Source organism: Ovis aries, chromosome 26 (assembly GCF_016772045.2).
Source record: "Ovis aries strain OAR_USU_Benz2616 breed Rambouillet chromosome 26, ARS-UI_Ramb_v3.0, whole genome shotgun sequence".
Lineage (NCBI taxonomy): Eukaryota > Metazoa > Chordata > Mammalia > Artiodactyla > Bovidae > Ovis > Ovis aries.
In genome coordinates, this window is record NC_056079.1 from 32416651 (window position 1) to 32477598 (window position 60948).

General features: G+C 42.6%; 3 protein-coding genes and 1 non-coding gene across 5 annotated transcripts; 2 read left to right on the forward strand and 2 right to left on the reverse strand.

The window, feature by feature from the left end:
* Nucleotides 1–18530: 18530 nt before the first annotated feature.
* On the reverse strand, nucleotides 18531–28045 carry LSM1 (LSM1 homolog, mRNA degradation associated). Its single transcript, XM_004021778.5, has 4 exons — nucleotides 27828–28045; nucleotides 23647–23715; nucleotides 22135–22250; nucleotides 18531–19066 (listed from the first exon to the last, which is right to left on the reverse strand). The coding sequence occupies exons 1-4, from the start codon at nucleotides 27871–27873 to the stop codon at nucleotides 18896–18898; spliced, it is 402 nt and encodes a 133-aa protein (XP_004021827.1). The 5' UTR covers nucleotides 27874–28045; the 3' UTR covers nucleotides 18531–18895.
* A 345-nt stretch (nucleotides 28046–28390) lies between these two features.
* BAG4 (BAG cochaperone 4) lies at nucleotides 28391–58962 on the forward strand. Of its 2 annotated transcripts, none has more exons than XM_015104605.4 (5): nucleotides 28391–28695; nucleotides 44511–44618; nucleotides 50424–50678; nucleotides 51080–51334; nucleotides 52082–58962. In XM_015104605.4, the coding sequence occupies exons 1-5, from the start codon at nucleotides 28426–28428 to the stop codon at nucleotides 52565–52567; spliced, it is 1374 nt and encodes a 457-aa protein (XP_014960091.2). In that variant the 5' UTR covers nucleotides 28391–28425; the 3' UTR covers nucleotides 52568–58962. The 2 variants fall into 2 exon arrangements, with proteins under 2 accessions (XP_014960091.2, XP_042097358.1); XM_042241424.2 differs by lacking the exon at nucleotides 28391–28695 and adding an exon at nucleotides 34602–42520.
* On the forward strand, nucleotides 34602–35049 carry LOC100037668 (small ribosomal subunit protein uS8). Its single transcript, XM_042241430.2, has one exon. It carries the CDS (start codon nucleotides 34630–34632, stop codon nucleotides 35020–35022), a length of 393 nt encoding a protein of 130 aa, XP_042097364.1. The 5' UTR covers nucleotides 34602–34629; the 3' UTR covers nucleotides 35023–35049.
* On the reverse strand, nucleotides 38273–38377 carry LOC114111095 (U6 spliceosomal RNA). The gene has a single exon (XR_003587224.1). It is a non-coding gene; the product is annotated as a U6 spliceosomal RNA (small nuclear RNA).
* Nucleotides 58963–60948: the final 1986 nt, after the last annotated feature.

Genomic DNA, 60948 nt, shown 5'->3' on the forward strand with positions numbered 1-60948 from the left:
CATGTCCGACTCTTTTGTGACCCCACAGACAGCAGACTGCCAGCTTCCTCTGTCCATAGGATTTCCCAGGCTAGCATACTGCAGTGGGTTGTAATTTTCTTCTCCAGGGGATCTTCCTGACCCAGGGATCGAACCCATGCCTCCTGCATTGCAGGCAGGTTCTTTGCCACTGAGCCACCGTGACAGCCCCTTCCCTGCTACTTGTTTTTGCTCTTGTTGTTTAGCTGCTAAGTACCACTTAGCACAACCCAAAGAGGAGGCCAGGGGAAGCACCAAGAGCACTCTACCCAAGCCTGTTCCAATTACACACAAAAGAAATTTTGCCCTGGGTCCAGGGCAGCTGGCACGGCGCTGTTGCCAGGTAGCGTCTTTAGGAGCATCCTTTTCAACCTCAAACCGAGGCTGAGACCGTACCACGTATAGACATTTCATCACAAAGATCCTTACACTCAACATCTTTAGATGATAGCTTTCATGTGACTTCTTTCAGAACCCATAGACAACATCCTTAATTCGTTTCAGGTCTCCATTTACGACTTTTAAGCTTCAACCTGCTGGTCTGCCTCTCACTGTCTCTGCACACGCCAAAGAAAGGCTATGGCCAAAGGCCCAGATTTGCTGGCTTCACTGGGACCAGACTGGTTATCCATTGTAAATAAAGTAGTGTGTGTATGTCTATCTCAAACTTCCCAACTATCCCTTCCCCCAACCTTCCCCTCTGGTATCGATAAGAGTGTTCTTGTTTTGTTTGGAAAAATACCCAGGGGTGGAATTGCTGGAAGCAATGTGTTAGTCACTCAGTCATATCAGACCTCATGGACTGTAGCCCTCCAAGGCTCCTCTGTCCATGGGATTCTCCAGGCAAGAATACTGGAGTGGGTTGCCCTTTCCCTCCTCTAGGGCATCTTCCCAACCTAGGGATTGAACCCTGGTCTCCTGCATTACAGGCAGATTCTTTACCATTTGAACCACCAGGGAAGCCCATGGAATTGCTGGGTCATATGGTAAGTAGTTCTATTTTTAGTTTTTTGACGAAATTCCATACAGTTTCTAGAAGTGGCTGCACCAAGTTACATTCCCATTGTCAGTGTGCAAGGGTTCCCTTTTCTCCACATCCTCACTCCTATTTGTTATTTAGTTTTTTTGATGATAGCCATCCAGATAGGTGTCAGGTGGTATCTTGTGGTTTTGACTTGCTTTTCTCTGAAAATTAGTAATGTTGAGCATCTGTTTCTGTGTCTGTTGGACCTCTGTATGTCTTCTTTGGAAAAGTATTTATTCAGATCTTCTATCCATTTTTAAATTGAGTCCTTTTTTTTTGATACTGAGTTGGATGAGCATATATATTGGATGAGTTTATATATATTGGATGTTAACCCTTTATGAGTCATACCATATCTATTTTCTCCCATTCAGTAAGTTGTCTTTTAGTTTTGTCGATGGTTTCCTTTGTTGTGTAAAACCTTCAATTAATTAATTAATTTTTTAATTGAAGAATAATTGCTTTACAGAATTGTGTCGGTTTCTGCCGGACATCAACATGAATCAGCCATTAAGTATACACATGTCCCCTCCCTATATGCAAAAACCTTTGAATCTGACTAGATGTCATGAATCTGCTTTTGTTTCCTTTGCTTTAGGAGACAGATCCAAAAATAAATATCGCTTCAATTTTATGTCACAGAGCATTCTACTTAGCTTTTCTTGTATGAGTTTTATTGTTTCCAGTCTTACATTTAGGTCTTTAATCCATTTTGAGTTTATTTTTGCATTTGGTGTAAGAAAATGTTCTAATTTCATTCTTTTCCATGTAGCTGCCCAGTTTTCTCAGTACCACTTATTGAGGAGACTCTTTTCTCCACTATATATTCTTAAAAATCTTTGCCGTAGATTAATCGACCATAACTATGTGGGTTTATTTCTGGGCTCTCTAGTCTGTTCTCTTGATCTATGTGTCTGTTTTTGTGCCAATGCCATATCGGTTACTGCAGCTTTGTAGTAGAGTTTGAAGTCAGGGATGACCGTACCTCCAGCTTTTTTTTTTTTTTTTAACTTTTTACTTTGTACTGGGGTATAGCCGATTAACAATGTTGTAACAGTTTCAGGTGACCATCAAAGGGATTCAGCCATACATATACACATATCCATCCTCCCCCAAACTCCCCTCCCATCCCTCTAACTTTATTCTTCATTCTTAAGATTGCTTTAGCAAGATGGGGGCTCTTTTTGACATTCCAAAACTCTTTTGTGTATACAATTGAAGAAAGTTGGCTTCATAAACCATCTTCGGAATTCTGACCTTAAAGGAACAAGTTCTAGGAAGAATTTGCTTTACTTTCTTTGTGCCTTTGAGCTGTAAATATATTCTACCAGACCTAACTCCTGAGACTGAGAGGAAAACAAAGAGAGAGAGAGAAACAGAAGTCTCTTTTAAAAACTCAAGCTAGGAAACTTAACTTATTCAAACTGCTATTTGTAAGCTATTGAGTTTCATATTGTACAATCTGATTTATGACTAAATTTTACAATGAGGCTATGAGATCTCATTGTACCTGTCTATATGTTTGTCCTTTATGGATATGATATAGATAGGTCTCTACTTGTTATATATGGACTTCCCTGGAGGCTCAGACAATAAAGCGTCTGCCAACAATGCGGGAGACCCGGCTTCAATCCTTGGGTCGGGAAGATCTCCTGGAGAAGGAAATGGCAATCCACTCCAGTGTTCTTGCTTGGAATGGAAATCCCATGAACAGAGGCGGCTGGTAGGCTACAGTCCATGGGGTCGCAAAGAGTTGTACACGACTGAGCGACTTCACTTTCACTACTTGTTATATATAGATATCATTTTAAATATGACATGTCTCTACCTTTGGGTGGTGTCACAGAAATTAATTTGGAAATGAGCTCTATTTAATTGGCTTACACAGGAAATTAATGCTTATATAAATTCTTAGAAACTAACCCAAATTAATTTCAGGTTCACATATTTTGGGAATTATTCAGTATTAAATTAACATTTGTTATTAAAGTTAGCTTGAGTTTGTTGGCTTAATGAATACAGATATGTCTTTAGGGTCAGCAACATTAAATATAATGCTTTTATTGTACTTAGGTTTACCAGTAGTCAAATAAGATCTTATTATTTCTGTTACAAAAATTTATCAGAAAGAAAAATAACTTGGTATGATAAACTTTTATAAGTGAATTAAATGTAAATAGGAGTTTTTAGGTAAAATCTTTAGAAATAATTATACTTTAGGAATGGCCACTTAAAAATAGTTTCCCCAGATATTCGGTAACTTCACACTGTCCAATTTTGCTAAATTAAATTAAATGATGGAAGTTTATTGAAGATCTGTGTTTAAGTTACTAAAACATTAATTACTGAACATAGGCTTCCTTTTACAGATGAACTAAAGATATTTAGGACTATTAGTAACTATGCTTGGTGTCAAATTGAGACGTTTTCTATAAGAAAGCACATGTTTTTAGACATTAAAAATAATATATATCAGTTTGCCAGTCTACAGAATACTAATATAAAAGACAATTTATAATTGCTTACTTCTTGTTTTCACTAGAAAGTAAGGATTTTTTAAGAGTTGAAAAAGCTAATTAAAATATATAATTAAAACCACTAGAAGTTAAATAGGAAAACATTTTTCTGTGCAAGGGAAAAAAGCCTAAGGACTGGAAGTGCATGTAGTTAAGGTAAGAAAGAGTAATTTTGTCCTAAAGAAAAGAGAGAGAAAGGGAAAAGCATAGGACAAAAATCTGGAGGTGAAAAAGGAAGTTACAGAAAGTTTGTAGGAAAGAAATCCTAGGGAAAAAAAGAAAAGTTTTGTTTGTGATCAGGACTGGCTAAGATTAGAACATTTTTAAATAAGTACATACATTAACTAATTAATAAATTTAAATAAATAAATTCATGAGTATATGAATTTTAATATTAAAGGTAAGGTGGGAGAAGGGATAAATTAGGAGTTTGGGATTAACAGATACACACTACTATATATAAAATAGACAAATAACAAGGACCTACTATATAGCACAGGGAACTAAGTATCTTTTAATAACCTATAATGGAAAAGAATCTGAAGAAGAGCATATATAGAGAGTTGAAAAAATATATGTGTTCAATTAAAAAGAAAGAATTTATATTTAAAAATCCAAGATTCAAAAAAAAGATTAAAAAAAAATCGTACATCTTGTCACTTACAAGTTGGAGGAGTAACTAAAATTGGCATTAAATTTTATAACTCATTAAGTGATTCCATTGCATTATCTGGCTTACTCTTAACCAAACCACAAGGGAATCAGTATGACTCAGTTGTATAGAAAAGAAGACAGGCTCAAAGAGGTTGAGTTTTCTCCATGTGAACGTGATCATACTTAACTTGGGCAAGTTCAAACACAAGCTTCATCCTGGCATGTGTGCCGCTCAAGCAGCAGGGACTTTGTTTACTGCTCTGTGCCTAGACCCAGAATTGTGCCTGCATAGAGTAGGCTCTCCGGAGAAGGCAATGGCACCCCACTCCACTACTCTTGCTTGGAAAATCCCATGGACACAGGAGCCTGGTAGGCTGTAGTCCAATGGGGTCACGAAGAGTCGGACACTTACTGAGCAACTTCACTTTCACTTTTCACTTTCATGCATTGGAGAAGGAAATGGCAACCCACTCCAGTGTTCTTGCCTGAAGAATCCCAGGGATGGTGGAGCCTGGTGGGCTGCCATCTGAGGGGTCGCACAGAGTTGGACACGACTGAAGCGACTCAGCAGCAGCAGAGTAGGCTCTCAATGAACATTCAGTTCAGTTCAGTCTCTCAGTCATGTCTGACTCTTTGCGACCCCATGAATCGCAGCACGCCAGGCCTCCCTGTCCATCACCAACTCCTGGAGTTCACTCAGACTCACGTCCATTGAGAAAAAAACAAAGGTAAGGTGATGTAAAGCCTGAATTTGGTTTTCTGTCCTTTAAGAGGACAAAGTTTTCTTAGAATATTGATCAGCTTTCCATAAAAGACTGTAATGTTTCTTTACCTTTAAGTAATCTGTTGTAAAGATCTGTATTTGCCTTTGAAATTTTTTATTGTCACTTTGGTTAAATAAGTGTAGTTTTACAGTGACCTATGATCCTATTTGGCCAAGTGCTTTTAAACCTTTTTTGATATTTTTGATGGACTTCCCCAAATCAAATTCTAAGTGAAATTCTTTGACCTCTGTCCAACTTTGAGGTTTCCCAGTTCTACTGATACAAGGATGAAGTCGTAACTCCTACAGTCACTGTCCTATAGTAACCCCTAAGAGGGCTCCAGGGTGGAGTTGACAGTGAGACAGCACAGGCCCTTAGATAATTAGATATTTTGAGGAGAAATTTCTGATGAACCCAGACTCTTTCGTCTTTCCTTATTTGGAAAGCACTAAAATCGTTAAAGGAGATACCGGCTCCTTGTGACCGGCAACAACCTTCTATCAAGATGTGTGGTTACTTGCATGTACCCATTCACCTCATTCGCCTACCGACCCATTGATGAGTCTTCTGAGCAGCTCCTCAGGGCGGAGGGGCCGGGTTCCTGGTGTATAGTCCTTGAAAAATCTCCAGATAAGGCTGAAAGTCACAGCTCTCATGTTGCGCAGGTTCCAACTGGCAGTGGAAATGACCCACTCAAGGTTCCATAGCTGGTTGGCAGCAGGGACAACAACTCTAGCCCTCTGACATTAAGTCTATCCTTACAGCGCACCTCCTGCAGCCCCCTGACACTCTGTGTTTAGCTGTTCAATTTTTTTTTTTAATGGTCTTTGTTCATTTCTGTCATTCATTCTTGAAAGTGAAAGTGAAGTCGCTCAGTCGTGTCTGACTCTTTGGGACCCCATGGGCTGTAGCCCGCTAGTCTCCTCCGTCTGTCCATGGGATTTTCCAGGCAAGAATACTGGAGTGGGTTGCCGTTTCCTTCTTCTCCAGAGGATCTTCCTGACCCAGGAATTGAACCTGGATCTCCCACGCTGCAGGCAGACTCTGTACCATCTGAGCCACCAGGGAAGCTATTCTTACACCTCTCATTAGTTGTTTAGTTGCTAAGTCGTGTCTGACTCTTTTCAATCTCTTGGACTGTAGCCCGCCAGGCTCCTCTGTCCATGAGATTTCCTAGGCAAGAACACTGGAGTGGGTTGCCATTTCCTTCTCCAGGGTATTTTTTTTTAATTAATTTAATTTTTGGCTGTTCTGGGTCTTCAGTCTTTATCTAGTTTCGGTGAGTGAGGGCTCCTCTCTAGTTGCAGCGTGCAGGCTTCTTATTCTGGTGGCTTTTCGTGTTGCAGAGCACAGGCGCTAGGCATGCGGGCTTCAGTAGTTGAGCTCAAGGGCTTGGTTGCTCCATGGCATGTGGAACTTTCCTGGACCAGGGATCAAACCTGTGTCCTCTGTATTGGCAGGCCAGTTCTTAACCACTGGACCACCAGGGAAGCCCTTCAGTTCAGTTCAGTTCAGTCGCTCAGTCGTGTCCGACTCTTTGCGACCCCATGAATCGCAGCACACCAGGCCTCCCTGTCCATCACCATCTCCCGGAGTTCACTCAGACTCACGTCCATCGAGTCAGTGATGCCATCCAGCCATCTCATCCTCGGTCGTCCCCTTCTCCTCCTGCCCCCAATCCCTCCCAGCATCAGAGTCTTTTCCAATGAGTCAACTCTTCGCATGAGGTGGCCAAAGTACTGGAGTTTCAGCTTTAGCATTATTCCTTCCAAAGAAATCCCAGGGCTGATCTCCTTCAGAATGGACTGGTTGGATCTCCTTGCAGTCCAAGGGACTCTCAAGAGTCTTCTCCAACACCACAGTTCAAAAGCATCAATTCTTCGGCGCTCAGCTTTCTTCACAGTCCAACTCTCACATCCATACATGACCACAGGAAAAACCATAGCCTTGACTAGATGGACCTTAGTCAGCAAAGTAATGTCTCTGCTTTTGAATATGCTGTCTAGGTTGGTCATAACTTTTCTTCCAAGGAGTAAGCGTCTTTTAATTTCATGGCTGCAGTCACCATCTGCGGTGATTTTGGAGCCCCAAAAAATAAAGTCTGACACTGTTTCCACTGTTTCCCCATCTATTTGCCATGAAGTGATGGGACCGGATGCCATGATCTTCGTTTTCTGAATGTTGAGCTTTAAGCCAACTTTTTCACTCTCCTCTTTCACTTTCATCAAGAGGCTTTTTAGCTCCTCTCCACTTTCTGCCATATGGGTGGTGTCATCTGCATATCTGAGGTTATTGATATTTCTCCCGGCAATCTTGATTCCAGCTTGTGTTTCTTCCAGTCCAGCGTTTCTCATGATGTACTCTGCATAGAAGTTAAATAAGCAGGGAGACAATATACAGCCTTGACGTACTCCTTTTCCTATTTGGAACCAGTCTGTTGTTCCATGTCCTTAGCTGTTCAATTATTGATTTATCCATTTACAGCAACAACTTTTACCAAAGCCCTGTGCAGAATCAGTTCCTTTCTCAGGGGTCAGTTCTGGAGCAGGTCCAAAGGGGAGAGCCGGCAAGAGACACCAAGAAAGGGGGCCTGTGCTGGGCCCCCTTCCTTTCTCACACTTTCCTGAACAACCTAGGCTGACCAGGATTTTCCATAGGGCCTGGCATGAGCTGAAAATTTTAAAAGACAGAGTGACAGGGTGTTGGGGTGCTCAGCCCTCGTCTTTGCAGTTTGGAGGCCCTGAGCTCTGAACCAGGGTCTCGTGAGACAGCCCAGCTTCTCCTCTGTAGTCCCTATGACCCAGGCCCAGTGAGGGAGATCTCATCTCAGCCTGCTTGCTGGTCTCTCAGGATATCTTTTCCCTTTAAGGTTGACCTTGAGGTTGCTTTTCAGCCAAATTCATTTGGCAAGAATGTTGTTGGTTGAGAGAATCACATTAGCATTGGCCTTCAAAATTACTGTGGATGATGACTACAGCCATGAAATTAAAAGATGCTTACTCCTTGGAAAGAAATCTATGAGAAACCTAGTGAAGCGAAAGTGAAGTCGCTCAGTCGTGTCTGGCTCTTTGTGACCCCATGGACTGCAGCGTATCAGGCTCCTCTGTCCATGGGATTTTCCAGGCAACGGGGCTGGAGTGGATTGCCATTTCCTTCTCCAGGGGATTTTCCTGACCCAGGAATCGAACCCGGGTCTCCCACGTTGCAGGCAGATGCTTTACCGTCTGAGCCACCAGGGAAGCAGCTTATTAAAAAGCAGAGATATCACTTTAAACAGACAAAGATCCATATAGTCAAAGCTATGGTTTTTCCAGTAGTCATGTATGGTTGTGAGAGCTGGACCATAAAAAAGGCTAAGCACTGAAGAATTGATGCTTTTGAACTGCGGTATTGGAGAAGACTCTTGAGAGTCCCTTGGACTGCAAGGAGATCAAACCAGTCCATCCTAAAGGAAATCAGTCCTGAATATTCATTGGAAGGACTGATGCTGAAGCTGAAACTCCAATCCTTTGGCCACCTGATGTGAAGAGCTGACTCATTAGAAAAGACCCTGATGCTGGGAAAGATTGAAGGCAGGAGGAGAAGGAGACAACAGAGGATAAGATGGTTGGATGGCATCGCTGACTCAATGGACTTGAGTTTGAGCAAACTGGGAGATAGTGGTGGGCAGGGGAGCCAGGCGTGCTGCAGTCCATGGGTTTGCAAAGAGTCAGACAGGACTGAGAGACTGAACGCCATGGGCCTGCCCTCTTGGTGAGAGGGCTCTGTGTCACCACCGCCTGGAGGTGGAGGGAGGGCTTGGAAACCAGGGAAGCAGTAGGAGGCCACTAACAGCTCTTGTGTCCGCTCACTCCAGAAAGGATGAAAGCGACAGGGCCTTCCCAGAGCCAGGCCAGGCGCCTGGTTCCCATGCAGCTCAGGCAAGTCTCACACCCTCCTTCAAGTCCTGCTGATGCAGTGGGGCATCCCTGAGAAGCCCCTTGGGTGGGCTCCGCTCTGAGCAGTGGCTGCCCAGAGCTCCTGGCCCACCCTCCATGGGCCCCCGGAGCTGGTCTGTGAGACCACCCAACCTCCCGGAACTGGCTTGCTCCCTACTGCCGTCCCACTTAGAGCGGCCGTGAGGGTTCTGACGTGTGTGACTGTGAGTGCATATTTGCTTGGGTGGGCCTGGCCCCCCCGCCCTCCCGGCGCTGAGGCTGCTTCCCCTTGTCTGTGGACGAGCAGCTGCAGGCCCCAGGGACACCTTGACTTAGGAAACCTGCCTGAGGGCGTTGCTTCCTGCCCAGAGTCACAGGCACCTGAGGGAGCCTTTTGTTTGTCTCCAGCCTGAGCTGGGGCGGAGAGAGGTCACGGGGAAAGGGAGAGGGCCAGATGCCCCAGGCTGCCTCTTTCCTCGCCCACGTGCACCCTCGTGCACATGTGCCTCTGGGAGGGGGGCGGGGAGAGGTTATTGTAGGACAGATGGGGCCAGATAATGCCCAAGGTCTCCCCATGGCTGTCTCGGGGAGAATTATGGCCACTGTGACGGGGAAGTGGTGGTGGGGGGAGACTGCAGGGTGGGGGCCCTAGCTGCTGCTGATGTCAGAGGCTGCCATTGACTCTGGGGCATGGGGGGGGGGGCGGTGTGCTAATGACCTCCCCCAGGGCCAAGGCTCTCTTCCTCAGCCTTGCCTGGTTAACTCTCACGGTCCCTCCGAGCGGTAGAATGGGGAGAGATGTCTGGGAATTCTCTGTGGTTCTGGAAGCCGTTTCTGGCTTTGCTTGCAGATGAGCGCAGAGCCCCCCGCCCCACCACTGGAGGACATCAGTGGGGGTGAGGGGTGTGCCACAGGCCAGGAAGGAAGAGACAAGACCCAGGCTGGATGGGGAGGCCCTGGGTTTGGAGGGTGGGCCCCTCGGGCTCGCTCACTCCCTCAAGAGTCCTCTACTGAGTGTCCAGTGGACTTCCCTGGTGACTCAGACGATGAAGCATCTGCCTACAATGCAGAAGACCCACATTCAATTCCTAGGTCAGGAAGATCTCCTGGAGAAGGAAATGGCAACCCACTCCAGTACTCTTGCCTGGGAAATCCCATGGATGGAGGAACCCGGTGGTAGGCTACAGTCCATGGGGTTGCAAAGAGTCGAAGACAACTGAGCGACGTCATTTTCTTTCGTTCTTTCACTGAGTGTCCACCATGAAGCTCTACAGTTTCAGGGGAAAATGAATGGTGTGGCCCCATATGGGAAGCAGTAGGGCAGAGGAGGAGGGGTGAGGTACACAGGAGAGGGAGGGGTGCTCCTGGGGGTAGTGACATTTGAACTGAGTGTGGAGAGTCAGGTCAGGAAGGATTCAGCCAGGTGAGAGAGGGGCTGGGGTGGGGGGCAAGTATTCCAGGTAGAGCATCGGGGTTGGGGTGGGGGGCAGGGGGCAGGAAATCTGAGGGTGCTCAGCTGGGCCGTGTTTGTAGAGCGTGGCGGGAAATGAAGGCTGAGACACAGGCGGAAGTCAGAGCAAGCTGGTGGGCCTGGGACAATTCCTCTGCAGGTTCCCAGGAGACAGAGGCCGAGAGTTGAAGAGGGGAAACCTGGGCTTGTCTGGGCCCAGCCCCGAGGAGGTGAGTGCTGAGCATCACCTTGGGTATGTGGGAAAGCTATGTGCTGGAGGACAGACAGACAGACTTCCCAACCCCCTCCCAGCACTTAACTTTATGCCTGGGAGCCCCTGCTTCTTCAAGCTGAATTTCCTTATCTGTATAATCAGGGAATATTTTCTTTTTCTTTGTGTAATCCTCTCGTGGCAGTTATGAGGCTTAAATCAGGTAACGATACATCTTAGCCAGTGTCTAGGCACTCTGGACTCCTGTCCTCCGCCCCCTGCTTCTCCTCCAGCCTGGCCCAGCGCCTTCCCAAGGTGCCCCCATGTTCAGGTAAGCTCACAGCACTGGACATCCCCTCACTCTACTCTTTAATTAGAATCCAATACCTTTGGGCTCCCTTGACAAACGTTTATCACAGTGTCAATAAGGCTATTACCCATTCTCCCCATCCATGTTTTTTTAAAGACTTTCTTAGGCACAGTTTTAGGTTCCCAGAGAAATTGAGAGGGGGAGACAGATTTCCCAGCATTCCTCTACCCCACAACTGTCCATGTCTGTAAACTCCATTAGGACCTGGAAATTTCATGAGGACTTGGATCCTTTTCAAGTTTTGGACTCCCCAGCACTTAGCACAGTGCTAGGCAACTGTGCTGTGGCTTCGACCCCATGGACTATAGCCCGTCAGGCTCTCCATCCATGGAGTTCTCCAGGCAAGAATACCGGAGTGGGTTGCCATTCCCTTCACCAGGGGATCTTCCTGATCCAGGGATCGAACCCGTGTCTCCTGCATTGCAGATAGATTCTCTACTGTCTGATCCACTAGGAAAGTGATAGATAATTAAAAGATAGGAGCCTGCCACTCTGGAGATTCTCAATAAACGCTGACTTTCTTCCAGCTCTTCCATACTGTTTATAGGATACAAGCTTATTTACAATTGAAAGAAGGGCATGTTTTCCTCCAATGGGGCCAATTGTGAGAGGGCAGCAGAAAGTTATGGCAAGTTTAACTCGTGGGGTTGAGGTCATTTTGGGTCACCTCCCTACAGAGAACACTTGATGTAATTCAGCATTTCCTTCCTCAGTCTGAGTTGCTTGCCATTGTGTAATTCTTACTTGTACCAAGGAGACTAAGCCTAAGTTCACCGAGGATGTGGAGTCCCTCCCACGAGTCTGGCTCGGTACTGGGGACTCATAATGGTTGATGTGGAAGTCCTGGGCCAGGGTTTGTTCTAAGCCAGTGGTCCCCAGCATTTCTGACACCAGAGACCCATTTCATGGAAGACAATTTTTCAACAAACCAGGCCTAGGGGTGTGGTTTTGGGATGATTCAAGCATATTATGTTTATCATGCTGCTACTGATCTGATAGGCAGCTGAGCTCAGGCGGTAATGCAAGCGATTGGGAACGGCAGTGGCCTTAAATTCAGATGAAGCTTCGCTGGTTTGGCCACCACTCACCTCCTGCTGTGTGGTCTGGTTCCTAACAGGCCGAGGATGGGTACTTGACCATGACCCCGGGGTTGGGGACCTCTGTCCTAAGCTCTTCACATATAGTCACTCAGTCCTTACAACAACCAGCCAAACTAGTTGGCACTATTAGAATCCTTGTTTGATTTATTTATTTACCATGTGTGTGCACAGCTTACGGGATATTAGTTCCCTGACCAGGGGTCAAACCCTTGGCAGTGAAAGTGCCGAGTTCTCACCGCTGGACTACCAGGGAATGCCTGGGATCCCTGTTTAATAGACAGGAAATGGGAGGTCTTGAGAGGTGCCGCTGGATCAAGTTCAAGAGCGTTCCAAAGTAAAGACACTAGCATGCACAATCTGCTCTCCACCTTTTTTTCAGAAGTGAAGATTTACAATGTTAGTTTCTGCTGTACAGCAAAGTGAATCACTTATACATACGTTGCTGTTGCTCAGTTGCCCAGTCGTGCCGGGCTCTTTGCGACCACATTCTTTTCCATTATGGTTTATTGCAGGGTAGTGGACATGGTTCCCTGGACTGTACTGCAGGACCTTGCTGTCTATCCATTCTTTATCTAACAGTTTGCATCTGTCTATCTCCAGCATCCCACGCCTCCCTCCCCCTCCTCCTTGGGAACTGCAGATCTGTTCTGTGAGTCTGTTGTTTCTCTTTTGGAGATAAGTTCATTTGTGCCATATTTTAGATTCCATGAATGAGTGCCATGATGAGATACTTGTCTCTGTGACTCGCTTCACTCTGATAATTGCTGGGTCCATCTGTGTAGTCGTGAACTGCACTAATTCTTACGGCTGTGCGCTCTTTACAAAACTTGCAAATTCATCTCTCTGAAAAGCGGGGCCCACATTTGCTGCTTACACCGGACAGATCTCAGGGTGTTGAGTGGTGCGCTCGGTTATCCCCTTACACTGGTTACTCTTGTTTTCTTCTTCCTGTCCCCAGCAAGTAAGCCGGGGACACTTGGCAGGGGCTGCAGTTAAAGCTATCTTGGCAATAGCCTAAACCAGAAGAGCCAACTGAAGGCAGGTGGGCTGAGTTTAACCTTCCAGATATTTGACCTACACACCATTTTTAGGGGTCGTGGTGGAGAAGGCAATGGCACCCCACTCCAGTACTCTTGCCTGGAATATCCCATGGATGGAGGAGCCCGGAAGGCTGCAGTCCATGGGGTCGCTGAGGGGTCAGACACGACTGAGTGACTTCAATTTTACTTTTCACTTTCACTCTTCACTTTCATGCATTGGAGAAGGAAATGGCAACCCACTCCAGTGTTCTTGCCTGGAGAATCCCAGGGACGGGGGAGCCTAGTGGGCTGCCGTCTATGGGGTCACACAGAGTCGGACACGACTGAAGCGACTTAGCAGCAGTAGCAGCAGGGGTCGTGGTTGTGTAACTAACCACGCAGTAGTTAAAACTCACGGAATTGTATGCTAAGAGTGAAGTTTACTGTATGCAAACTTATTTGTCGGTAAAACTGGGTCTTCGAGATGAATTCCCAGGCAGTTGGGGTTTCTGACCTGGGATATGGCCAGCACTGGGCCCTCTCTTTTTGCTGTCCTAACTGCTGGTGGGCTGGTGCCCTGACATCACTCAGTTCCTCATGTTTCCGGAGCACTTGAGGGCTTTTTGTAGCCCAAGGTTTAGCCAAGTGGCTCGAGTGGAGTTACAGAAATCTTTTTTTACTCCTTTTTTTAAAAAAAAAAAAAAACAAGGAGAATGATAAAAACTAGGAAGCTGGGAAGTGGGGAAAAGAGAGGCAAACCAGTGAAGTGAGAAGAAAAGGGCTTGATTTCATTCTCTGCTCCCATGTAGGTCTGGCAGAGCCAGAGTTGACAGGTAGAGAAGTGCTAAGCAGGGTGGACTGATCCAGGCCTTTGGTACAGACAGAAATGTGCCGCTTTCTTCGGTTGGTTTCCTAATTCTTTCAGGCTAGAAGATCTTGGGGCACTCAGCTACAAAAGTTGCTTGGTTGGGAACAGCAAGCACACTTAAAGCTGTCTCCTGCTTTCCTTATTTGCGGGACTCCAAGGGGATAATTGCAAAGAAATAGAGGAAAACAACAGAATGGGCAAGACTAGAGATCTCCTCAAGAAAATTAGAGACACCAAGGGAACATTTCATGCAAAGATGGGCTCGATAAAGGACAGAAATGGTATGGACCTAACAGAAGCAGAAGATATTAAGAAGAGGTGGCAAGAATACACAGAAGAACTGTACAAAAAGATCTTCACAAACAAGATAATCACGATGGTGTGATCACTCACCTAGAGCCAGACATCCTGGAATGTGAAGTCAAGTGGGCCTTAGAAAGCATCACTATGAACAAAGCTAGTGGAGGTGATGGAATTCCAGTAGAGCTATTTCAAATCCTGAAAGACGATGCTGTGAAAGTGCTGCACTCAATATGCCAGCAAATTTGGAAAGCAGCAGTGGCCACAGGACTGGAGAAGGTCAGTTTTCATTTCAATCCCAAAGAAAGGCAATGCCAAAGAATGCTCAAACTACCGCACATTTGCACTCATCTCATACGCTAGTAAAGTAATGCTCAAAATTCTCCAAGCCAGGCTTCAGCAATACGTGAACCGTGAACTTCCAGATGTTCAAGCTGGTTTTAGAAAAGGCAGAGGAACCAGAGATCAAATTGCCAACATCCGCTGGATCATCAAAAAAGCAAGAGAGTTCCAGAAAAACATCTATTTCTGCTTTATTGACTATGCCAAAGCCTTTGCCTGTATGGATCACAATAAACTGGAAAATTCTTAAACATATGGGAATACCAGACCACCTGACCTGCCTCTTGAGAAATCTGTATGCAGGTCAGGAAGCAACAGTTAGAACTAGACATGGAACAGACTGGTTCCAAATAGGAAAAGGAGTACGTCAAGGCTGTATATTGTCACCTTGCTTATTTAACTTCTGTGCAGGGTACATCATGAGAAATGCTGGGCTGGAAGAAGCACAAGCTGGAATCAAGACTGCCGGGAGAAATATCAATAACCTCAGATATGCAGATGACACCACCCTTATGGCAGAAAGTGAAGAGGAACTAAAAAGCCTCTTGATGAAAGTAGAGAGTGAAAAAGTTGGCTTAAAGCTCAACATTCAGAAAACAAAGATCATGGCATCTGGGCCCATCACTTCATGGCAAATAGATGGGGAAACAGTGGAAACAGTGTCAGACTTCATTTTTGGGGGCTCCAAAATCACTGCAGGTGGTGACTGCAGCCATGAAATTAAAAGACGCTTACTCCTTGGAAGAAAAGTTATGACCAACCTAGATAGCATATTGAAAAGCGGAGACATTACTTTGCCAACAAAGGTACGTCTATTCAAGGCTATGGTTTTACCTGTGGTCATGTATGGATGTGAGAGTTGGACTGTGAAGAAGGCTGAGCGCTGAAGAATTGATGCTTTTGAACTGTGGTGTTGGAGAAGACTCTTGAGAGTCCCTTGGACTGCAAGGAGATCCAACCAGTCCATTCTGAAGGAGATCAGCCCTGGGATTTCTTTGGAAGGACTGATGCTGAAGCTGAAACCAGTACTTTGGCTACCTCATGTGAAGAGTCGACTCATTGGAAAAGACTCTGATGCTGGGAGGGATTGGGGGCAGGAGGAGAAGGGGACGACCCAGGATGAGATGGCTGGATGGCATCACCGACTTGATGGATGTGAGTCTGAGTGAACTCCGGGAGATGGTGATGGACAGGGAGGCCTGGCGTGCTGCGATTCATGGGGTCGCAAGGAGTCGGACACGACTGAGTGACTGAACTGAACTGAACTGAAAGGGGTAATATGGGCTTCCCTTGTGGCTCAGCTGGATAAGAATCCACCTGCAATGTGGGAGACCTGGGTTGTATTCCTGGGTTGGGAAGATCCCCTGGAGAAGGGAAAGGCTACCCGCTCCAGTATTCTGGCCCGAAGAATTCCACTGACTGTATAGTCCATGTGGTCACAGAGTCAGACACGACTGAGCAACTTTCACTTCATAAAAGGGTAATATACGACGCTGGGGTGCAGCCCTGCTGGCGGGAGGGAAACAGACAGAAGAAAGACATCTGTTGCTTCCAGCAACCCTGACAAGTCCTCCCCTGCCCCGGTCCCATTTCCCTGGGATGCTCTTCCAGGCATTTTCACACCAATCATCTCCCAACTGTTCACTCCTGGAGGGCCGTAGTCTCCAGTGGGGGCAGTAAGAAATCATCTCCATATTCAGTGTATTCACTCCTGGTAGTTCTCTGACTGGTCTCTAAAGTAATCTTAGTAACCAGCCTGAATCCACCGCATGCCCTATCCATCCATCATTTATCCATCCTTCCTTCACCTCCACAGAGATGTACTGAGACTTGATATGTGCCTGACATCGTTCTCCATGTGCAATCACAGGAGTGAATATGACAAAAATCCTGCCTTGAGGACTTACACTCTTGTCAGGGGAGTGAAATTAATGTTCGACTGCAATAACTGCTCTGGTGAAAGACAAAGCTGCAAAGGATATAGTTGGGGATGGTGTTGCTATTTAAAATGGGTCTTCTGCGAAGGATTTTCTTGTAGCTGTCTGAGGCAAGTATGTTGTAAACAAGAGAACAGGAAATTCTGGCCCCATCAAGGGCTTGCTCCACCTGCTCTACTGTCTGTCTCTCAGCCTGACCTGTCCCTTGTACTCCTGTGAGCAAAACTGAGGCCACTCTCCAGCCATCACATCTGGGTACCTCTGCAGTTTACGCTGACGTGGCGTCCATGCCAGATGGTTTGAGAGTATCTGGTTCTGCTGAGTACCCAGGGCCTTCTGGGACTTTAGCCGAGTAGGGGAGAACAGATATTGTGGTTTAAATTTAGCTGACAGAATGCAATGAAAGGTCAAGCGCCAAGGAAGGGGGAAAAGAACAGCTAGGAGGGTGAGAGAGAGGCTGCTGCACCCAGTTACATCAGAATGAAGATGGATAATTTCAGGTAATTTCGGTATCTGCAAAAAGCCTGGACTGGCAGAGCTGAGGGGGATCCCTGCACTGAGGGGCAGGGAGATGAAAGGGAGGGAGCAGGGAGCCTCGTCTTGTTCCATCCTTCAGCTCTAGCCCATGCGACAATGGTCTAAAGGGCAGTACCTTACCGTATGTGATGACTGAAACCCAGCCATGGCTTGAAAATTCCTGACCTACTATGGGAATTGTCTTCTCCTGAACAGAAGAATAAATCCTAAGTCTTATGATTGCATGTGGAATTGTCTGAGTGAGGTCAAGAAGACAAAAGATTACAGTGAACTTGAATCTCTTGAAGGTGTTGGATATTCTGAAATGGTGGTGCTCAAAACCAACACATTCTGCTCTCAAAATCTTCTTGCAGTGAAAGTTAACCACATCTTAAACAGTTGGTGATGGGCTTTTCCCCTTCATGTGGGAATAAGAAATTAAGGCCATTCAGCGGTAAGGTTAGAGGTGAAACACACAAGATAAATCAAAGTGCAACTTTTCCCATATTACCTCCTTTGAAACCAAGCCAGTGATGAATAGCTGAGGTCAAATGGTTTATCTGCAAACCCCTGAGCTCATAAAATGTGAAGTATATTGAATACTATAAAGTAACTCAAAGAAAAGAATTGGATTTAAGTATCTTCTCTGCAAATGATGTCTCTGCTCAAGACTATAAGTATCTGGAATAATTTTACAGTTAAAACAGAGTCAAGGAGGAAGACTGACTTGCTTGAACCCAAGTGCCAAAGAGAAGAGTCTGGATTTTAACCCGTTTGTCTCCCAGTTCCAAGTTCACACTGTCCAATACCCAACACTGAACTCCTGGAAAGTACAGCCTCTTACGTGGCGGCCAAGACATGTGGGTGGAGAAGAACCTAGATCAATCAGTCAGTCACTGAAACACCGTTTTATCTGTGCTTATTTTTGATGACACCATAAGATGCTCAAGACTCAAGCCAAATGACCAGAAAAACCTCATGAGATTAACAGAGCATTTAGGGAAGTTGTCATGTGGGTCTCACGGGAACACAGCTGGTGATGCAGTTGCTACCACTCCTGCTTCTCAAACGCCAGCTTCTGTTGTAACCAAGAACTGTGACACCTCACTGAAAGAGCCCTCCTCAAGCCTGAACATTTTTTGTTGTTAGGGGAAAAAAATAAAAGACGAGGGGACAAGGGAGGACCTGCAGGGTATTTAGTATGAGAATACTCCTTTGTAAGTGACTTCCCTCATGGTCCAGTGGCTAAGACTCCACTCACACTGCAGGGGCCCCAGTTCCATCCTTGGTCAGGCAACTAGATCCCGTGTGCCACAGCTAAGAGTTCACAGGCCTTGGCTACAGGTCCCACGTGCAGCAACGAAGACCTGGCACAGCCAAATAAATGAACTAAAACAAGAGTAGGCTGGAATTGTGACAGAAGGGAAATTCCACGTGTGTGTGGACTGCTTATACCTCTTGGAGGAGAAATTAAATGATGTCCAGTCACTGAAGGCAACTCAAACTTGAGAAATAACACTGCAATTTTGAGATTCGAGTTTTATTTACAAGTAAACGAAGACTGTCCCCTGTAGCCACTCATTTGGGGTGAGAAGAGCAATGTAAAGAAGTAGCTGCTGGCTCCACAGTGATAAGTGAGAGGAGTCCATGCCACTGTTTCTTTAAATGATGATTTTGTAATTAAAATGAAAAAAAAAAAAAAAAAAACACACACACACACACAGAACACAACACATGATTTCTTCATGTTGCATCTGTGAAAGAATTCAAAACAAAAATGACTTTTCAAAACTCTTATAGAGTCTCATCACACGTGTGAGGTGACCAGGCCGTCACTTCGCTTAGTGACAGCCCTGCTCCTCAGGAGCGACAGTCTCTGAGCAGAAGACTTAATACTCATCGAGAGTATCTGCCCGAGGGATGGACAGGCCTCGGTCCTTCAGGGCCTGGACTTTCAGCTTCTCGGCTTCCAGCTTGGTCTGCTGTTCCACCCTCTGTTCTTCTAAGATTTCCTCAATAGACACTTGCTGGAGAGGTGTGTCACTCTCCTTTTCTAAGTCCTACAAAACAAGTAGGTTTGGGAAACTTTACCTCATGACCAAGAATAGAAAACATCACAGATACAAAGGCAAACGGATTCCTATATCAGGCTTGAATTATTTTACGAACTTGTGCCAGGGCACAAACACCCTATGGACAGATAACACTTTACAAAGAAATGGCTGGCAATGCTCCTATAGAACACTCAGATGTGGTTTAACAAGAATCAGTATCAGTGTGCATAACAAAGCTTTAGTCTGTGCAAAGTAAAGTCCTACATAAGTTAAGAACTACTTTTCTTACAGCTATTTCCCCAACCCCAGGGAATCCAAGAGAGAAGTCACCAAGGTCAAGGTAGCTTAAAATAAATTTTGTATTTATACACAGTCAAAGTCAGCCTAATTTCTGGGGCTTTTTTTTTGCTAAAAAGTAGAAAACATTGATTCAAAGTAGCACCCCTGACCCCCAGCCCCCAAGCCCCCAAGCCAAAGGCAATCAACTGGCCCTCTGTTAACACAGGACTTCTTTCTCCCCCATGGCAACTAGTCTTCTGGAGAAAACCTCAGCAAACCAGTTGGGTTAGTAAACCATTTTGGCCCCAACATTCATTCTTCGCAAATATTGGCTACATTTCCCATTTAATATGGTAAAATATGCTAATATTTTATTTTTGAACAGCTTAAACATCTGATAACCAACTTGATAATGCAGTACTTTGCTATAAAATTATCTATTTACTGACTGTTTCTTCTCCTTAAGAAGTTTATCTAGGTATCACTTGGTGTTTCTGTAACATGGAAAGCCTCTACGGACAGGGTACTCACATTTCTCATCCTCCTCTGACTTTTACTTACAAAATCTGGGAAGGCATCAACGCAAATGCCACCTCTCCAGACGTTCCAGCCTACCGCTAGATGCTCATCTACAGAGGCGGCCAAGGCCTTGGAAGCCACAGCGGTGACACCGCAGATGGAGGACTCTCCCAGAGCGAAAGCCACATAAATTCCATAAGCAAGGCCTGCCCTCAAAAGTTAGCTGCATCCAGCAAAATATATATTATCAAGTGTGATCTTCCCTCACAGCCCATGGGCAGCAGAAGGGAAGACAATGTTCTTGGCTCAGTGTCCTACCTCCTGGACTTTCCAATGTTATGCGCTGAGCTATTCGTGTGGTTATGGCAATGCTGTTTCCCAACAATCAGCTTATTACTTAAGGCCCCGTATCTCATTATCCTTGAGGTAGAAGCCAGGGACTTCACAAACAACTGCGCGTCTACAGAATGCAAGTGGCTTCTAGTTTTGCGTTTTCCTAGAATTGGTACACAACATCTTCAAACAGACCATAGATTCATAGAACTGTGGAAGCAGTCCCGAACCGTATTTCTTTAGTAATACCACTATAAAAAATTCTGCAGAATCTGAACTGTTAACATACAAAAAAAGAGTACTCTTCTCCACGAAAGGGCTCCCAGGAAACAATGACACATCAAGAATAAACACAAATTCTTGTCTTCCCATACATCTACATAGCGCCGTGTCGGTGCCAATGTAACTGGCACAGAAAGCGTATCTGTGCTGTTTTCTTCTCTTCAATTGAAGCAGTGTGTGTGGTCTTGTGACTTAAACCTTTCCCCTGATAGCAAAGTAATACATTTCCTCTCTAAAAGTTAAATTCAGAAAAGTAAAAAAGGGGGAAAAAATAATCACCCACCATCCTACCATCCAGAGATTGGCCAGTCCCTCTGAATATACAGTCAGACGACCATCCCAACCCCCACATCCCAGGATACCATGGTGCTTTACATCAACCACAAAAATACTTTTAAAACTTCAAAATTACTTCATATATTTCATAGCAATTCTTGGACAGCATTGATTAGTTTTTTCTATCTACTTCCAACATGAACAAACACGACCCTGGCAGAATTACCTCCTTACTTTCGCGAATGGTGTATAGTTAAAAACTGCTACGAAAACAAAACAACAACAACAACAACAACAACAAATAAAAGCAGCTACAGACTGAGCCAGTTCTCTCCAGAGTTCTGTAAACCTGACTCAGCAAGTGGCTAGGGATTGTGAAATGCTACTGAAAACTTTAAAGATAAAATCAAGGTTTGATTTTCCTGGAAAACGCAATAATCAGAAGCACCAGGATCAAGTCAAAGATATTAAATAAAGCATTTTTAAAGTAAATGTTTCATGTAAACTGTGAAATCAAGTTTTATCTTCTTTAAAAATGTCGGAGTAGTTCTAATATATATTTTGGAGTAGTTTTCTAATGGTTCACACACATACACACTCACACCTACAGAAACACCACTTGAGAGGATTTAACTTTTCACTTGCCAGCTGGCTTTCCTGACAGATAACAGGAACCTCCTCCTTGACTGGGAGCTAAGAAGCCAAGTGAGGTTGAGTCCATTCTCAGAAAATGAAGAAAGGCTTCTGCTGCAGTCACTCTTTCCCCCTGCCCCCTTTAAAAACACAGATATCACACTGTACATGCCATGTGCCTTTCCCCCAAACCCAACTACCTTTATGCCATGAAAGACCATTGTAACCAACTGTTTAAATGACTACAAAATATTCCAGTGTTAGTAAGCCATATTTCATTGGACTATTCTTCTCTCGTTGGGTATCAGGCTTCAATTTTCTATTAAAGATACAAGAGTAATCTGCTAATGAACACATTTGTGTGGGACAGTGTTTTATATATATAATGGCTGCACCACTCAGCTCCTGGGATCTTGGTTCCAGGGGCTGAACCCGGGCCTCTGCGGTAAGAGTGTGGAGTCCTAACCATTGGACTGCCAAAAAACTCCCTTGTAGGACAGTATTTTTTATGATATCAGGTAAAAATCAATGATATTTTACTGCTAATGGGATCAAAATCTTTAATATGCCAGAAGGCGCTGAAACAAAGCTGACTGTGCTCTGCAGCTCTCCTTTTACAATATCCCCTTCTTAAGCTAATTTGGTGGTTTCCTGTGAGAAGCTGGAAAACATTTTTCCCTTCTTGAAAAGACAAAAAGAAACCTAACTGGATGATTATCAAGAGCCGTAGGAGCTTAACAGTTTTCACTTACTATTTCTCCTAGCAGGACCACATTTTCTCCTCTGACCACAAAAATCCCTCGAGGAATATCACCGTATTTTTTGCCCACATGAATACGCTCCACAGTCTGATGTAGCACTAAGTTAGCTATAAGTGTACAGGGAAGAAACAAAGACATTTAGTTCAAATTACTTTACAGGTAAAGGTCCATAACTCAATCAGTTATCTTGAGTAGAAACGATTAGCTGAACGTGATTTTCAAACTTTCTAATTCTGGAAAATGCTAAAATTTCAAACAATCTCATCCTATTTCATTCAGACACACCACTTGGAGATTTTTAAACAACTGCAAATAGAGTACTTGGGATTATGTTGCATTAATACAAGGATGGTGGAAATAAATGAAGAAAATTAAATTCCTTATGAGTTAACTGCTGATATCAACATGACTATAATAATATGATACGGCACTTGGAAAACTCTAAAGTCCAAACAACTGCAGAAATTATCTTTTTTTCTCTTTTAGAAGGAAACATTTTTCCTACTTTGTGTAGGTATGTGTGTGTGATGATTTATCAAAGATTTACCTTTGTTTCAGTACAGATGATTCATTTAATCCAATGTAGGTATTCATGGATTATGATACAACAGTAATCTGTTTTTTTCTCCTTTGTCAGATGACTATAATTTGGTAATCTGAGAGTAACATTAGTATTCACTACTTTCCCCTCACGTAGTTTGATGAATTTGACTTAAGGTTCAGAATCACAATCTGTGCAGAATTATTACTTTTCTTCTTTCAGTCGGTACTGCTGTCGTCTTTGAAGAAACACAGTACTATCATCTGTGATTCTTACTAAGTATTTCAATTATGTTGTTCTTCCTTAGGCCCAAAGCCACTGACCTAGCTGATGTCCAGCAAATGTTGACATGAACTGGAAGTTCCTCAAGACAGGAGCAAATGTAAGGTCTCTTTAGAAAAACGTAAGAGACAGAATCAAGATTAAGACCTTGAGTCTGATGTATCCTAAAGTATAAAATCCTGAGCTTAATGTTGGGGGTCCCTAAAAAGCTTCAGGAAAGGCCTCTGACCCACTTTTCATTGGACAGGGAGGGATTACCTTCAGGGCAGGAACTGCTTTGAAGAGTAGTCGCACCCAAGCCAATGTACAAATGAGCAGCCTTTTCAGTGGACTGAGTGTATTTCTATCATCTGGCTCCCTCTAATGGGGAAAATAAAAAACAGTCCAAAACATTGTAACGACATGTTCTAATAGTGAAAACCAGTTTTAGAAATAAAATATAAGCTTGTAAACACAAGCTTTCAAACCACCTAATTGTAATTTAGAAAACAATGATGTAGTGACTTAAAACAGTATTTCATCATGCCAGGTACGTGAAAAAAGTTGCAGATAAATAAACTTCAATACGAAACAACATAAAAATACAGTGGGCAGCTCTTATCATCCAGAGTGTGGGATGATAAAAGCCACCATGGCTCTTATCACCACGGACTCATGATAAGTCCATGAGTAATACATACCAAATTGATCAATGCTTCTCAAAAATCCTATGAGTGTCCTTCCATCTCGAAGCAGGACCAAGTGCTTTTCTGGGGAGAGGAAAAGAGATCTTTAAAAAATGAACCGTTAGCTTCAGCGAGTTTACAGGGAAACAAAAACAGAGTTAATAGCAGATTAAGCTTTAGCATTTCCTCTTATAGAGCATTTAATGCATTTAACGCAGTTCATTGAGAAACTAGAGGGATGGCCAAGGCAGCTGGGGATTAGTTTAGATGAGAAGATGGGTGGTGAAAAGAATCTAAGAGGGGCAGCAGAGCGGGGAGGGACTGGGCACACAGTCAGGGGGCCCAACGGACTGGCTCCAGACGCCAGTGCTCGACAGTTAAACCCTGTCAGCATCATGTCAGTTTCTATACCTGCCAATCTGGACATTTGCTCTAGATGGTCTTTATGATCTTCATTTTCCAAAATTATTTTCTCCTCAACTTAGAGTTTCTATTTCACACTTTGGAATCAGAGATGGTTTTAAATAAAAACAGTACCAAAGACATGTAAAATGAGGATGCTGAGAATAAAACCAGAGCAAAAATTCAACAGAATGCATTGAGGGCTATGTGCTGTTCTGGGGCCTAGATATATAGTAGAGAATAAGACTCAGAGTCACCAACCTCATGAACTTATAAGCCTGGTGGAGAAAAGCAAACATATTTTAAAAAATGACCTATGGTGATTAGTCTAGCAGAATAAAAATAAGACAGCAGGATAATATAAGAAAGGGAGGGGAAGAAACTATAGAAGAGAGTTTGCTGGGGACTTCCCGGGTAGTCCAGGGGCTAAGACTCCACACTCCCAATGTAGGGGGCCCAGGGACAAGATCTCATACGCTACAACTAAGAGTGTGCATGCTGCGACTAAAGATACCATGTGCTGCAACTAAGACCCAGTATAGCCGAGTAAATAAACAAACACAGGGGGAGGAAAAAAAAAAGAAGGTGGCTAAGGAAAACCTCTCTGAAGAGGTGACTCTGAGCCGACACTGAGGAATGACAGTAAGCCAGTCACTAGAATAGCTAGCAGACTGAGCTACAAGGGAAGCCCAGCACAGCCAGCGAAAATCACTTATTCGTCTTTAATGCCATGCATAAAGTACTTTCTACATGCAGACCGTGGACCATAAAGAAGGCTGAGCACCAAAGAACTGATGCAAGACTCTTAAGGGTCCCTTAGGCAGCAAGGAGATCAAACCAGTCAATTCTAAAGGAAATCAACCCTGAATATTCATTGGAAGGACTGATGCTGAAGCTCCGCTACTTTGGCCACCTGATGCAAAGAGCCGACTCAATGGAAAAGACCCTGATGCTGGGAAAGACTGAGGGCAACAGGAGAAGGGGGCAAGAGAGGATGAGACGGTTGGATGGCATCATCAACACAATGAACATGAGTTTGAGCAAACTCTGGGAGACAGTGAAAGACAGGGAAGCCTGGTGTGTTAAAGTCCATGGGGTTGTAAAGAGTTGGACACCACTGAGCAACTGAACAACAAGATGCAGAACAGTGCAACAAGACAGTGATTCTTTCCTGAAGGAATTTAAAGGCTTTTTTTTGCTATAATTAAGTACCACAAGAGGGCAAATCTTAATTACATGAGAGTGAGAGAAACTGTATCTAGCTGGAGATATGAGTTGGACTTTAAGGTGAAAGTGAAGTTGCTCAGTTGTGTCCGACTCTTGGCAACCCCACGGACTATAGCCTACCAGGCTCCTCTGCCCATGGGATTTTCCAGGCAAGAGTACTGGAGTGGGTTGCCATTGCCTTCTCCAATGGACCTTAAAAGGGGTAGATAATTTTTGGCCATGGGAAGAGTGACAGGGACTGGAAGGGGGAAATCTGTAATTTAGGCAGAAGAAAAGGGAGCTGTGTATCCGGATGTGTGGCTAAAAGTTGAGGGTGTGAAGGGAATAGGAGATGAAGTCAGAAAAGTACTGGGAGCAGGCTGAGTTTGGATGTGCCTTCATGGGGAACAAGACAACTCTGAAGATTCAACTGGTTGAAAAAGAGAGAATGGTTTTGAGGCTATTACCAGAGTCTAAGACATGAAGAAGAGACCTGAAGCAGGGCAGAGATGGGACGGGAGAGGCTGAGAGGATCAAGACACTGCAGTTATAAGGGATGGAATCGGTCAACCAAGTGTGTTTGTATATGTGGATATGTGTGTGAGAGAGTGGGAAGCTGAAGAGATGGGTTAAAGATGATGCAGGAATTTTGAGTCATCTTGTCAGGGAGGACTATGTACCAAAAGTTAGGAGTGAAAGAAGCAAGATCCCATGAAAGGTGTTTTGCTGTTGTGATTCTCAAGTGGTATCAAGACACCTGTGCAGAAACGTCAGCTGGCAACTGGAGATCTAAGACTGGAAGGCCAAAGAGCAATTTTTGATATGCCCACAAAGAGGTGATATCATTATTAAAGTCCAGGAACTCTCCTAGAGATTTAAAGAAAGCAGCAGCCAAAGATGGAACCTAGGGGTCCATTTATTTTAGGGAACAATAACTGTTGCAGAGATAAGAAAATCAAGGACCAGTGTTGGAAAAATCAAGAAAATGAAGAATCCTATGATGATGGCATCACAGCGCCAAAAAGGGGAAGGAATGCATTAGACAGATGTCTTTTAAGATTGCAGTTTCAGTAGTGTGTTGACAAAAAAATCTGATTGTAGGGTGACAGAGGTGGTCTACTCCAGGTAGCCAGGAAATAGTTAAAATGGGAGATGATTTAAGAGGTTTGGGGGTACAGATGTGAAAAAAGGAATGGGAATTTGATGGTGAAATATAACTGAAAAAAAATACGACAGACAAGAACATACATGAAGGGGAGCAAGAAATATGAGAGAAAAAGGGTATTAATGGATTCCAGAAGCAGCTGGAAGGAAAAATAAATAAGACACAGACTGAAAGGGAGGAATACTTCCAACTGAGATGACAGGATGGGTGAAAATACAGGAAGACTGAGGAGAGAGGAGGAAAGTGTGTGTGTGTGTGTTGCACTGAAGGCTGCGTATGAAATGATTTGAAACCATTCAGTAGAGGAGGAGCTTGGAATCTGCAAAATGGGGTTAGAGACTTGAGAAAAACAATTATTTTTGTTAGAATGGCAGGATGTGCTAGGGATCTCAAATAACTCAGATACATAACTAGAGAGGTGAGGGCACCATCCTCAAGACAACTAGAATTAAAGATTTCATTACATGTTACAGACAGGCCTGTACAGTGGTTATTCACACATGAATTTGATCCAAGCTACACTACATTCCCTTCAGTAGCAAAATCACTAATTTGGATCTGAAGAGTGATTTCAGAGAATAGGAAGAGGATTTCATCACAAATTCACTCTTTACATACACAGTAACTGCAGAAAATTGCTGAACTTGTTTGGAACTGTGTGGTAAATGTTTCACAGCAATTACAAGTTAATGAGACAGATCACACAATTGGCACAACTTTAAAAAGTGTTGTTTTAGGAGTAATTCACAGATGAGAGTTTGGAAAAACAAAAGACATCTGATACAACCGAGCTCTTCTTCAGGATAGTGACTTGGAATAAGGGAGGTCTTAACAGCAAGAGAAAACTAACAGAGGAAAAAAAGTAAATTTGAAGTGACTCAGTCTTTCTGGAAAAGTCACTACCTAGTCTGAAAAGCTAAATACTCTCAAACGGTTAAAAGACTGCAAACGGCCACACAGTATAAACCCTACGTTTAGTGCTAATTAAGTCCAACTGCTGTTGTATTACTATTTTCGTTTCTGCAAGAACCCTTTTTCTGAGAATTCTCATTCATCCACCCAGTAACCACCTGGTACTTCGAAATACCACAGGTGGGAGACGATGGACCGGGGAAACGGTAACCTTCACATGTGCGCTTCAGCAGCCGCAACTCTGAAAAGCAGAAATGAATTCTACAGCTTGCCCGGTAGATACGGTGGAAGCTGCGAGAGGCGGGATACAGGCAGGAGGGGATAAAGTGGCAAACGGTGTGTCCCGTGACTCCCGCATCCTGCGAGGATGCCAACGCCGGAAGTCCAGAACTGGACTAAATACACACCGCCCCCGGCCCGGACTCATTCTATCAGCTTCCTCCTTAAGAGGTACCCTCCTGGGAGGAAGAGTTTCACCCTAGACTTCACTCTGAGGAGATGAACTACTCACTGTCGATGTCCTCGATGAGGCTGGCGGTGCCAGGCATATAGTTCATTTTGAGTCGAGACAGAGCTGCAGCGTATAGCGGCGGTGGGCCAGCGCGTCCCACACCTCCTTCCTCCCACCGCGGCCGCCGCCTTTGCGGGACCGGGACAGGAACCGGACCCGGACAAACGCCGCCGCCCCGGCTTTCAGTAGCCGGGGCCTGCCGGAAACGCCGCCATGTTACCCCACCCACTTCCGGCACCACGTCCCCGCCCTCAGGAAGAGGCGGGACAGTTCGTGTGGTTTCCCCCGCCCCAGGATATCCTTTACATATCCCTGACGAGAAGGGGAAGAGGAGTCTAGGCTGCACGGACAGTGCGGAGGTGCGTTCTCCCTTTTAAGGAACGCTCGTTCTCCTGCTTCTTAGACCCCAGAGTCACGGACAGCCGCCCTCGTCCTCTTAGGACGCGGAAGTGAAGGGGGGTGGGATCCTGCCTAGCATTGGCTGTTGCAGGCCGACCCCCTTTCCCTGTGGTCCATTCACGCTCCCCCGTCGGCGCCTGCGCGGTGGGCCGGCCGTGAGGGGCGGGGGGCCGGGAAGCGCCTGGGGGCGGCAGAGCCCATGTCGGCCTTGAGGCGCTCGGGCTACGGCCCCAGTGACGGCCCGTCTTATGGCCGCTACTACGGGCCTGGGGGTGGAGATGTGCCGGTGCACCCGCCTCCGCCCATCTACCCCCCGCGCCCCGAGCCTCCCCAACCTCCCATTTCCTGGCGGGGACGCGGGGGCGGCCCGGCGGAGACCACCTGGCCGGGGGAAGGCGGAGGAGGCGATGGCTACTACGCGTCTGGAGGCGCCTGGTCAGAGCCGGGTCGTGCTGGTGGAGGCCACCAGGTGAGCTTTGCGCCACCGGTCCCCAGGGTGGAGTGGGGGGGTCCGATAGGGGAATCTTTGGGGGTGAGGGCCATTGGGATTGATACAGCTCCCAAGAGTTCGTAATGAATTGGGTTTCGTGCGTTTTCCTAATACGGCTTTGGAGAGACAAGAGACTAGGATCGTCGGTGGGGGTATATGCTTGTGTTTTCTTTGCCCCTCCTCTTGCGCTTCAGCCGTAATAAATATCTTCTTACCAGGAAAAACATCCTGCGCTGAACCTGCTGAGTAGCAGGCTGCGAATCTCTCGTCTTGGGGACGAGGTTGGGCTGGAGTGACCTGGCTTTGCTTTTCCAGTCCTCACAATTTATCCTGCGTGGTTCGTGGGGGCCGCCTCTCTCCGAGGAGGGATGTGGCTGCAGCCCCCTCCCGCTGGGAAGGAACGCCAAGGAAAGGGAGGGATCTGGGCATTTAGCCCTTTGCCCCTAAAGCATTGCCCGGTATTGAATCACCGATCATCATCAGTGTTGGAAAGCACCTGTCCGTGGGTTGTATGTAATCTTAACGGTGACTGCAACGTAGATGTCATCACAGCGTCCCTGTTTTACGGTGGAAGAACTGCTGACAGTGAAAGGTTAACTCACTTGCTCAATATATTCAGACCTCTGACATTTTATTCTGTGTCGTCGTGCCGGAAATATACTTCTGTTTGTTAATGCAATATTCTTCATAGAGGATTACGGTTCTATGGTGAGGGCACACCTCTCCTTGTCTTCAGGAATTATAACATTCTCATTGGTTGAAATGTAATAATGAAATTCCCAGACATTGCTGGTGGAAATGTAAAATGGTTCAGTGTTTTGGAAAACGGTTTGGCAGTTCCTAAAAACGTTACAGTGTACTGTTAGCAAGCCTGCTGCTAGATACATACCCAAGAGAACTGAAAACGTGTCCGCATAAGATCCTGTACACACATGTTCATAGCAACTTTATTTATAATAGCCAAAAAAGGGAAATATCCCAAATGCTCATCAACTGAAGAATTGTTAAAATATAGTATATTCATACCCCTGGAGGGAATGGCAACTCACTCCAGTATTCTTGCTTGGAGAATCCCTATGGACAGAGGAGCCTGGTGGGCTACAGCGCGTAGCATCGCAAAGAGTCGGACAGGACTGGAGGACTAAGCATAGCACAGCTCAGTGTATTTATACAATGAAATTATTTAGCCATAGAAAATAATGAAGTACTAGACATTCTGCAAATGGATGAACGTTGAAAATGTGCTACATGGATGAAGACACAAAGACCAAATATTGTATTATTCCATTTTTTGGATAATTCCAGGATATAGAAATCTGTAGAAAATTTTATTGTTTCCAGGGGCTGTGGACCTGGGGACACTGAGAAAGATAGATAAAGGGTATGGGGTTTCCTTTGAGGATGATGAAAATATTCTGAATTTAATGACGATAACTGCGCAAGTCTGAGTATATTAAAACCATGAATTGTACACTTGAAAAGGGTGAGTTTTATGGTATGTTATATCTTTAAAAAATGGTGTGAGAAAAAACATGTAGTGAGAGGTTAATTGTTAAGGAAGGTCCATAATTTTTCTGTCTAAATCTGGAATAAGGAGCCGTGGGATTTTGGTCCCATGACGGAGTGGCATGATGAAATACTTGGTCTGTAAGTAGGCAAACTAGACTGAGGCTCACTTGAAGGGATAGAGAGGCCTGCTGAGCTGAGGACTCTGCCTGGACTTGCTGTGGTATCAAAACAAAAATATGTTTTGGTTTTGGTTAGGGTTAGAGAGGACTTCCTAGGTGGCTCAGCAGTAAAGAATCCGCCAGTTTCGATCCCTGGGTCGGGAAAATCCCCTGGAAAAGGAAATGGCAACCCACTCCAGTGTTCTTGCCTGGGAAATCCCATGGACAGAAGAGCCTAGCGGGCTACAGTCTGTGGGGTCTCAAAAGAGTTGGACATGACTTTGTGACTTTTTTTTTTTAAGGTTAGAGAAGTTAAGATTTCAGTGTCATGCAGGGAGTTGTTAGGTATGGTGGAATACAGGTGTGCACACAGGTGGGTGATGGTGCTAGAGGGGTGGAAGATAAAGCTGGAATGTGTAATGGGCATTTGTAAATCATTTCAAGAGTCTTTCAGGTGGATATTTCTGAAACTCAAAAAGTATCGGATGATAATTTCTTAGGCAGCAGTAGGGAACTAATACAAAAGGTAAACGTGATGTCCTACATACTGCAAATGTCTTTTCTAAATTTGTGGCTTGCCTTTTGACTTTTTTGTGGTTTTTGACATATGTTTTGCAGTTTTATATAGTCAAACATGTCAGACTTTAAAAAGGTATAGTTCAGTCGCTCAGTCGTGTCTGACTCTTTGCGACCTCATGAATTGCAGCACGCCAGGCCTTCCTGTCCATCACCAACTCCCGGAGTTCACTCAAACTCACGTCCATCGAGTCGGTGATGCCATCCAGCCATCTCATCCTCTGTCGTCCCTTTTCCTCCTGCCCCCAATCCCTCCCAGCATCAGAGTCTTTTCCAATGAGTCAACTCTTTGCATGAGGTGGCCAAAGTACTGGAGTTTCAGCTTTAGCATCATTCCTTTAAAACCTTACTCTAAAACTGTGGGCCATGGACCAGAAGCTTCAGCTTTGCTAGGGGGCTGTTAGAAGTGCAGACTCGTTCCTCCTCCATACTTACTGCTGCTGCAGATTAATAAGATCCTCAGGTGATTCATATGCATATTTTGTTTGAGAAGCGTTGCACAATGGAATTGAACATATTGAGATGAGGTTGCTCTGAACCACTACAAAGGCTTGACTCTATATTAATTATTTAAATATGGCAGGGGAAAAATGGAGAGCCTCTTACTGTTTTCTTTTTTCTTTCTTTTTTTTTTTTTTTTACCTTGTTAGCTATACTTGCAGCGCTGTAGTTTGATTCCTAAGCTTGCAGCACATACATCACCTAGGAGATTGTGGGAGATGCTGTATCTCAGGCCCTGCCCAAAGCTTTTAACAAGACATCACTTTGCCGATAGAGGTTTGTCTAGTCAAAACTGTGGTTTTTCAGGTAGGCACGTACAGAAGTGAGAGCTGAACCATAAAGAAGGCTGAGCACTAAAGAATTGATGCTTTCAAACTGAGGTACTGGGAAAGACTCTTGAGAGTCCCTTGGACAGCAAGGAGATCAAAGCAGTCAATCTTAAAGGAAATCAACCCTGAATATTCACTGGAAGGACTGATGCTGAAGGTGACACTCCAATGCTTTGGCCACCTGATGCGAAGAGCCAACTCATTGGAAAAGACCACGATGCTGGGAAAATTTGAGGGCAAGAGAGAAGGGGGTGACAGAGGATGAGACGGTTGGATGGTATCATCAACACAATGGACATGAGTTTGAGCAAGCTCCGGGAGATGGTGAAGGATAGAGAAGCCTGGTGTGCTGCAGTCGTGGAACCCCACGCGAAGAGTTGGACGTGGCTGAGTGACTGAACAACAACAACTGGGTGATTCACATGCTCCCCAAGAACAAGTCGTCTGAGAGAGTGCTGAGACAGACGGAAGCGGGAAGCTGCAGCCTCTTACAACCTCATCCTGGAAGTGATACACCTTCACGCATGCCATATATTACTAGTCATAGAGACTGACCCTGGTACAGTGTGGGAGGCATCTTCATTCAGATGTGCATACAGAAGGCAGGGATCACTGGGAGTCATCTTGCAGGATGGTTACAATGGGAGGGTTTGGAGAGACAGCTCAGGTTAGGCTCCCAAATTAGGTCAGAAAACGGTATGTGTTTGAACAACGTCTGAATGAATGCAGATAGGTTTTCTTTCTCAACATTTTATTATAAACATTTTCAAACATAGAAAAGTTGAAATTGTACGTGAAGATCCCCATACCCACTACCTAGATTTTATTAGCATTTATTATATTTACCACGTCTACCTATCTTATTTTTGGATGTGTTTCAGAATGAGTTACATAGATTCGAAAGGCATTTTCAAAGGTGTGTATCAACTGGAAGTGAGGATTGCAGGAGAAACAGAAGGATCCTGAATTTTTAGTATTTCCTAGGATTAACAAGGAAACGGAACAGGCTTTTATGGGAAGATGTGGTTTAGTTTTGCACCAAAGAACTAGGGATCATTTCTTTGAAAAAACAATGTTGGTTTGCTTGGCTGCGTCAGGTCTTAGTTGGGGCATGTGAGATCTTTGTTGCGTCATGTGGCGTCATTCATTGCGGTGTGGATGTGAGATCTTAATTCCACAGCCAGGGATGGAACCCCCTTCCCCTGCATTACAAGGTGGATTCTTAACCCATGGACCGCCGGGGAAGTCCCATCTTTATTTCATTTCTGCTGGAAGCCAGTTTGTGATGGTGGTTACCAAGCTCTGGATGCAGTGTATGTGACCGATTAATGAGATGTCTGAGATTTTCTGTTTTTGTTTTCCGATGTCCAGTTTTGCAGTCTGTGGCATTGAGGAGTTGTTGTCTGTGGGAGCAAAGCAATAGATGTGGGGCTCAGCAGGGAGTCAGGGGATGGAGACAGTGATTGGAGAGTCACCACATGGAAACATGGGTGAATTACCTGATTGTGTTATGCTGCCAGGGGAGAGCTTTGAGATCTAGGAGGGTGACAGAGAGAGAACCCAGGAGACAATGAGTGAGAATACCTGGATAGGAGGAAAAGCAGGATGTCATGTGATACAGACCACTGCTACTTTGCAGGTTAGTGATATGAGAACTGAAGAGAAGCGTTTGGATTGGCAGTTAAAGTATTGTTGATTTTAATGGTGGGACTTTAAAATAGTATAAAAGTAATGACTGGGGGATTTGGGAAGGCAACTAGTGTAAACTGTTAGTAAATGAGGAAGTGGCCACTTGACTGGGAACCATGGTTGAGGGAAGCATTTTTAGGACTCAGTGGCTCGAGAATGTTTGTCAGCAGAGGAGAGAGAAAGCTAGTAGATTGTGAAAAAAGATACTAACAGAAGGATGGAATGTGGCTTGGGGAGAAGTGGAGTACGAAATGAGGAAGACCCGAGAAACCTCCTTAGAGCTGGAGAAGGGGAAATGAAGCTGTTGGGAGGGGAGGGTATTGCAGGAGTTCCAGCTCTTGGTTGATGAAGCAGGAGGCTTTCTGAGGGTAAAAGAAGTGGGATGGAATAGCTGGGAACTCAGTATGGTGAATGTGTGAAGCAGGTGCTAGGGAAAAGGGAGGCTGTGTAGGGAAGCACAGCAGAGACCCATGTGAGAGTAAAGCTGAAATTTGTGATGATGGGCCAATACAGGCGCAGAAAGTGCATTTTAGTGATATTTGGAATAGATCACTATAAACATAATTTATAATGTATTTTTCTAACGTGTGTGTGTGTGTGTGTGCTCAGTCATATCCAACTCTTTGCAACCCCATGGACTGCAGCCCGTCAGGCTCCTCTGTCCATGGGATTATCCCAGCAGGAATACTGGAGTGAGTTGCTGTTTCCTTCTCCAGGGGATCTTCCCAACCCAAGGACTGAACCCATGACTTCTGTAGCTCCTGCGTTGTCAAGTGGATTCTTTACCACTGAGCCACCTGGGAAGCCACCTGGGAATTTTCTAATAATTTTTGTCTAATTCTTGTGGGAAAAAAAAATTTTTTTGTAAGGGGATCTTAGGTAGAAAGAACCAGCACTACTCAGATTCCTGTGCTGTTTGATTTGTCTGGGCTGGAGATATTTTTTGGAGGCACGGTGCCAAGTCACTTTGTAAAGTTAACCATATATCCACTTCTTATGGGGCTAGATAGTTCTGCAATAAATATGAAGGGAGTTGACTTCAGCCTTCACCTGAGATTTAGGTATTTCTTTTCAAAAGAGAAGAAAGTAAACTTGCATTATTTTGATAAAATTTCCTTTGTCGCTTTCCGCCATCTTTCCGTGCCGCCATAATGGTGCGCATGAATGTCCTGGCTGATGCTCTCAAGAGTATCAACAATGCCGAGAAGAGAGGCAAACGCCAGGTCCTTATTAGGCCATGCTCCAAAGTCATCGTCAGGTTTCTAACAGTGATGATGAAGCATGGTTACATTGGCGAATTTGAAATCATTGATGATCACAGGGCTGGGAAAATTGTTGTGAACCTCACAGGCAGGCTAAATAAGTGTGGAGTGATCAGCCCCAGATTTGATGTACAACTCAAAGATCTAGAAAAATGGCAGAATAACCTGCTCCCATCCCGTCAGTTTGGTTTCATTGTACTGACAACCTCAGCTGGCATCATGGACCATGAAGAAGCAAGACGAAAACATACAGGAGGGAAAATCCTTGGATTCTTTTTCTAGGGATGTAATACATACAAATAAAATGCCTCAGAGGAAAAAAAAAAAAAATTTCCTTTGTCACAAGAACTTTAATTCATAATAGTCTCACTTGTAAAAACCTTTTATCATGTTTATATCATCTTTTAGCATCACCTTTGGCTAGTTTCAGACAGCACATAAAAGTTTGGAAAGACTTGGGCACATGATAAAATTGGCAACTTGGTTTTAGAACAGCTTCAGCCAGCTTCCTCTGAAACCAAATGCTATTTCATAGAACTAGTGTCATGTTAGGAAGGCGTTGAGCTGCAGACTTTCATTGTTATTGGGAATATTTTTAGATTTGTTCCATTTTGTCCAAAAGGGGGAAAAAAGCAAAGACAATCTTTTTAATTAAGACTTAATACAAATAATAATTTTTACTGCTTCACTGAGGACATTCTTTTTTCATATAAAAAGTGTGATATATTTACATGTTATAAATGTCACCATTTTTAAGGGATAGTTCTGTGAATTTTAACAAATGCATATGATTATGTAAGCACTATCACAATCGAGGTATAAAAATTTATCCACCTTTAAAAAAAAAAGGACTCTGAGGATAAAATGGAAGAGTTATATTTATTCATCTCTAAACCGCATTAATAGATGGGGAAACAGTAGAAACAGTGTCAGACTTTATTTTTTTGGGCTCCAAAATCACTGCAGATGGTGACTGCAGCCATTAAATTAAAAGACGCTTACTCCTTGGAAGAAAAGTTATGACTAACCTAGATAGTGTATTCAAAAGCAGAGACATTACTTTGCCGACTAAGGTCCGCCTAGTCAAGGCTATGGTTTTTCCTGTGGTCATGTATGGATGTGAGAGTTGGACTGTGAAGAAGGCTGAGCACCGAAGAATTGATGCTTTTGAACTGTGGTGTTGCAGAAGACTCTTGAGAGTCCCTTGGACTGCAAGGAGATCCAACCAGTCCATTCTGAAGGAGATCAGCCCTGGGATTTCTTTGGAAGGAATAATGCTAAAGCTGAAACTCCAGTACTTTGGCCACCTCATGCAAAGAGTTGACTCATTGGAAAAGACTCTGATGCTGGGAGAGCTTGGGGGCAGGAGGAAAAGGGGACGACCCAGGATGAGATGGCTGGATGGCATCACGGACTCGATGGACGTGAGTCTGAGTGAACTCCGGGAGATGGTGATGGACAGGGAGGCCTGGCGTGCTGCGATTCATGGGGTCGCAAAGAGTCGGACACGACTGAGCGACTGAACTGAACTGAACTGAAACCGCATTAAAATTACAGAAAAAGAACTGTGTTATTTTAAAAAATATTTTTATGAGCTCATTTGCATAACATATAGTTATGTCTACACGTATATATTCAATATTTCGAAAGTGTTTCAGTCAGTTGCAGTCATTCTTTCTATTGCTTAATGATCTTATATTGCTAATGGGAGATCCCTCCCCTCTTCTTGGCTTCAAAGTTCTTTTGACATGACCCATTGGTTTTTGACTGCTTCTTTGATTTCTGGTACAAGATTTGCCAGGCTTGTTATATAGCTTGTCCCAGATGTTACACTCAGCCATTCCATTAAGAAATCTTGATTTTTGTTTTGTTTGGTTTTAATTAGAGAATTTTATTTAGAAGCTATATGTGTCAGGATCCAGATAGGAAAATAGAACCTACACTAGTTCCTTTATTAGAGAAAATTTGATTTAGGAAATTAGTTAAATGGGTGTTGGAGATCTGAAAAAGTAAAAAGAGAATATGGAAGTAACTCAGAAGATAGTTATGGCAGAGAACAACCTCAGTTCCTGGGGCTGCGGAATAAAGAGGGAGAGATTGTGGAATTAATAGAACCTGGAAACTTGGAAAAATGACCTGTGTCGCTGGAACCAAGGAGGCACTGGTATTGGTACTTCCGTGGGAGTTCTCAGGAAACCAGGGGAGTCTGGAGGCTGCTGGCCAACACTGCCTGCAGGTTGACGGGCTTTGCTGGCCTGGCAGTAGCAGAAACAGGAGGCAAGCAAGCACTCAGGAAGGATCTAGTCCATTTTCCCCTCCTCTAACCTGGTGCCCCCTATTGGCAGAATCAAATAGTAAACAAGTGATAAGGAGAAGTGTTTGCAGGCCTGATCCTGCATCTCAGAGTCAGCTACAGAATGCTGGGTTTGGAGCTGAGGGCCAGTTGTTGTTCACTCAGTCATATCCGACTCATTGTGACCCCACTGACTGTTGCACGCCAGCCTTTCCTGTCCTTCAGTGTCTCCCGGAGTTTGCTCAAATTCATGTTCATTGAGTTGGTGATGGTATCCAACCATCTAATCCTCTGCCGCCCCCTTCTCCTTTTGTTTCAGTCTTTCCCAGCATCAGGGTCTCTTCCAATGAGTCAGCTCCTTGTGTTCGGTAGCTAAAGTATTGAAGCTTCAGCTTCGGTATCAATCCTTCCAATGAAAATTCAGGGTTGATTTCCTTTAAGATTGACTGGTTTGATCTCCTTGCTGAGGGCCAGTAGTTTTTAAGATCACTAGTACAGAAGTTTGGAGAAGGCAATGGCACCCCACTCCAGTACTCTTGCCTGGAGAAGCCTGGTAGGCTGCAATCCATGGGGTAGCTAAGAATCCGACACGACTGAGCGACTTTCCTTTCATTCTTCACTTTCACGCATTGGAGAAGGAAATGGCAACCCTCTCCAGTGTTATTGCCTGGAGAATCCCGGGGACGGGGGAGCCTGGTGGGCTTCTGTCTATGGGGTTGCACAGAGTCGGACACGACTGAAGTGACTTAGCAGCAGCAGCAGCAGCAGCAGTACAGAAGTTACATTTGGTGTGAGGTGTACTGATTGCTATTGTGTTGTCATTGCTTCTAGACCTTTTAAATGAACAGAGTTATACAAAATGAGCATTTAAGAAGATTTTTTTAATAGATGTATAGTTGATTTTCAATGTTGTGACTAAGTATTTTAAAACAAAAATAAATGAGTTCATATTTGTGTTAATTTAAATTTAATTCAGATTATTTTTCTTCTTAGATTGTATTTATTACTTTAAAAATTTTTTCAGCTTTATTGAGGTACAGTTAACACATGAAATTGTAATATATTGAAAGCATACATGATAATTTGCTATATGTATATGTTGTGAAAGGATTCTCACAATCAAGAATTAACACATCCATTGCACCTCACATATTTATCTTTTTTTCTTAATGAGAATACTTAAGTTCTATTCTCTTAGCTAGTTAGCTAGTTTTAATCATTTATAATACAGTGTTATCAAAAAATATGGAAAGCTACATGAATTTGCGTGTCATCCTTGTGCAGGGGCCATAATAATCTCTGTTATCGTTCCAATTTTAGTATATGTGCTGCTGAAGTGAGCACTGTATTTATTGCTTTTACATGGAAATCTTGGTTTCTTAACAATATTAAGGTAATTACAAATACTTGTATTAATTCAGTCCTGCAATAACATATAAAATGACTTTAAAATAATGCCAGGTTCCAGCTCGGGTATGACAGCATGAGGAGCTCTTGTGGGCCTAGTCCTCCATGAAACTGGTGAAAAATATTTTTAAAACAACCATATTAAAGTCTCTGGAAATCGTCTGAGGGAATTTAGCAAACGAAGAAACATTTATGATAGAAAATGTACTCAAACTCAGTAAGAGTAGTGAGATTCTGTGGGATCCTCCACCTCTCCCACCCCAGCCCAGTGATACAGAAACTCCATTCTAGACTGGAGGGCAAATAAAACAAAGCTGCGGGCTCCCCAGGTCCCAGCCATCCTGGGAGAACAGCACGTCAGCATTGCTCATCTCGCCCCCAGCTACTATTGCAGAGGCCACACACTGGGCAAGTGAGGTTAGCAGCTGTTTCTCCCCACAGCCTGTGGAATGGGGCTTTACCTTGAGCAGGATACCGGGGCTCTGATCAACCCTTTCCTGGCTTGGAGGCAAGCTGGGAAGGCCTGAGGCTCCTGTCTTCCCCCTTCTAGGTGTTCCGCTCTTACAGCAGGGGTGACTCTCACTGAAGCACACCCTTGTCCCCAACCCAACTGCAGAATGTGGCTCAGACATTTTTCTCTGGAGGCGGAAGCTGTAAAACCAGTAGTTCCTAATGTTTTCCCAAAGGCACTGACTTTATTTGCATCAGAATGTGGCTAAGCTGAAGCCTGAGGATGTTCTCAGAAATTTAGAGGTAGTTGTGAAAGGCAGTTGGGAGGAGACTGGTAGATGCATTGCAAATAAAGACTAAACTGTAGGCCAGCTAGTTAGCTGGAGAGAACTGGGGGAAAAAGGTAGCTGGAGCCATTTGGAGTCAGAACACATCTCAGACACAGACTTTGGGAGGTGTCTCTTCCAAGGAACCCAAATGTGATTGGGTCTGTTTGTGGAACAATTCACATCCCAAGATCTTGTTGAAATAGTAGAGAAATCAGCTGGAAATTTGTGGAGTTTAACAGCTCCAAAAATATTTATATATACTCAGTAAAGAAATTAAAAAGCTGCATTAGAAAATACTCACTCGATGCAAAAGCAGTAAAGGAAGAATAGAGGAACAAACCGAATATGAGATACAGAAAACAAAAGTAAAGTGGCAGACGTAAATCCAGTTATATCAATAATAGCATCTGACAGGGATTGTCAGACTGGATTAAAAAAAGAGATTCAACTCTATGCTGTGTGAGATAATAGAAAAAAATATATATGTATTGATCTCTACCCCAGGTTTTTGGCATAGGTCTCTTGGAAACCCTTGTAATTTCCTAAGTCATAAGAGGAAGAAGCCAGTCACAATTTATACCACAAATCACATATTATATGATACATGCTACCACTTATATGAAGTGCCCGCCCAGAGTAGGTGTATCTAGAGAGAGAGTAGTGGTGGTGCCTGGAAAATCCCATGGATGGAGGAGCCCGGTGGGCTGCAGTCCATGGGGTCACGAAGAGTCGGACACGACTGAGCAACTTCTCTTTCACTTTTCACTTTCAGGCATTGGAGAAGGAAATGGCAACCCACTCCAGTGTTCTTGCCTGGAGAATCCCAGGGACAGGGGAGCCTGGTGGGCTGCCATCTATGGGGTTGCACAGAGTCGGACACGACTGAAGCGACTTAGCAGCAGCAGCAGGGCTATGGAATGGCAGATAGGAGGGTGTAGCTGATGGAAACAGTTTCTTTTTGAGGTTTGAAATGTTCTGCAATTGATTGTGGTGATGATCACATATATTGCTTTCATATATCTGGATATACTAAAAACTATTGATTTGCACAGTTTAAATGAGCAGATTTTATGGTAGTAAATGATGTCTCAATTTTGACTAAGAGATAACTAATGGATGCAGTTTAGATTTCTTTACAGTTCATCTGGTCCTTGGAATATATTCCACTGAGAATGTACAAAGTAATACGATTTAAAAGTCATTAGAAATAATTCTTTTTTTCCGTATGGTTATGTTACCAACTTGATGTTTAGTTATCTCATCAGTTGATTTTTCCTGTAGTAAAAAACAACTCCAAGTTGTAGCTTAACAGCAGTGAATATTTCCTGCTCACGTTCTGTGCAGTCGCTACAAGGGCTCATCTTCAGGTCCCGGGCTGGGTTCAAATGACAGCTCCTATATGGGATATGCTGGTCTCAAGGTGGAGGGCAGGGGTGCAAAAGGGTTATTAGAATTTGTGTTGACTCCTAAGTCCTTTAACACCTGCATGCTGTCACTTACCCGTATTTGTCTGTTTTGCATACAAGGTTAAATTACATTTTTAAAATATGTGAATTCATACCTGTTTCTCCAGTTCACATCCACCATGCACAATTCATCTTCATCTTTTTCTAGTCAATATATATTATCCTTTTCCATGTGAAAATACTGGTTCTCAGTAACAGTTTTATTTATTTCCTTTATTCTAAACAGTTGAAAACTTAAAACACTAATATTACCAATAGCATATTATTAATATTTCTTTGCATTTCTTTACCTTTAGAAGGTACACCATTAAGGATATCCTTCAGAAGATTGTTGAAGAGTTACTTGAATTAATTTTTTTGTATATGTGTGATTATCAATTTGTCAGAGTTTTTTTTTTTTTTTTTTTAAGATAAAATGCAGTTTGAATTCAAACTAAAATGTTCTCATAAATTTAAGGACTATATGGTTTTTTGTTTAGCCATACTGGGTGGCTTGCAGGATCTTTGTTCCCCAGCCAGGGATGGAACCTATGCACCCTGCAGTGGAAGTGAGGGCTGCCAAGGGAATTCCAGGGCTATGGGGGTTTTAATTCATTATTCTTTTTGTTGTTGCTGATTATTTGGTTATGGTTTATCTACCTCCTCTGTGGCATGTAAACTCCGTGGGGGCCTCCCATGTTTCTCCACACACTGCAGTGCTTGGTTAATCGTGGGTCCTCAGACACATTTGTTGAAATAAATGAGTGAAAAATGTGTGTGCGCTGACGCTCAGTCATGTCCGATTCTTTGCAACCCCATGAGCTGTAGCCCTCCAGGCTTCTCTGTCCATGGGAGTTTTCAGAAAAGAATACTGGAGTGGGTTGCCATGCCCTCCTCCAGGAGATCTTTCCAAACCCAGAGACTGAACCCACATCTCCTGCGTCTCATGCATTGCAAGCGGATGTTTTATCACGGAGCTGCCTGGGAAACCTCTTGATTTCATTATTCTTGTATCCCTCATCTCCCATTATGAAAATACTGATTTCCAATCACACCAGTGTAATCATTCATTAGCAGTGCCAGCAATGGTGGTAATTATTAATAGAGAGTCTGCCTGGAATGCGAGAGACCTGGGTTCGATCCCTGGGTCAGGAAGATCCCCTGGAGAAGGAAATGGCAACCCACTCCAGTACTCTTGCCTGGAGAATCCCATGGAGGGAGGAGCCTGGTTGGCTACAGTCCATGGGGGTTGCAAAGAGTCGGATGCGACTGAGCGACTTCACTCACTGAAAAATTAATTTGGGGGAGTCTACAGACTATTTACCTCAGTTGTAATGTTGGTCAGATTACTGTGCTTTATACTCACTTGAAAGAATTTCCTTCTGTGAAGTTGTCTTATCAATTCAATATTTAATAGTGTTTATTTTATTTTGCGTCCTTTTAGGGATTTAAAAATACTTCATTATCTTTCATAATTATGTAAAATGTTCATAATTATCCTAAAGTCAAATATACAAAACAGGATGTATTTAAGGGAAGTCTACCTTCTGCCCCATAGCTTTGATTTTTAACTTTTTGTTATGGAAACTTGTGACACATTCATTTTGTAAAAGTAAAGAAACTAGTGTAATAAAATCCTCAGATATCCATCACTCATCTTTAGCAACTGTCAGAGGTTATTGTTAATCAAGTTATTGTTCATTAGACCCCCAATCACTTGTCACACTGTTAATTATAGTAGTTTAAAAATAGGTTTTAATATTTGTTTAGGGTAGTCTTGAGGGCAAGTTGGTATTTTAAGAGAGGCCATCTGCTCTACTAGGAGAAAGAGATGATTCGTGAAAGTTCTGTAGATGGTAAGTAGTTATGTGGTCCAGAGCTATCAGGAAGGATTTGGCCTTTTAACAGGGCCAAAGACAGTTCATACACATGTTCTGAGAAGACAGGGACAGATTGCTAACTTCAGAAAGTAGGAAGACAGAGTTTCTGTCTGATTGTCGCTTTTTGTGTGTGTGTGTGTGTGTGTGTGTGTGTGTGAAAGATGAGATAAAATTACCAGTTGATGAGTGAGGGGTGTCATCATAAGAGGATACTGGAGATTTGAGGGGACAAGAAGGTGAAATATTAGTAGTTGTTGTGCAGAGTGGGATGAAGGAAGGGTGGTATGGTTGTTAGGCGGTGCTGAGTGTCTGCTTGTGTGAAACCAGAGAGCTTGTGTTTCCACTGATACTTAGGTGAAGTACAGATGGGAAGTCAGTGGGTAATGGTTTTTGCAGGGTGAGTACATCTGAGGGAGAGAGGTAAGGGATGAAGGTGTTGGAAAGCTGAGTAAGGAAGGAGTGAGAAGGAGGGTGGTGAGGCAGTAAAAATGTGGGGGGGGGGCTTTGGAGAATCAGTAGGAAAGTACAGAAACCAAGGAAGTTCTGGGGGTTTAGGTGTCGGTTCACCATTGCTGGGGTGAGTCAGCTTCAACTCTTGTCTTTTCACTTCTTTTTAATTAAGATTCAAATTCTTGGTAGAGAGAAATAATTTAGTCAAATACCACTTAACTGGGGGGAAGGAAGGTAGTATTAATCAGGGGAATTTGCCTGATTGAGAAACCTGGTTGTTAGGATGTGAAGTTTGTTCGTTTCTATGTTGCTCTAGTTACTGTATTATGTAAAGGAGATGCTGCTTGCCCAGCTTGTATAATGTCATGTGGAATAATGCATGCTTTGAAAACAGTGTTATGAAACTGGTAAGTAGTGCAGTTAAGCTCAGATGGTGATGATGGTGATAATTAAATTCTCAGTGACTACAACTGCCAGTGAATTTCTTTGTGAAACCATATTTGAAGATTTGAAGATCCTATTTAAGCTTAAAATTAAACTATAAAGCTCAAAGTAAAATAGCTCAATTTATGGGCTAAAAAGTGCATATATTAAAATAGCCTGGGAAGTTTTGAGTTGATCTTGTTTCTTATCAGAGTATATTGGCTTATGCAAATGATTGGAGTGAAAGCTGTGGAAATTAATATCATAGCTAGATTTTCTTCTTGGAGTGGTAATTATTCTACCTAATTTCCTGATACTGAATTAGCTGTGGGCTGCCGGAAGAAAGCTTAGCCATAGCAGAAAGTAGAAAAATGTAAAAAAAAAAACAAAAACAAAAAACCAGGGGTGTGGCAGGCAAAGAAGTTGAGTATTGAAGACATTTGCATTTGAAGTAAAGTTTAATAGTAAAAGACTTCCCTGGTGGCTCAGAAGGTAAAAGCGTCTGCCTGCAATGTGGGAGACCCAGGTTCGATCCCTGGGTTGGGAAGAACCTCTGGAGAAGGAAATGGCAACCCACTCCAATACTCTTGCCTGGAGAATCCCATGGACTGCAGAGCCTGGTCCATGGGGTCTCAAAGAGTTGGGCATGACTGAGCAACTTTACTTTTCAGTTAATAGTAAAATATTAACTTCAAGTTACAAAGCTGTTGAGATAAATAAGTACTACTCTTAACAATGGCAAAGAACTAATTGGGCTGCACTCATTAAATTAGTAGTGATGGGTTAGGGATTGGAGAGGGGTAAAGGAATTGAATGTCTCTGGTTTTGCTAATTGTCTGGACATAGTAGATATATCATTTGTTATTGAATATACTTGGCATAATACACAAGAATAGTTAATAACTGCTTTGTTCTTGGACATGCAGTTTACCATGTAGCTGCATCAGTTTTAATAACAAGTGATTTTAGAGTGGGGTCCCATTGCTTTTTGTTTCTTGACTTTTTCCATGCTTACACCTGCCTCTATATCAGCTTTTCAGAATGATGTAAGGATGTTAGTAAAAGTGAATTTACTTTCCTTTTTTTCCCTTAGGAGCAGCCACCATATCCTAGTTACAATTCTAACTATTGGAATTCTGCTGCCCGACCTCGGGCTCCTTACCCAAGTACATACCCTGTAAGACCGGAAATGCAAAGCCAGGTATGATCTGAAATTGATAAGACTTTCTGAATTTTTTCTTAATGATCTGATTTATTTTCAGAACCTGTGGAGATTTTATAGTAAAGATGTGTGGGGTTTTGTTATGTAATGGAGTCTATCTTAATCATTTTAACATTTTTAACTCAGAGGTAGGGAAATATCTAGGCAGATACTATGTAAGGCAGAAGTGGCTTGACGCATGAGAGATTATTTCTCAGGACCTGGAAACAACAAACACAAAATGTACCTATTTTTAATGATTTGTTATTTTATGGAGATGTAATGGACATATAATGTTATATTAATTTTAGGTATATAATGTAAAGATTCAGTATTTGTATACTTTCTAAAATGATCCTCATGTAAGTCTAGTTAACATCTGTCACCATACATAGTTACAAATTTTTGTTTTCTTGTGATAAAAGAAGTTGCTAATGTATTGTTTTTGGCTGCAGCCGGGTCTGCCTTGCTATGCAGGCTTTCTCTAATTGTGGAGAGCGGGGTCTGTTCTCTAGTTGTGTGTGGCACGCGGGCTTCTCATTGCAGTGGTTTCTGTTTCAGTGAACAAACTCTAGGCTTCGAGGGCTTCAGTAGTTGTAGTTTCTGGGCTCTAGAGCACGGGCTCAGTAGTTGTGGCGCCGGGGCTTAGTTGCCCTGTTGCATGTGGGATCTTCCCGGATCAGGGATCAAACCCATGTCCCCTGCAGGGCCAGGCAGATTCTTTACCACTGAGCCACCAGGAAAGCCTCTGTGATGAAAACTTTTGAGATAAACTCTCCCCGTCAGTTTTTAAATTTGCAATGCAATATCTAACTATAGTTGCTAGAGTACACATTGCGTTCTGTGGTTTATTTATTTTATAACTGGAAGTGTGTACCTTTTGAGCACCAACCCACTGCTCCACCTCTGGAACCACCAGTCTGTTCTCTGTATCTGTGAGTTGGCTTTTTTTGTTTGTTTGTTTGTTTTTTAGATTTTACATATTAATGAGATCACATAGTATTTGTCTGTGTATCACATTTAACTTAACACCTTCAAGGTCTATCCATGTTGTCCCAGTGGCAAGATTTCCTTGGTTTTTTGCTTGAATAATACTCCATTGTGTGTGTATATATCTGTCTCACTTTTTTTTCATTCATTCATCCGCTGCTGGACATTTAGGGTGTTTCTGTGTCTTGGCTATTTAAATAATGCTGCAGTGAACATAGGGGTACAGATAATTTTTTAAGTTGGTGTTTTTGTTCCCTTTGAACATATTCCCAGAAATGGAATTGCTGGATCATACGGTAGTTCTGATTTTAGTTTTTTGAGGCATCTCCATACTGTTTTCCATAGTGGCTGTACCAGTTTACCTTCCCATCAACAGTACACAAGGGTTTCCTTTTCTCAGCATCCTCATCCAGTACTTAATTGTCTTTTTGAGAATAGCCATTCTAATAGGTGTGAGGTGGTGTGTCCCTGTGGTTTTGATTTGCATTTTCCCGATGATTAGGGATGTTGAGCACCTTTTAATGTACCTGCAGGTCATCTTGTATGTCTTCTTTGGGAAAGTGTCTATTCAGATCCCCTGCCCATTTAAAAAAAGGTTTTGTGTGTGACGGCACGTGGCTTGCAGGATCTTGGTTCCCCAATCAGGGACTGAAGCTGAGGTTAGTTATATTTATGTCTTATATGTGTTTCTATGCTTTTACTACCTGTATATGCATTTTTATAGTACAATTTAACATTTTAAAAACATTTTCTTTTAAAACCTTATCAAGTTTTTAAACTTGATAGAAGTGTTTCATCCTAGCATTCTCTTGCAGCTTGCTTTTTTTAAACTCAGCATTGTTTTTCCCTTTTCTATTGTACAACATACGAGACAAGCATTTCCCTACTGTGTGGAATTGGTGGGTTTGGGTATATACATCTTTATTTAATATAGCCAAATTACTTTTCACAGTGATTAGAGAGCCAAGAACTTCTTTATTTTCTCTGCTGCCAACCTACTCTTCAGAAGTAAAACCTCTGAAACACCTCTGAACTGTGATCATTAGGTCATGCTTAGTCATGGTCTGTAAGGATTGCAAGGCTAATACATGTTCTTCTGACTCTGATTGTTGTAATCATGCATGTTGTAGCTCTGATCTATTGACCCAGAGGGTACTTAGGAAAAGTATGGTGAACACACAGGTTTTCTAGTAATGATTGTGGTGGGGTTTTTGGTTCCTTTGCCTGACTGGGGATCAAACTCTGTGCCGAAGCACAGAGTCTTAACCACTGGGCCACCAAGGAAGTCCCTGTGGTGGTTTTTTGTTGTTGTTGTTTGTTTAAAATCCTCTCATTGGTCACAGATGCAACTTGTTTTTCTAAAGCTGCTTTCCCACATATCTAAAGGATGAAAGACGGATGTTTTCACATTGATTTTCTGATGAAGATAAGTCTCCTGACTTCTGGAAGATTTCACCACAGAACGCCGAGTACCTGGGAATAGAAATGCTCAAAGAAAGACAACTGAAGTCCTCTTCATTCTAAATGTTCTGAATTGAGAAATCATGATACAGAAGGACTTTGTTCAGAACCTGTAATAACCTTTTCATTTAATTTAAAGGAGAACTGGGTTGTCAAATACAGCTTATTAAGTACCGTGGTTTGGAGCTCCTGTGAGACAAAAATTGGACTAGTTCTGTAAGTAGAGATGCTGCATGAGGAAATGACCAGTGGATGATGATGAACTGGGGAATTCCAAAAGCAAGTGTCAGGAGAAACTCAAGGTGATGTTGACTGCTGATAATTATGAAGGCTCGGAGTCCTTTTGTGGTGAAGCTTTCCATGTTTTTCAAGATAACCATAACAGGAGGAATCGTGGTGTTGCTAATGGAAAAGTAATTTTTCCCACTTGGATTGGGTCTGTTTGCTGTTGATAGCCATATATTACCAAATGGAAAGGGAATCCATTAACAGTGTTATCACTTTCTGGGTGAGAGACCTGGCCACTTTTCTCCCCTTTGGGTTCTACATCTATAAGCAGTCCATCAATTGTAAAACCAACTTTTGGAAGAAGTATTTCCTCCTGGATAATCTTCAGCTTGCAGTGAGACACCATATGGTGTGATGGTATTTTGACTTTCAAATGCTGAGTCATATTTACATTTACCTCTAGAATAGAAGCAGCACTTGGAATATGTTTTGAGTTTTAAGAGTTCCAGTCTCTTGATTTCTTCTGGAATCCAGAATGAGACGTCTACAGAAATTCAATGACTGTCAGAGGTTTTGTTTAATTCTCCTTCTAGTGGATCAGTTTCAGATTTTATCTGTTGCCATATCAGCTGACAGGTTTCAAATCCCAGCTTGCTGTCTTTAGATACAAGTTTCCCTTTATGAAAAAATTGGACTAGATGGAAGTAGCTATGGTCTGTGCAGCCCACCAGTTTCTAGACATACTTGGGATTTTGTGACATTTTTAATAGCATAATTTTTTTCTATAAAAATAATACAACTTTATTACTAAATACTTGGGAAATAAAAGAGAGAAAAGCCACTAACTCTGTCATCATAATATTTCCATATTTTGGTAAATTTGTTTTCAGCCTTCTCCCTGTTATATTTATCTAGTTTTAAACTTATTTTACATATACTTTTTAATATTACTTTTTGGTTATCATATGTACTTGTTACAGGGTGAAATAACAGGAATTCTTTTTTTTAATAGGAAGGAAATTTTCAAACATAATCTAAAGTAATGGGATAGTACAGTGATCTCCCATGTACCCCTTACTCAGCTTCAGCAAGTGTCATCAATACATGGCCCTCATGTTTCATCCATGTCCTTACTGTGCTTTGAAGAAAATTCCAAATATCACATTATTTCTCTTGTAAATACTTCAGTATGTATCTTTAATATACAGGGACATTTTAAAAATATTACCACAATGCCATTATTAAAGCTTAAAGAAATAAACACTAAAAATAATTCTGTAATGTTAACAGGTGTCTGGTCAGTTCTACAGTGAATTTTAAGACAGAATGAAATTCTTTCAATGAATAGCCTGCTACTGCTGTTGCTAAGTCGCTTCAGTTGTGTTTGACTCTGTGGGACCCCATAGATGGCAGCCCGCCAGGCTCCCCCATCCCTGGAATTCTCCAGGCAAGAACACTGGAGTGGGTTGCCATTTCCTTCTCCAATGCCTGAAAGTGAAAAGTGAAAGGGAAGTCACTCAGTCGTGTCCAACTCTGAGGGACCCCATGGACTGCAGCCTACCAGGCTCCTCCGTCCATGGGATTTTCCAGGCAAGAGTACTGGAGTGGGGTGCCATTGCCTTCTCCAAATGAATAGGCTGTAACTGACCTAATCATTCCATCAGTACAGGACATGTAGGTTGCTTTCAATACTGCATGATGGTGAATCATGCTCTGATGAACAAGTCCATGCTTATAACTTGTTCTCTAGTTGAATCATTTCCTTAGGAAGAATTTCTAGAAGTTGAATAATAGTACAAAAAGTCACATTAAAAAAAAAAATCATCTTCAGCTGTGTATGTTGTATAAGGGACTTTATTTTTGGGGGGGCGGGGGGGGAGTGTGTCCTGCAGCCCAGGAGGGGTCTTAGTTCCCCCACCTAGGATTGAATCCGTGCCCCCTGAGTTGGGAATGTGAGGCTTAACCATGGGACCGCCAGGGAAGTGCCTGTCCCTCTTTTTGATGTGGTAGATTTGGAATCAGATTTAAATTTCATTTTCTTTAATCATTAACAACTGTAGAAGGTATCAGGATTCTCTTTTGAGGTATGATTGACATTTAGCATTCATTTCAGATGTATCCAATAATGATTCGATATTTGTATACATTATCACATGGTCACCACAATAAGTCTATTTTATTATCATAAGCTTCTTTTCTTATTCTTCTACCTAAAATGGGAAAGACTGTCTAGTTTTAGAAGGATGAGTCCAGGTAAAGTTGATTTTATTTTTACCATCTTACAAGGTAGAGTAGAAAGTAATGGAAAACCTGAAGGTAATCGTTTAAAGTTTAGCTTTAGTCTTATTTGGATTACTAAACTGAGGATTCTAGGTATCAATACTAGTCTGGATAGCTGATGCAGGAAGCAGTATGTGAGGAATTTGTCGCTGTCTGCTGTAATTTGGGAAGCAGAGTGAGACAGTACAAAAAACACAGGCTTGGAGTCAGATCAGGTTCATTTTCTGGCCTTGCCACACAATTATACTAACAACAATGGTATTATGAAAATTATCAGTTATTGAGCATACCATGTACCAGACACTGTACTGAGCACTTTATATATGTCATCTCATTTAATTTTTACAATAACCCTGCAGAATAAGTTCATGATTTCCATTTTCCTGCTTGAAAAAGTAGAGAGAGTAAACACAAAGCCTGTGGCAGGGCTCCGTCTATCTCTGTGGTCTTTTTTTCTTTCTGTTGTATCAGGGTCCTTTTCTTCTCTCTTTAGCCATTCTCCCGGGTTTCCCAAAGCCCCTTTTCCAGTGTGTGGGGACAAGCTCCCTCCCATTAGGTGTAATTGTCAGGCGTTCTTATGAAAAAGGTTGAAAAGCACTGCTCTAAGGCCATTACTTCATCTTTCATCACAATATACCTTCCTATTGTTATGACACGGACTCTAAAGTGATAATCTGAGTTTAATATATATATACAATAATAATATAAGAACACCTTTAAAGGGTCGCTTAGGTAGTTGATACTTTCATTAGTTACTCATCTCCTTTCTTCCCAAAGTTCTCAAAGTGAGGGCATTTCAGCTCTTGTACTCATTCATCTCTTTTCTCCCAACTTTGCTTTTTCCAGAGTTTGAATTCTTACACAAATGGGGGATACGGCCCCCCATACCCCACTGGCCCAGGGACAACTACTGCCTCATACCCTGGGGCCTATTACACCCCCGGGTATGCTCAGACCAATTACTCCACAGAGCTTCCAAGCACTTACCGTTCACCTGGCAACAGCCCAACCCCGGTCTCCCGTTGGATGTACCCCCAGCAGGACTGCCAGACTGAAGCGCCCCCTCTTAGGGGGCAGGTTCCGGGATATCCTGCTTCACAGGTGAGCACTCTTCTGCTGTCTTTTTAGTTTTTAACTGTTAATGAATGGTACCAGGTTTATTTCTCTGTTCACTTCAAGAGGTAGGGTTTATATTTTTAAATATTTTAGGAATTTCTGTTCACTTCCCAGGGAGTTCTGTGCTGTTAAAGTTTAGGCCCTATTCCTTCTGAGCTTGACGGTCACCAGACCTGCCCCTGATATCTTTGGAACCAAGCTTTTGTAGGCTTGGAGAAGGTATTGCAACTGTTTAGAAACACCCCAGTTTAACCCTGTAGCAGCTAAAGTATACTCTGTTAAGCGGAGAGGAGGCAGCTCAGGATCTGTTTACACTAGAATATTTTCATTACTTCTTTAAGTGTTTTTTAAGCAATGACCAGCATATTTCCTTCCTCTCAACCCAGAACCCTGGAATGAGCGTACCCCATTACCCTTATGGGGATGGTAATCGTAGTGTTCCACAACCAGGACCACCCGTACGACCCCAGGAGGACTCATGGGCGCCTCCAGGTGCTTATGGAATGGGAACCCGGTACCCCTGGCCTTCAGCTGCGCCCTCAGGACCACCGGGGAGTCTCTACATGAATGAGAGCACTTCATCGTGGCCTACCAGTGGCTCTCCTCAGCCACCTCCTTCACCGCCACCCCCACAGCCTAAGGTAGGAGGCCTGCTGAACCTTGTTCTTTCAGTGTTTGGTGATCGAGAGAGCACAATATGGGATTTCTCCGCATTGGCCTGTGTTTAAATGGAGGGACTAGTTTCAAAAAGCTGTTGGCCACCACCTACAACTTTATGTAGTCTAGTCCCCCCTCCTTCTTCTTTTTTTTTTTTTTTTTTAAATAGACTATATTTTAGAGCAGTTTTAGGTTCATTTCCTCTTTTTTTAAAGACAGGAAAGTGCTCATTTTCTTATTAGTTGTAATACTATCTGAATGTTAAAATCAAAGGTTATATTTTGTTACCTCCATCTCCAGACAGAAGACAAAACCAATGAGAAATAGCATGGTTTTATTAAACTGTATACTTGAACATCATTTGCCTGTGGCCAGGTTCCTTTTTAAGATTTGTCTTCAGGTTTTCTCTCTCAAGGGGAACAGACTATCTGATTCCCATTTATTAAGTCACTGGTCAGATTGTGAGGTGATAAAGATAGATTATGAGGTGTTCATGATGAAGACCTACCTCAGGGTAGATTCCAGCCTGTATACTCAGGAATTCTCTGCCTTTTATCTTTTCAGAGCTGTATTTTCCTCAAATGATTATTAAAGAGGGCTGTCCAGTTTTATTGGTGGGGAATCTTTTCATGTACCTTCCTGGTCAGGTGGAAGATGGGGGCTAACAAATCTGATGCTGATGGATTCCCATTAAAACAGCTTTTCTCCCCTCTCTGCTCTCCCACTCCAAGGACTCCTCCTACACCTACAGCCAACCAGACCAGGGCATGAGCCAGCACAACTTTCCATGTAGTGTCCATCAGTACGAGTCCTCGGGATTGGTGAATGATGACAGTTCGGAGCTTTTGGATTCCCAGGTCCAGTATAGTGCTGAGCCTCATCTGTACGGTAATGCCACCCACGAACATCCCAGCACTCAAGACCAGGGTAATCATCTTGCTGAAGAGTGTTTATCTTCAGATGAAGGGACTCCCCCAAGCATTAAAAAAATCATACATGTGCTGGAGAAGGTCCAGTATCTTGAGCAAGAAGTAGAAGAGTTCGTAGGAAAAAAGACAGACAAAGCCTACTGGCTTCTGGAAGAGATGCTAACCAAGGAACTCCTGGAACTGGATTCAGTTGAAACTGGGGGCCAGGACTCCGTCCGGCAGGCCAGGAAAGAGGCGGTTTGTAAAATCCAGGCCATACTGGAAAAATTGGAAAAAAAGGGATTATGAAGGGATTTAGAACAAAGGGGAAGCCTGTTACTAACTCGACCAAAGAACTCTTGATTTTGGTTCATTACCCTCTTTTTGAAATGCCTGTTGACAACAAGAAGCAATACATTCCAACTTTCCTTTGATAGAAAGCTTGAAAAACTGGTAAAGGACTCGGAAGAACAGTTGGGTTATGAGTTGTTTTCAGACCAGTGAATGTAAGAGAGAGCTCTCCGGTTATCGGTATTGCCAAGTAGACTCGCCCAGTAAGAAATACATGGGTGTCCTCGGCAAGCTGCTTCTTATCAGCAGGAGGGGAATTCACCTTATGTAACAGGCTCCTCAGAAACCTACAGGATAAGACTGGATGTTCTTTGGACAGGCTCTGTTTTTTTAAAACATCTGGATAACTTGTCACATTTTTGTACATGGTAACTGCTTTCACCATACACTTTGTGTGTAAATTACAGCTTGGACTTTAGCCCCCTTGGACCTCTGTTTTGTTTTGTTATTTGCAGTTCACAAATATAGTATGATTCTCTACTTCTTGGTATATTTTGTAGTAATATGTTTAATATAATTACTCAAGAGACTGTACTGACAGCCAGATAGTATGGCAGTTCTGGATAATTTGTACCCTTTTACCACTTGAATATATTGCACCGTGTAATGAGTTTCTGAGGTAGATTGTCTCCTCTTTTGTACAGATTATCAGGTTAAGAGTTTTACCACTTCTATTTTTCTTGTTACTATCAGAAGGTTAATTTGGAAATGGCATGGCTATAGGAATGAAAATGTGGGCATATTCTTTTTTTGCTTTCTTCATTGTATTTGGATGAAGCTCCACTTAGAAATCCACCCCCACCCCCCCGACACTTCATTATCTTTTTACTACAGCTACTTCCATACAGAGCAGTGTGATGAACACAAATAAAAACACCATGCCGAGGAGAAACAGTCACTGCAAAAGCAATAGGCACAACCATTTGGGAATGCTATTCTCCATCTAAAATAGTAGCTTCACTGTCAAGATCCCTATGAGTGGACTTCAGCTCGGTTTATCTGCTCAGTGTACAGTAAGATATACAGAGGGTAAAAGAGGATTCATGCTGGGACTGAATCAGCCACAGCCAGAGTGGGAAATTATGTTCTTTTAAAGGCAGATGTGATGGTTAGCTTTGTTTCCCTAGAATAAATTGTGTAGACATATTGCCTGTTATATAAAAAAGATGTTTACCACCCGTAAACACAGTCACTTCAGAGCCAGAGTTAAGAAAGGGATACTGAAAAGGTCTTAGCTGGATTTGCCTGGGTGGTGGTTTAGTCACTCAGTCATGTCCGACTCCTTTGTGACCTCATGCACTGTAGCCCGCCAGGCTCCTCTGTCCATGGGATTCTCCAGGCAAGAATACTGGAGTGGGTTGCTGTTTCCTTCTCCAGGGAATCTTCTCGACCCAGGGATCAAATCCACGTCTCTTGCATTTGCAGGAGGATTCTTTACTCCTGAGCCACCAGGAAAGCCCTTTGCTTGGGTAGCTCTAAGCTATCGTGTAGAAGAGACTTAGGTAGATAACTTACTTTTTACATCTGAAGTGAGTTCCAGTATATAATATGTTATTGGAAAAACTGCTGTTTCTTAATAAGATATCCAAGTGATAGTGTTTTTTTCCCCTCTTGACTGCCAGGCCTATTAATAAGAAAACAAATCTTTCAGCCATTTTCTCTCCTTATTAAAAAAAAAAACAAAACCAATACAAACATATGATGAGAACAATTAGAGTAAAAATAGTGACTGGTCTTAGGTTGATATGAGTGATTTTACGAGATAATATGGTGCCAATTTTATTCAAGGATTTTTATTTTTGGCCTAATATAGAAATGTTTAAAAAAAGGCTTTTTTAAGAAAAAAGTTGAAACAAATATTAGAAGGGGGAGAACCTTAAAGCTCATAAACCAGTGAGACAATGACTGATACAGGCAAGAACACTATTTTTTAACTGAGTGCCCATGATAGCAGTTTCCCTGAAGTCTTGATTTATTTATATACACAGACGTGTGTGTTTTTTAACAGTTATTTAAAAAAATATTTTAGATAATTTTAGACCTCCTGAAGAGTTGTAAAAACAGCAGTTTCTGTATACTCTTCACTAATAATCCCTTTATATTAACATCTTACATAACTGTACAACATTTGTCAAGTTAAGAAATTAGCCTTGATACAATACTTTAGTTAATAGTATTATTAACTAAAGTAGAGTTTTGGAAAGTAGAGATTTTCTTAGTCTTTTCACTAATGCCGTTTCTCTGTTTCAGGATCCAGTCCAGGATCCTGCCTTGAATTTCGTTGTCATGTCATCATAGTGCCCTCTGATCTGTGACAGTGTATCTATGACCCCTGATGCGGTGATGTATTTCTGGTGTTACTAACCTTAGCCACTACCTAAGGCGGTGTCTAGGAATCACTACTGTAAACTTACTGTGTTTTCCTTTGTAGTGGCTGTTTGCTGGAGATAATGTGAGCTATGCAAATGCCCCATTTCTGCTTAAACTTCAGCCTACTCATTTTTTAGTCCATTGGCAGATCTTGCTTGTGTCGATTACCACTGTGAGGTTCCAGTGTGACTTTGTTTCTTGAAGTCCTTCTACATTTATTAATGGATTCCTTCTTAAGGGAGGGCTATTGCTTTTGGATTTATAGTTTTAATTATAATAAGATATTCAGGATAAGTACAGACTTAGAACTTAGAGATGTAAGCCATGTTAAAATGATTCTAAATGCCACTGTCAAGGAAAGGAAAACTAAATTGGCAACCTCTTCCAGAAAATACAGTGAACTTAAGGAAAATTGGTGTCCATTTTTTTGTGTGGATTTGATTCAGTTCTTGACTTAGTATTCACTCCAGACTGAATTCAGAATGTTTTTGATATTTCAGATCTGGACTTTTAAAAAGTGTCCAAGTTTAATATTACTTTGAGGATAATTTTTGTGAAAATCTTGAATAAAGTTACCCAAATCTGGCATGTTAAACACAACTATCTCTTTTTTATAATAACCACTATTGTTGCAAATACAAACGCCAGTATAAACATTTACACAAGTAAGTCCTGATGAAGTATCAGTGTCATGGACTAGTCTCTACATTCTTGGTGGGGCATTCTTCCAAATGCTTTGAAAAATAGGGCTTTTAAAACTGATTTTTAGCTGGTTAATGTAATACCGTTAGAGGTAGGAAGATTTTTAAGTTGAAGAATATAGATTAAATTGGCATTGAAGTTTTTGGGGGGATGGTACTTGATGACTGGAGTTTTCATCTTTTTTTTCTTTTTAAAAAAAGTTATGAGTTTAAAGACTCAAATAATTCTATAGAAGCTAGCAATTTAAAGTTTATGAAAAGGAGCTCTCTGTCATACTTTCATTTTTCCTTCTACAAAAGTAACCACTTTCAATTGAGTTTTTAAAAAAAATTCTCTCCATGTTTTTTTGACCTTTAAAAAAAATTTTGGCTGCACTGTGCAGCTTGTGGGATGTTAGTTCCCCGACCAGGGAATGATGATTCTGCGGCCCCCAGTGGTGGAAAGTGTGGTCCTAACCACTGGACCACCAGGGAAGTCCCAGTGTTTTTAATAACACAGTTGTATTTCTCCCTCTTCCTTTGTCAATTTTAGGCTGTTTCTTCTTGTTTTCTATTGTAGAAGATGCTGGTCAGGTCTCTGCCTGTGCGATATACACATTGCAGCCCTCCTCCTTCCAGTTTCTCCAGCCACTTATATGGTAGTTCTGTTGTTCGTTACTATACTATGTAATGCTGACTAGAGCTTTTTCATGTGGTAAACTGGTTACTTTTCCTGCACAACTCCTGGAATTGTGAATGAATGAATTTCCCTGGAATGAATCGTTTGTCTTACTTGGTTTGCTGATGTACTTATCACTAATTTGACCTCAAACCCACCATCATTTGTCTAAATCTTCTCTTAAGATGCTTAGATATATTTGGTCAATTTCAGGCTCCTGAAGAAGCTGTGCTCTGGGGGCCCTCTGATGGGAGAATGGCTGTGTTCTTGGTGCATACTTACATTCTGGTATCTTCTGTTTATCCTGGGGATTCTCTCCACCTCTCCTGCTGGATTCTTTTTTTCATGCAATCTATGTCTTTCTTAGTGTGTTCCCTCATTTTGGTCAAGCCTGTTCTCCAGTAGCTTTCTGAATAAAAGGTGTATAGGAAATAATTTTTAAAATAGCTTGCATATTTGAAAATGTGTTTTCATGATCCTTTGTTTAAAACTTGGTGTTTTTTTTTTGGTAGCTTGTAGGCTATTTTTGTCCCCTCTGAAATTTCCTAGCAGTATAACATCGGTGTGGGTCTGTTTTTGTCCATTTTCCTGGGCATAATTCCTTCTGGAGACACCTGCCCTTAAGTCCTATAATATTTTCTCGGGTTTTTTATTTCTCTTCCCCCTCTGCTACCCTCATTTCCATTACCTCTTTGTAGAATTCTTGCTGTTTCTGTTATGGATTTCTTAGCCTGGTTCTTTGACTTTTCACTTCAGTTTTCTGCCTTTTTGCTGTCTTTGTGGGAGATTTACTCACCTTTATCTTCCAACTCACCACTGAATTTTACATTTCTATTTACCATATTTTTAGTTTCTAGGAATTTTTTGTTCTCTATGTGATTCTGCTCTTGTTTGTGGGTGTAGCATCTTATATCTCTGAGAACATTAATGGTAATTTCTTGATATTTGTTTCATCTTGAATAATGAATTTCCTACAAATTGCTTTTCCCTTTCTTTTTAGATTGCCATCTTTTTCATGTTAGAGTTTTTTTTCAGATGTCTGTTAGTTCTTGGTTGTGTTTTTATACTGGAGACCATTATTGTTCTACTGGAGACTCAAAATTGCTTCTAGAAAATGCTTCATGACTATTCTGTTTAATTATTTTTTCATGCTTTTTCTTAGAAAGAATATCTGTTTTAAATGGAAATTGAGAAGGAAGGACTATCTGGATAATTTTTACTTCTCTGTGGAGAAAGGAGGGTTTTACACTCTATGTGGCTCTTCTCATCACAAGTGGTGGACGGTTAGCACACAGTACAAAATGTGAGCAGAGGAGACGCCAGCTACTGAGAAGGGAGGATTTAGGGGTTTCTGAGATCAGAGCACATTTGCTCTAGCCAACTCTTAAATGTTCTTTATTTTACAGTATACACGTTACCCTGGTAGAATGCCAACGGTAGTGTTGTCAGATAAAATAATAGGACTCTCAGTTAAATTTGAATTTCAGATAAACAACAACTCATCTTTTAGTATCAGTGTGTGCCACATATTGCATGGGACATAATGATACTAAAAATAACTGTTTTTCTGAAATCCAGAATAATTAGGGATACAGTCCCATCCCTCAGTATGGGTGGGGGATTGGTTCCAGTACAAAAACCATGGATGCTCAAGTCTCTTATATAAAAATGGTGTAGTATTTGCATAAAACCTAGGTTTATCCTCCCACATACTTCAAATCACCTCTAGATTAGTTATAATACTTAATACAATGTAAATGCTATGTAAATAGTTGTAAATACAATGTAAATGCTATGTAAATAGTTGCTGGATGTGTGGCAAATTCAAGTGTTTGCTTTTTGGAACTTGACTGAATTTTTTTCCTTTCTTTCCAAATATTGTCAACCCATGGTTGGCTGCATCCGTGAATGTGGAACTCATGGATAGGGGTGCCAACTGTATCATATTCTTTCTTTATTTTTTGGCCGTGCTGAGCAGCTTGTGGAAATCTTAGTCCCCCCCAGGGACTGAAGCCCAGCCCTCAGCAATGCAAGTGTGGAGTCCTACCACTGGACTGCCAGGGGATGCCCTATATTGTATCTTTTTAATCAAAGTTTTTGTTCTGAGGTAATTTGTTAGTTCACAGATGGTTTTCTGAAACCATGCAGAGCTTTCCTGTGCCCCTTACCCAGTTTCTTCTAATGGTAACATCTCACAAAACTTCACTGCCACGTCACCACCAGGATGTGGACATTGATACGGAACAAGATGCAGAACAGTCCCGCCGCCACCGCTGTTCCTCCTGTTGACCTTTCACAGCCACCCCTGCTTTCCCTTTCCCTCCACACTAAATCCTTGGCAATCATAAATCTGTTCTCCATTTCTGAATTTTGTCATTTTGAGAACGTTACAGAAATAGAATTGTATGGTATGTGATCATTAGAGATTGGGGTTTTTGCCCACTCAGCAAAATTCTCTTGACATTCATCCAAGTTGTTTTCCTGTATCTGTAGTTCTTTTTTATTGCTAATTAGTAGTTTGTGATATGGATGTACCTTTGGTCAACCTTCACCTGTGGAAGGATATCTGGGTGGTTTCAGTTTGGGGCTATTATGAATAAAGCTGCTACGTACGTTCATGCACAGGTTTTTGTGTGGACATGGTTTTCATTTCTTTGGGGTAAATGCCCAGGAGTGCCGTTCTGGGTCATACGATACGTGCATGTTTAATTTTTTAGGAGACTACCAGACTTTCCTAAAAGTGAGGTTGTACCATTTGCATTCCCACCAGCAGTGACGGAGTTTCTCTGTATGCTTGCCAGCATTTGGTGGTGTCACTTTTTTTTATTTTGACCGTTCTGATCAGTGTGTAATGATATCTCATTGTGCTTTTAACTTGCATTTCCTTAATGGTTAACGATGTTGAACCTCTTCTTGTGCTTATTCGTCAGTTGTATATCCTCTTCTGTAAAAATGTCCCTGTGTGTCTTTTGCTCATTTTCTATTATTTATTTTAATAAATTTCTTACTTTAGAATAGTTTAGATTTATAGAGGAATTATGATATACAGAGATCCAACATACACTACACCCAGTATTAACATGTTAAATTAGTGTTGTATATTTGTCACAACTAACGGATTGGTACTGATACATTCTTATTGACTAAAGTCTATACTTTATCCAGATTTCCTTTGTTTTTACCTAACACTGTTTTCCTCTTCCTGGATCCCACCTATGATACTGTATTACATTGAGTCATCATATCTCCTTAGGAGCCTCTTGGCCATGACAGTTTCTCAGAATTTCCTTGTTTTGGCCTCACTGTGAGACGTGTGGAATCTCAATTCCTTGATCAGGGATTGAATCCGGGTTTGGGTGGATAGCCACCAGCCCACCGGAGAACCCCTGTGACTTTCCTTGTTTTTGATGACCTGTATGGTCTTGAGGAGTGCAGGTCGGATGTTTCATAGAATGCCCCTCAACTGGGATTTATCTTGTCTGATGTTTTTCTCCTGATCACACTGGGGCTTGTGTTTTGGGGAGGAAGACCACAGAGGTGAGTGCCCTTTCTCATCAGATATCAAATGGCTGTATTATCGATGTAGCTTATCCTGTTGATCTTAACTGTCATCACCTGGCTCAGGTAGAGCCTGTCAGGTTTCTCCACTACAGTCTTTCTGCGCCACCCCCACCGCCGCTTCCAAGCTGTATTCTTTGGAAGAAAGTCCCCGTATGCAGTTATACATTTGGGGGTGGGTAGTTATCCTCCAACTCATTCAGAGTACTTATTGGTTAATTCTTAGACTCTCCCTGCAAGGTATATTTGTTCATTGTCTCCCATTTATGTATTTCTTTATACCTGAATGGACCCATATTTATTTATTTTATACTTTGTGTTATGATCTGCTGCTGCTGCCGCCAAGTTGCTTCAGTCGTGTCCAACTCTGTGTGACCCCATAAACGGCAGCCCACCAGGCTCCCCCGTCCCTGGGATTCTCCAGGCAAGAGCAGTGGAGTGGGTTGCCATTTCCTTCTCCAATGCATGAAAGTGAAAAGCGAAAGTGAAGTCGCTCTGTTGTGTCTGACTGAGCAACCCCATGGACTGCACCCTACCAGGCTCTTCCGTCCATGGGATTTTCCAGGCAAGAGTACTGGAGTGGGGTGCCACTGCCTTCTCCTATGCTTCCAAATCACCTAAAGGGCTTGTTTAAAATGCAGATTTCTGAATCCCACTGAAGACCTACAGTGAGAACTTTTAGAGGTATGCCTGGGCATTTGATTACTCCCTCTTTTGTAACTACTGGTGTATCTAGTTTGTGTTACAGCACTGGATAAGATGTATTTACCTGCTTATCTCTCCTATTGAGACTGTGAACTCCTTCAGGGTAGGTATTCTTATTCCAAGCCCGAGATTAGGCACATTTAATTGTTGTATAGTTTTCAAAGGGTGGTCCATGGAGGCTGGCAGTCTTAGAGATCCCTTTAAGAGTCACAGGATGAAAACTGTTTTCCTAATAGTACCAGGACACGATTTGCCTTTTTTGCTGTGTTGCTGCCATTTGCTCTGTTGATGGAAAATCAGTGGTGGGTAAAATTCCTGGTGCCTTTCCAGGAATTAAGGCAGTGGAA

Bases quoted from the DNA above. Each gene is read 5' to 3' on its own strand.
- LSM1 (XM_004021778.5), bottom strand. From the start codon at position 27,873: ATGAACTATATGCCTGGCACCGCCAGCCTCATCGAGGACATCGACA. The intron at 23,716-27,827 runs GTGAGTAGTTCA...TCCTCTCCCCAG, and splicing joins CCTCATCGAGGACATCGACA to AAAAGCACTTGGTCCTGCTT. The intron at 22,251-23,646 runs GTATGTATTACT...GTACACTTATAG, and splicing joins GAGAAGCATTGATCAATTTG to CTAACTTAGTGCTACATCAG.
- BAG4 (XM_015104605.4), top strand. From the start codon at position 28,426: ATGTCGGCCTTGAGGCGCTCGGGCTACGGCCCCAGTGACGGCCCGTCT. The intron at 50,679-51,079 runs GTGAGCACTCTT...CTCTCAACCCAG, and splicing joins CGGGATATCCTGCTTCACAG to AACCCTGGAATGAGCGTACC. The intron at 51,335-52,081 runs GTAGGAGGCCTG...TCCCACTCCAAG, and splicing joins CGCCACCCCCACAGCCTAAG to GACTCCTCCTACACCTACAG.
- LOC100037668 (XM_042241430.2), top strand. From the start codon at position 34,630: ATGGTGCGCATGAATGTCCTGGCTGATGCTCTCAAGAGTATCAACAAT.